We start from the raw sequence: 72,089 nt of genomic DNA, 5'->3' as shown, positions 1-72,089 counted from the left end.
TAATTATGATTAATTTGTTGAAATTCGAATAATTTAGAATTGATTTGTTTTTCATAATTAATTAATAATTTAATTAGGTATCCATGATTAAAACCCACCATAAAAATTGTTATTTTGTGTTAAATTTTAAATTTTTATGACCTAAATTTGAATCCATGTTAATCGGAAATTAATTGATTAATAAATTTTCGATTTTTAGCCCAAAAATTATGAAATTAATATGTTTTATTAATTTGTCATTAATTTTAAATTAAAAATTTTAAATTTTTATGAAAACGCCCATAAATGTTGCATGCACAAAGCAATGGAAGCTACGTGTAACCCTTAAGGGGTGTTGTATAGTGCGGGCACGCGATGACGAGCAAGGGAGCTCGTCGCCCATGCGGTACGAATGCAGCGAGCAACGAGCTATGCGGCACGCAAGGCCCTGCGCCTAGGCGTGCGTGCAGGGCGATGGGCGAGGGCATGGGCACACAGCAAGAGCACGATGCGTGTGGGCAGCAGCACGCTCCGCCATGACGCACCAAGCTCGCCCAAGGGCAGCAGCCACGACGCAACGCGAAGCTGCGCGCAGCGTAGCCCGCAAGGCTGCGTGTGTGCGTGGCATGGGACGTGCGTGCGAATGGCTGTGCGGGACGTGTGCTACGATCAATGGCGCGGGGCATGTACCTCGTAGCTCGATGGGGCTTGGGCGCAAGCCCAAGTGCCTCGTCTTACAAACTATTGATGCGTTTCGTTTTAATTTTAAAAATTTCAGTTCGAAAATAATTTTAATTAAATTTAAAATTAATTATTTAAATTGTTTTCTCGGATTTAATTTTGAATATTATAATTATTATAAATTTTATTTATACTAATTATTTTACTAAAATTAAACCTTGAATTAATTTAAATTTATTCAATTCAACTGAAAAATTAATTAAATAAGTGGATTCAATTATAATTTTATATGAGCTTTAAATTTTAATTAAACTTGTATGTTTCCGGTTAGACTAGAAATACAATTTTATGTTTAAAATTAGTAAAGCATATAAATTTATTGGTTTAAGTGGGAGTATTTTTAGTCATAAACTCTTGATTAGGTCTACAAATCCTTTAAGGTTAAACAACTTGATTAGAATTAATAAGGACTGAATAATTTGTAGATTATTGGTACCCTTGATTAATTGCTGCAAATATTTAAGTGATGCATAACGTGTTTTTACTAACCAGCTATGTGGGGCCATTCATGATAATGAATGGGTGAATGGTATATATTGTATATGTATTGTTTTGCAGGTTATGAAGTGACTAGTATGGCCCAAATAGGATAGAAAATATGGTATGCGTACCATTAATTTGAATGTAATTGGTCTAAAGCACCAAATTTGTTTTTCAATTCAAATATGGTCTGCGTACCATCAAATAGTTGTAATTAGTTTAATTATAACTTATCCTATTTGAAGAAAATGGCGCCTCCCACGGTGAAATTCAAGACGGAGTTTCCAATCCATTTTCAAGACGGACTTTGAAGTTGAAGCTTCAAGATGAAGTCGGGCCATACTAGATCACAATTATCTTATGCATGCTTTAAGTTATTTATTGCTTTTAAATATGTCTTAAATATGCATGACATTGTGGCTTGATTATGTTGCATGATTAAGGATTTTAGTTCACTTAAAATCTAACTAACATAGTAAGAGCCTTAAGTTCCAAACTTAAAAATTGAGTTAAAAGGTGCCATGCCAAAATAACACTTACTTGGATATCCTTTACATCGATCTTAGTAATAGGTTTCCGCCATAGCGAGGTGTTACTTATCGATACTAAAGGGGTAAGGTACACAAATAATTGTGAGTACATGTTAGTTTTGGTGAAACTCAACGATATAAGTAAGGAGTCCTTTTATGTCGTGGCAAAATCGATAGGTTTACCTAATAAGTTCTTAGACGTACCTATCAACCAAGAGTAGTTTCTAGACTATTAGCAAAAGGATTTTGCTTACCTAAAAGATTTTAGAATTGAGTCTAAATACATAATGTGCTTAATTCTTCAATGGTTTTTAGGGTCTTGGAATCATTTTATTCACACCTACCGGAACAATAAATTCGAATAAAATGCTAATAACTTGTTTGAATTGCATGATTACTTTAATTTTCAAGTTATTATTCATGATAAATGTTTAGACTTTGCATGCTTCAATGTATGTTTTAATTATTATTTATAATTAAATATCTTGCACTGCAGTAAATCCTTTTAGAAAGGTAACAATAAATTTCCTCGATTGGTAATGAATCCAAGAACGATTCACGGAAATGAGAGAAAATGAGCAATTTAAAATGTACGTTTCTTTTAGCGACTTTTATGGTTGTTTTCGAGTATCAAAGTCGAATGGCAAACCGATTAGGTGCTTGTGAATTCAACATACATTGTAGTTTTGAGATCATAAAGCATTGAGTTTAAACGCTCAGCTTTACCAATGGTTAGCAACCTAATATATTTGTCCATTTAATTCTCGAATGAGTCTAGTCACTAGACATTTGAATAGATCGATGCTTAGAGAACTTTAGAAGCTTCTGGTAAGATCATCTAGTTGAAATAGAATATTCAACATAAATTAAAATGGTAAAGAACCTTGTTGGAGTGACATTGGACATGTCTAACAAAGTATAAAAGTCAACACTAGAGAATTCAATTCTTAAGACTATAAGAAAGGGTACAAGAAATAGAAAAAAAGGGAACAAATGAAAGGAATTTAGATTCCATTTCTACCTATAAGTTTATGTTTAAAGAGAAGTGACCTAGCAATCAAACTTCCTTGGTATCATATACCGCTTGAGGTTTTTACTTCGGTAATAACTCAAACAATGGAAGCTAGGCTACACTATTGACCTACAAGTGGGAAATGAAGCATGGCAATGCTACATTAGTTGTAGGGTCATCTAGTTTGTTTTAAGTCCTTTCAAAGGCTGGAACTTAATGGCTATTTTGTTCCACAATCAACATACCTAAATTTCTGTTTTCAAACACAGAAAGACTCACATTCAGAAGAACAAAAACAATGTTTGTTTGTTTATTTGAATGAAATGGTCATTTACGGGTTGAGTCAATATGCTTGATTAAAACAAACAACTCTTTAACAATTAAAACTTTACTAGGTTCAAATCAAACCCTTGATTTGAGTTCCACTAATCTTTGGCATTGTTGCTTGGACTATATCAACAAGTTAACATTCATAAGCTCTATTTTGACGGACTTTTGAAAGTTGATTGATTTCTAGATCAATTCAAGACAAGATAGTCTTACTTGTTGAAAGTAACAAAAGATATGAACTATTGTTAGAACACCTAGATGATAGAGTTCAAAGCTAAAGAAAGGTTTTATGACTTTATTATTTCACACAGATTTGAGTGAATATAGGTTTATTTACTCAATGTGATATAAGTTTGAATCTGTTTGGCTAGTTCAAAGATTCAGAAGTATAAATCCCACTTGGCAAGAAATCATAAAGATCTAGGTTAGATCATGTTGATGATTACTTAAGTCAAGAATGATCATCAATGATTGTGTGTAGTAAAATTCACAATATAGCTCCATAAGATATGACATATCTAAGTTGGAATGATCGAAGTCGATTACTACTTGATTCGATCAATGATGGATCATAAAGACTTTTCCTATAATTTCTAAAACAAAATGCTCAACTACCACCAAACTAAACCAAATTCGTCAAAGCTATTGAAAAGTAATTTCAGAATATCTTTTCAATAAATTATATATCTAAAGAGTTGCTAAACTCAGTGGGAGCTTAGTGTTTGTTATTCGACAAACTAAGGTCCAAGTATAGATATATGTTTCATTGTGATTTATTCAAATGAGACACAAGGGTATTGTTTCTACCACGATTTTTTTGAGAACATAATGTTTGTTTGCTCGAAATAATGTCCTTTTGGAGATTCGTTTCCAAAATGACAAGTGGGAGAAAATAGACCTCAAAAGTCTTCGAGGCGAACAACAAACATAAACGGACATTCTGGAGGCTTTTCGAAGTTCTTTAGAAAATCCGAACACGTATTCTTTAAGGACTTTAGAAGTGGCTTTAAAGAATAGACATCTCTTAGAAGACTTTACAAGTGCTTCAAGGAGAACAGAATATTCAAAGGACTTTCAAGTGGCTATTGATATTCTATTGTTTGATGTTCTATACCCAAGTAGGCATAGAGTTCAAGTCACTGAAACTATGAGATTCTTCTATTAGATATGAAGAAACATGGAGTTCAGGTCAATGAAGCTATGCGATTCTTCTATTAGATAGCGAAGAAACCTACAACTTGCAGTCAAACTATTATCATGTAGATTAATGAGTTTAAGACTTGTAAGAGAGCTATGACGAAACCTAGATTCCATAAAATGGTTAAAGGCCATATATAGACTTAATGTTTAATTGGTTAAAGGCCATAAAAACATACTCAATCTTCTGATGACAAAATTGAAATTTTGTTGATTTGCAAGAATGATTTACATCTATTGGTTGCAAATTGGTTTTAAGGATAAAAACCATCAAACATGGAATTGTGTTCACACACAAAGCTAGATTAGTTGCTAAAGGTTACAAGCAAATTCATGGCATGGATTGTGTTGAAACCTCATGCATAATCGTAATGCTCAAATCTATAATTCAAGCAATTATTGCATATTGGTACATATGGCAATTGGATGACAAAACATCTTCCTCAGTCAAATGTTGGAAGAAACTATGTACATGGTATGTCATAGGATTTGTGGATCCAAATAAATACTTGAAAAGGAAAGCTAGCTTATGAAATCTAAGTACATATTTAAGGAAGCAATTGGGAATTGGAATTGTATTTTAGTGAAGCTAATAAGTATTTTAGTTTCATAAAATGTACATGATTCTTATAGATATATAAGAAGTTTAGTGGGAGTACATAAAAACTTAATTGGTCCTATGTGTATCGCACACATATCTCTCTATTGTGAAATAACATTCAAATGCTAATGACTTAGATTTGAAATTATTCATTAATGATGGACCATGGAGAAACTTAGTACATACTGGGTATTAAGTTCTATCTACAAAGATCTTATAATATTGTTTTAGATTAAGTAATGGCATTTACTAAATCAAACACGAAAGACTCCATTGGAGATATTCGGCCCATGTGAATAAATCTAAGTAAAGAATGTTTGAACTATGTATAAGCATTTACTAAGTTAAACATCAAATGATCTAAGTGAGATTCTTAACCTATATTATATGTCAAAGAATTTAGCTGGATTTAGTATCTACTGAAACTAGATAAGCTAAAGTTACATGAATAGAATTCAATTGGGAATTATTCTGCAAAAGAATTTATCATGCATGATATAATATAAGGATCGCCAAAAATGTATCGTATGACTTTAGGCATGACGAACATATACCAATCTCTATTGATCTAAGTAAAGATCGACTAGATTGAGATCAAGAAAAAGTTACGGTACTTGAAAAGGTACATAAAAGTAGTTCTTGATTCAAGGAAATAAAGATATGCTAAATATTGATGCTACACGCATAAATACTGGCAAAGGATCAAGCAAGATTCCTTTGGAGTTAACCATTGACAAAAACGAGCTAAAGAGCATCGTGTTTTGAAATGGCAACATGGATTGGAGACCATGGGTTGTTGCGTGGGAAATTAAAATAATAATTTCTATGTACTAAGATATAGTTGGAAAGTCTTCCACATATCAATGAACTGCTTGGATAGCTAAATCCAAACAAAGCATCACTGACAACCTATACAATTGAAGTAAAAGTACTTATTGCCTAAGAAGCAATGAAACAGAGTTGTTTACATAAAGAGTTCTTCACTGAACTTGGGTAGATCACATGTCTGTTGACTTAATGGTTCTTCATTGAAAAATGCGTAGAACCACTATTGAAGTAAGAAAGACTAGATCACACAATAAACAAACTCTCTTATCATCATATCTCAAAGAACATTCGATGAAAAGGATATTAAGATTGGCAAAGCATGATAACTAAACCTATGCAACAAGTGAGAGGCAACACTCACATTGTAGCACTGGAAATCAAGCATAGCTTTGAATTCCATGAACTGTTTTAAAAATGGGTTTAAGGCCCATGGTTGTAAAACATTGGGGTTGAACATTTATCATATATGAAATGTATTTTCATATTTCATTTAATCTTGGTTTAGTATTAAATGATGAGTCCCTTCAATTTGACGAAATATTCAAGATAGACTGTCAGGACCAGTCTTGTGACTAAGAAATGTCTATCAAGTGAACTTGAATGTCAAAAGTTGAAAATGGTCCCTGGTCGGAGTTTTCTATAAAGATGGACGCATAGAAAACATTAGACGACTAGAATGCAAGACGACTAGTAGTTCTGTTTCTTGAACTATGTGGACATGTCAATGTCATAATCATTTGCATAGATACTTACTTTGGGAAGACTAGTATCGGACAGACCTATGAAACTTTACTGTAAGAGATGAAAATCTGTCATAAGTAAATTTCATTAAAATTATTAGACACTAATCCTCAATACCTGAGTGATTTGAGATTACTTGTTTGAGAACTTCTTACTTTGACGTTGTCAACCGTCGCATCGTAAAAGGAGGCTATAAAGGCAACGCTCAGGTAATCACCTATCAAACAAAGTCTAATCTCAAGATCGCAAGATTGGGATTAGCCTCCCATAAATTGGGATGAGATGCTGAAAAGTTGTACAAGGCCACTCGGAGAGCTAGAAACTGTAAAATGCATGGCGTGCTCAGATGAACCATAGGCTATGATTATCTGTTTGTTTGATCAGTTGAACTCTGAAACCGAGAAACACCTCTGGACATAATAAGGATGACAACTCTTACCTTATGTTCAAGAGCAAGCATCGAGCGACAAAGGAATTAGGAAATGCACACTTGTCCCTAAGGACAAGTGGGAGACTGAAGGAAATAATACCCTTGGTCCAAGTATGCATTTAATATTAAGTCTAATAAATGCGGTTCAGTATTAATTAACAAGTTAATAATTCAGTGAGATCAAGTGAGCTGAATGCCTAGCTAGAGGCCGCTTCAATTCAAGTGGAATTAATGATATTAATCCACAACTTACTCTTGACTGAACCCGTAGGATCACACAAATAGTACGTAAACGGATCAAGTATTTAATGGCATTAAATACTCCATCTATGGATATTCGGAATCGACGGATCTTGGTTTCAGTGGGAGCTGAGATCGTCAAAGGCAAGTAAATGAATACTCCGGAAACGGAAATATGGATCGTATCGGAAATATAAATATTATCCAAGTCGTAGATGTTGCCGGAAACGGAAACATGGTACGTATCGGAAAATATTATTGGAAATGGAAATATTGTCGGAATCGGAAATATTGCCGGAAACGGAAATATTGTCAGAATCAGAAATATTATCGGAATCGGAAAATAATTCCGGAAACGGAAATATTAAATATTTGTTCGAAACGGAAATTAATTCCGGAATCGGAAATGTTAAATATTGTTCGTATCGGAAATGAATTCCGGAATCGGGAATTTAATCGGAAGCGCATCGTACAAATTAGCATCGGACGAGACTTGCTAGACGAAGGCCCAACACGAAGCCAGGCCCGCGCCCAGCTAGCCAAGCGCCCAACACACACGCCAAAGCCTCGCCAGGCCCAGCGCAAGGCCAGGCCCAACAAGGCATGGCGCGCGTGAGCTATGTGGGATGCGAGCAAATGGGTTGCGAGCTGTGCAGCTCGCGTGGGCCGCGAGGCTTGCGCGGGCTGTGCGGTGCTCGTGTTCGTGTGTGGTTGTGTGCGATACGAATCCTAAAGCTATTGGAATTCGTTCTATGATTAAATCCTAATCCTAGTAGATAGAATTTATTTAATACAGTCCTAAAGGGATTCTAATTAAACTAATTGGTATTCTAATAGGATTCTAAATCCTTTTCCATACTCTATAAATATGTGCCTAGGGTCACAAATTTATATACGAGATTTCAAGTATTCAAAGCTAGGATTTTTAAGCAGAAAAATCAGCCATAACTCTTGCCCATTTAGCCGAAAATAAGTAGTACCTTAAGGGCGATTCTAGTTGGCCAATCTTAAGGAGGACCCGGACGTGCTGTGTACTTTCTACGGAGGGACGACACTTGGAGTCCTAAAGACTTGTTCTTGTTCGGTTCGGGCGTAGCTAGGGAGGGCACGCTACAAAGTGTATGCATCCTAGACTAATTATATGATTATGTGCAATTAATATGATTCCTGGCATTAAGGTTTTTCCGCATGATTTATGTTGTTCATATGTATTATAACCTAACAAGAGGAACCTTCACCTTATATCATATGGCAATGCCAAAATTTTAGCAAGATTCGGTATCTCGTGAAACTAAATGAGCTAAAAGTTACATGGATAGATTTCAAATTGCAAATGGTTTTTTTCATTACAATCAATCATGTATGGTGTGATATATAGATCGCCAAGATGACTCGTCTATGTTGGATCATGACGATTTTATACCAATCTCTCATGATCTAAATCAAAGATCATTAGAATAATATCATGCAAGAACATCCAATACATTTGGACATGTAGCATGAGCACTTGATAAGAGAAAATGAAGATGAACTAAATGTTGATGTTACTTGAATAACCTAAGCAAAAGTTGGATCTTGTTGTTAGGCAAACCACAAACATACACGGGCAATTAAGAGTCGTGATTAAAAGGTGGTAACATAGGTTCAAAACCATATGTGATAATGGGAAACTGAATCAATGATTAGTTTCAAAGTTCTCAATCGAAAGATGAATCTCCCATATCTCTGTGAACTGGTTGGAGTATTCCAAAAGGGAAGAATCATTTGAAATTCTACATTAATGAAATGAATTTATTATTGCCGAAGAAGCAATAAAAGGGAATTGTTTATATTGAAGAGTTCTTCAGTGAACTCAGGTAGATCACATGTCTACTATCTGAATGGTTTTCTATTCTAAATATGAGAATAATTCTAAGAGCGATGAAAGACTAGATCATTTTATAAACATGTTCAACGATATTTTCATCTTATATCGAAAGGCTTTCGATAGAAAAGATGCTAAGAATAGAAAAGCATGATAGACTAAACCTCTGCAACAAATGAGATACAACACCCATATGCAGAAATGGAATCAAGTTTGAGTTCCATGGATATTTTAAGTATTGGGTGAAAGGCCCATATTTGTAAGACAGTAAATGATTTAATTTTGGGTTAGAGGCCCATAAATTGGAAAGCATTTGTTTAAAACACTTATCATTTATGAAATTATATTTCATATTTCATTTAATCATGGTTTAGTATTAAATGATGAAGTCTAACTGATTCAAAATCATTCAAATGGGATATCAAGATTGGAGTGTTTGATGAAGAAACACACATAAGTGAACTTGAATGTTGAATCACAAAAGGATCCCTAATCCAGGTCATTGAATGGTTGGAAGAACAATGACTAATGAAGATTAGATTGCAAGTTGATTTATAGTTCGGTTTCTTGAACTAGATGGGACTTGGATGTCAGAAATCATTTACATAGATACTTATTGGAATTCGTATCGGATTGACCATGAGAAGACTTTAAGAGATTAAAGTCATGTCATAAGTCGTTCTCATTAATGGTGATTGGAACCTATTCCTCAAAACCTCAGTAGTTATGATTGCTTGTTTGAGAATTAGTTCTCTTTAATGCTCGCTAAACTTCGCACCGTAAAAGGAGACTATAAAATCAGTACTTAGGCTAGCTATAAATCAAATTAAGTTGTTCATAAGTTACAAGAAGGGATTGTCCTCCTATATTTGATAGGATAAGTTGTTGTTGTTGTTGTACAAGGCCTCTCGAAGAGTCAAATAGTGTGAAAATGCATGGTCGTGCTCAGATCAGTTAAGGCTTAACCATCTGCAAACGTTTAATAGTTAACTTAATAATTCGAGAAACACTTCTAAACCTAATAAGGATGGCTTGGATCTTACCTGGTGTTCAGTAAGTAACACTACGAGACAAAGGAATTGGAATGCACAGTTTCCTAAAGGATAAGTGGGAGACTGAAGAAAATGTGTCCTTCACCCAAGCTGCATTAGTTCAATACTGAGGTTCAGAATAATTACGGAAAATTTATTCAGTGAGATCAAGTGATCGGAAAAACTAGCTGGAGTATTGCTTCCGATAAGTGAGTTCTAATCCTTATTAGGCTCACAACTTACTCTTTACTGAACCTACAAGGTCACACCAATGACATAAAATAGATCGTCGGATTAAAAGAATCGAAAATTCATTTAATCGATATTCGAGAATTTAGTTTGGAAAACGTAAATATACGATAAGACGTTGGATCAGAATCGTATATCGTATTTCACATATTCATAAGCTGGGCGAAACGACTAAATCGTATCGTACGACATTGGATCGTCAAGTACTATACGATAAATAATAGCCGTAAGGCATTAGATGCAAGACGAAAAAGGAACGAGCAAGTTGCTAGCCCACGAGCTCAAGTGCGCAAGCGCCAAGGCCATGGGCGCAACAACATAGCAACACCTGCAGCACAATAGCGCAGGCCCATAGCCTTGAGGATGTGTGTGTGCATGGGCTGTGCAAAAATGCAGCAGCAGTAATGTGCTGGCCTGGGCGCGGCCCACGGCTAATGGTTTTGCGCTTGCTTTCTTGTTTTCTCGAGTGGCCCTGCGTGCATGCTGGCCGGTCATAGGCCTTGTGCCTTGGGCGGTTAGTGATATAACCTAATATGTTATTTCATTAAGATACACCATTCCTTTTTCCACACTTCAGATTATTAAACCCTAGGCATACATAGAACCCTAATATTCTGTGTGCCTCCAAATTGATATTTCCCAAAAGCTAAACACCCTTGTGAAAGATATAAGCTATCTGAATCAAGGCGGATCTGAACATGTCGGTGGACTATTGTAGAGGAACTACATATGGAGTTCTTGTTCGTGAGGCAAGTGGGAGTATACGCATCAAATGTATGTATTCATTTAATCTATAATTTTTCATGGATCCTGGTTTCGGGATTGTTTCCGCTTTTTCAATTTTGATTGGCATTAAATCCCAACATGGTCATTTCATTAACCTTTGGCATTAGATCCTTAGTGACTGCCCCCTTGAATAAAGGGGTTGAAGACCTTACCTTAGCTCCATAATGATTAATGGCCACTGGACCATGAGTAACATGTCCATGATTCTCCCAACTAACCTTCTCTTGTGGATTGATGGTATATTCATCCAAAATTTGGGTGTGACACCCCCATTTTGCTCCCTCTCTAAGGGACAACACTTTAATTGTAAAACATCCTACAACCACATTTGGAACTCTAAGTAATTCCCTGACACTATCCCAAATGAAAAACAGAGTTTTACTTGGAAGGCTAGACGTCCCCCCAAAATCAAATTCTTTCTCTGGGTCATTATGTGGCATAGACTGTCCATTGCCTATCACCTAGCTAGTAGGGAAGACAATGGGCCGGATCTGGACCGGGTCCAATAAGATCCAGATCCAGACCCGGTTTTTGGGAGGTGGATCCAGATCCAACCCAGATCCACTGGGTCTAAAAAAGTTAGATCCAGACCCAGACCCACTGGATCTAACGGGTCTAGGGTCGGATCTGGATCTTAAACGGGTCTCTACTTATTTTTTTTAATCGCTCAAATTTTGTATGTTATATATACAACGCCCTGTATTTTTATGTATATATGATATATGAATATATGATACTACTCGAAAATATTATATCATACATTACAATAGTCTTAAAAAAATGTACTAGTCCAACATTCATATTACAATTTAAACATTAGAAAATAGTTTTAGTTCAAAAGCTACAAACTCAAGGGAAAATTAACAGAGTATCAAATTACAAATAGTTTGCTGTCAAATTTTCCGTCTTCCAATATACTCTTAATCTTCCATATCATCATCAATTTCATCATCAAGATCCTATAAATAAAGAACACAGGGGAAAAAAAATATTATTTATAGAAAAATCATATACAATTACTTTAAAGTACAAAAACAAATTTACCATGTCAATGATATCAATAACTTCTTCCCCTTCTTCAATGTCGGAATCATCGGTTATAGTGGAACAAGAATGAGTATTTTCCAGTGTACCTTAATTAAAGATTAGAAAATACATAGAAAAAAATTAAATAGTAATAATAATGATAAAGGTTCAACATATCATAAAAAGTACAAAATAAGAATATATATATATTACCTTTGAGATCCTCCATCATCCAATTTAGCAAGCACATTAATACTTCCACGGTTGTAGAAGTAAGCCTAGAACGGTGTGGACTAACAACTCTTCCACCCGTGCTAAAGGCACTTTCCGATGCCACGGTGGAAACGGGAATGACAAGTATATCTTTAGGAATCTTTCGCAAAGTTGGATACTTAGTATCCATTTTCCACCATTCAAGGATATTAAATTCAGCATTATCGGGCAATGGCTCATCCTCTAGGTAATGATCAACTTCACATTTCACACTCACCTTCCTCCTCTTTGTTTTCTTTTCTTGGGCATATTCATCATCATCTTCACCATCACAAGTATTTTGATAACCCATTCCACTATATCTAGAGCGAAATTCTTGATCACTCGATGTATCACTTCTCTTTTGATATTCAACTACAAGATTATCAAGAATCTTCCTAATTCTTGCTATTTCCAATTGAGCTCCATCATTATAATTTTTTTTGAAGTAAAACTCCACACAATCCATTTTATTCCTTGGATCCAAAATGGTGGCAACACCCAAAAGTCCATTAATATCATGCCAATACTTGTCAAACTTTTCAATCATACTACTACCCATCATTCTAATTACTTCAACATCACTTAATAGCCAACGCCTCAAAGCTAGTTTAATTGCACAAATTATACGGAAAAACAAATTCACAGTAACAAATTTCCTTCCCGAAAACACATTTGTTGCTTTGTAAAAAATTTCCAGCTTTTAGGAAACAAGATTAGCTAACATCCAATCATTCTCATCAGGAATAAAAAATTTCATCTTTCTATTCAAACGCTTCAACCTTGTAAAAACCTCCTTATATGGGTAAACAGTTCGAAGCATCAAATAGGTAGAGTTCCACCTTGTTTTACAATCAAGAACCATTCTCTTAGAGTTAGGTAAGTTCAAAAATCGACAAGCCTCTTCAAATTTCTCAATTCTTTTAGGAGTTGACATCCAAAATGAAACACACTCTCTAACTTTCTCAATATCAGATTTAATCACATCCAATCCATCTTGAACAACTAAGTTCAAAATATGAGCACTACAACGCATATGCAAAAATTCACCACCTAACAAAAGATACCTTTTTTCAAACTTTTCCAACAAAATCTTCATCATTGCATCATTAGTACTACAATTATCCACAACCACAGAAGAAAATTTATTTTCCAAAGAATATTGAGACAAACAATCCATCAAAACCTTGGCAATAATCCCATTGGTATGTGGACATGGCACATAACAAAACCTAGAATAGAAATAATATGAACACAAAATAAATTTCTCAACTACACAACAATGTTTGCAAAATAGCACTTAACTTAAATTTATATAAACAAAGAAATGTGATAAGTTATTTACCTCAAAGTTCGATTTCGAAGAATCCATTGTTGATCAATAAAGTGTGAAGTCACGACCATGTAACCCTTCTTTTGGTTAGAGGCGGTCCACATATCGGTAGTGATAGATATTCTACTCCCATTATGCTCCAACAATGACTTGAGTGATTTCTTATCTAGCTTCTCTGTACATTTTGAGAATGTCACCCTTCAAAGTGTTCCTCGATATCATCTTGAATGAAGTGTTAAAGCTATCAACAAACTCCCTAAAACCCATATGATCCACGATAGATAAAGGATACTCATGCATCACAACCATATTAACCAACTTCTTCCTTAATTGATATCTCTTGGTTGAATTTTCTGTCTTTAGGCGGTTTGAAGTCCAAGGTGTTTGACCCATTAACCTCAGTTTTGATTCTCAATTTTGTTTGGCCAGGAGCAAGTTTCAAATGTCTCCCAGAACACACGTTCCTTGCATGTTTGAGTAAATGTGAAGTTCCACTTTTACTACTGTAGACACCTACTTAATTTTGTCCCCATTCCCGAAAGGGAAAGGTTCGATGATGAAAACATAAATCTCCACTTGACAACGCATCTCCTATAAAATAATGAATCTCAAATCCCCTTTTTATTTCACCCGAAACCTGCTATTTATAGAAACCTGCTATTTATGAAAACCTGCTAAAAATAGTAACTGCCGTAATAGGTAGTTGTTAAAAGTGGCAAGTCATAAAAGATAGAAAACTGTCAGAATTAGGTGTTGCACTCCAACATAAATCCTAAATGAGATAGAAATTGCGAGAGAATCCTATTCCTAATATGATTCGAAAGTAAGAGTCACGTATTAATTAAAATCCTAACGAGCCTAGAGTTCGTAACGGGCCCAGACGCATCCCGTCACAAGGTTAATACGCACTAAAGGACTCAATTAAATATCAAATACTCCGGATTCTAGGAATCCGAATCTGACTAAGAAAAACAGCCCAGACCCTATTTTCAACGCCTCGCTCTGGGCGCCGAAATCTTCGGCGCCCAGGCCTGGGCGCTGAAAATACCTGGTACGTGTTTTTTCCTAATTCCTCGTGGATTAGAGTTCTGCAATTCTATCTTTCCACGAAACGTTTTCCTATAAATAGACCCTTAAGTTCGACGTGAAAAGAACACACAACACACAATTATATTCTGAGTATTGACTCTAAACCCCTAAGCCTAAGCCTCACGCTGCAAAACTGATCACGCGTTCTGTCGCAATCGATCCATAAATCGAACAGAACGTATCCCGTCCCATAATTTGAGATTCGTTAAATAAAAGGAGAAATAGCAAAGTCAAAGTCGTTAGTTTTCTGAGAACCGTGACGCACCTCTCAAGGGTGCGTCGTAATGTGTCCCTTTTCCATGGTTTAATTGCTTTCCTTTCCCTTTTATGAACTGTTAAACTAACTAAATCTGATTGTTCGATCACGCTTAATAAATATGATATTTTTGGGAAATTGGATTATCATGCTAGGTCCCTTAAAACAATCTAAATCACATAATCGCGCTCGATCTAGTACTATATGTTGCATATTATTAAAATCAACTCAGATTAGTTTAATAGTTAACGCATGTCCCTTCAATTATTTATGCTGAGCTAGTAAGGATATCCTGCCTCTGGAGTTATCGAAGAGCGAGTACTCCTCTCGTTAGTTACAGTCCCCCGAACCCTCAATCTCTACCCTACGGGTGTACGTTGAGCGATCCCCACCACCAGGGATCACAAGGGAACCTACGGCCGTCGTGGTCAAACATAATTGCACTCCCTTTATGTCACGATAACCGGGTTTTGTCAGTTTTTCTCATTGTCGTTAAAAACTGAATGACGACTCCTATATTACTAGTCAATTGGGTGTAAACTCACAGGAAATCCAATTACACTTGATTTGACAAAAAGAAGTGTCGTCACACCCACGAGGGATAAGGTCACGCATTAGCCTCGTGCTTTTTTGACCCCCTCACAGTGGCGACTCCACTGGGGATAGTGAAGGAAATACTCGTGCTTGTAGGTAATCAAAATAGCCGAAGGGTGAAACGATTCTACCCCGCGTTTATTTCCCAATCAAGTTGGGACGACCTGAAAATCAGCATATTAATGTGAACGGAGAGAACCGCATAACGAATCTCGGCTCCCTTGGTGTTTCATCTCGGGAGTTGGGACTAAGGATACCCATCGCCAACCGGGGGGTGCATACGCTTCGAATGTTGTCCACTTGGCACTTTCGCTAGTAGTACACCCGTCCCAAACCCAATCGCTTGCCCATTAGGTCCCTCTCGCCTGCATGCCCCCTTGGCTTGCACTTGCGGGTTGGCCTTCTGGGACGAAATTCGTCTGTTGAAGACACTACCTCGACCGGGGCATGTGTTGGATCTGCGATAGAAGCGGTACCAAGACAGGCGCAAATAACTACCCATAGAAGCCTATCATAAACTACATGACATATTATTATTGCCTCATGATGGAATGTTAGTTATGTGTAGCGAAATATACGATTGTGTATAACAAACTGTCCTAGAAAAACCAACGACCTTAAAAATTGTCCAAACATTCATAAACCAATTTGCCAAAGAGTTATACCAAAATACATGTTCCGCAAACCCGAACGATCGCCACAAAAAAAAAAAGCGACATTCGGGATGGCCTGTAACGAATCCCACAAACGCTGCACAACGCGTAAAGGACGTTATAAGGCAAGCACGCAAAATTAAAGTCGCAAAAACAAAAGTATACGCAAACAGAAAACGAGAACCAGCCAGGGACGCATTTTCAACGCCCCTGGCTGGGCGCCGAAATTTCTCACGCCCACTGCTGGGCGCTGAAGTTGCTACCTGGCCTTTTGGTCAGGCACAGCAGCCTCGGTGCCCGCGTTAAAAAAAAAAAACACGTAGCAAAAAAAAAACTTTTCGTAAAAATTGCTGCAAGGGCGTATGAAAAGGCACTCGATTCTAAAAGCGACAAAAAGATAAAATAAATAACTCTTTGTGTCGTTGTTAGGCCTCCTACGACGACAATGCTCGGCACCAAAACCGAGCATGCTAATTAAACGACCTTGAATGTCACATGGGAAGTATTCAAAAAATAATGTTCGAATAAAGTCTTCAAGAAAAATAAATGTTCAAGTAAAAAATAAATAAATCCGAGTCTAGACTAGGCTATGCCGAAGTACAATCTAAATCCTAAGTCTTAGTTGTTTTATCCATAGAATCGGTCCTAATGCTTGGTGTCGTTCTGCAAGTTAAAAGGTTAAACCATATTGAGTCTCCCTTCCTAACATTTAAATCAATAAGCACCCATATGTAATTGTCATCCCTTGCTAGGAATCCACGGCCTCAATACTCTCTCTCAATAAAAAGAATATATTATATTATTTGCAAAATGGAAACGGTCACATTCTGGAAATCATTCCCCATAGTCGCACAACCCCCAAAGTGAACCTAAGGTGTTAATACCATTGGCAAAGAAAAAATTAATGGCCCCAAGGCTTATAATCACATTGGCTCACGACTATCATAGTCCTCTCGAGTCACTCGCTCCTTGAAATACTACCAAGTACGGACTAAAAGATTTTCCATGAATGCAACATGACCAACCATGAAAATACCCAAATCGGCATACCATAAGGCTACCATTGGGGTAAAGCAATACACGCTAAGAGAGAAGCCGCACTAATGATTCTAGTCTTGCAAAAATAAAAATTCGATCTCCCCAACTAACTACCTTGCCAACATTAAGCAAAATGGCGCATGACAAATGAACACCCAAGGGTTAAAATCTAAAGTGTCAACCAACGAAAGTTATGGTCCAATTAGCCTAAGTCTGAGAGTCGCTTGGTCAAGTATTATAGGCTTACGCCACGTCATTATTTTGAGTCTAGGCCACCTCCTTGTATTCATACACGGGTTATAATCAGAAAAATTAATGAAAGTTCGAGTCTAAATCACAACTTCCAATTAAATCCCGAAAACTAGAATCTGAAAAGAAGCAAAAAAATTATTTTCGATGTAATTCTTTCGTTAAATTTCAATAAAGTAAAAACAACATTTTGAATCTACGCTATTTGCACATTTTAAGAAACGACTAAATACGCTTGCAAAGTAAGACAATTTAAAGGTCCACCCTAGGCCTGCTAAAATTAAAGGTCCATCCTAGGCCTACTAAAATTAAAGGTCCACTATAGGCCTACCAAACGAGGCTCACCCAGTCTCGCCTCGTGACTCAAAGACCACAACCATCTACCTCTTAGCCCAAATAAAAATTTTTGAAGGATTTATGTTGGGGAAAAATCCCAAGCAAAAAAGAAAGGGAAAGGGGAGAGCGAAAAGAGCAAGCCATGAGATACTTAAAAAGAAAGAGAAAAGGGAGAGCGAAAAGGGCGAGCCATGAAATACTTAGCCCGTACCTCCCAAAGTGCGAAATTTACCCAAGTAAAAAAAGGAAAAGAATTGAGTCAACCAATCCAAATCATGCAACAAAAACTACATAAAGTTCTGCGATGTCTACCCTTTCCAATCCTTATGTTCTTAGACGCCTTCGCTCTGGGGCCCCTGTTCAGCTCATTTAACCCATCCATGTTCTCATTGCCATAACCCAACAAACCATTACCACGACTCTTGTTCTTGAACTTGTTGTCAACCGCAAACCACGCACGACCATTGACACGTGCGTCATACCCGTTATTTCCAAAGCCCAAACTTGTTCTTACGCCACCATTAGCATAATGACCACATAACTTGTGTGGATACATCCTATACCCTTGAGTTGTCCCCATGCTATTCATTGGCTTCGGTTGATGTAATCCTCATGCTTGACCAATACCTACACAAATTATCCTATCTCATTCAACCCATCTTTCAAACCGTCTTGAGTCACGAGTAAAGAGGAAGACAAATGAAAAGTACAAAAAAATAATAAATAATAAAAAAGCAAACTTTGCAAAGCGCCTTTAAAAGTTCGTCTAAAAAGAAAAAGAAGCATTTAGCGCACCAAAAAAGATCCGCCCAGAAATAATATTCAGCGCCCACAGCTGGGCGTCGAAATCTTTAACGCCCCAGCCTGGGCGCCGAATCTCTCTGCTCGCAAAATTTTGTCCAGAAGTGCTCGTCATTTTATCCGCACATACACGGAAAAATAACGAACACTTAGAGGGGTACAACACGTATTCAGACATACGTACCACCAAAAAATACATGTACTCAAAAAAAAATATAAAACAAATTTTTGGCTTACGGCAAGGCAGCGGATTAAAATAATAATAAACTTCACTTATTCTACCGTTTCAAATAATATGTTTCCACCTCAGAACGTACTTGTTTAAAATCGGCATTCTGAGAAACCATTTTTAGGCTAAGAACTACGCAAGACCTGATTCCAAATGAAATCTATTTAAGGCGGATACGTAGGCAATCCATGATTCGGTCCAACCAATTTGCAAAAATATTAAAGCCTATAGAAAAACAAGAATAAAAAATAGAAGTCCCTTATTGAAATTTAATTACTCGCAATCCAAGTCGAAAGAAAAATTTAAGTCAAAGGAAGAATCCAAGTCGTCAAGATGCCAAAATTAATGAGCACACATCGAAAAATAATAAGGGCACATACTCTTGCCAAGAAGGAGCACTCACACTCTTAGGCACTTAGCCAAGACTCAAAAGACCGCTTTGCCTCAATTGAATGGGGGATAGCGCAAGCGTCCATGACCTCTAAAGTACTCGACCTGACCTAAAGCGAACTAACTCACTTAAAGACCTTCTTTCACCACTAGACATAGTCGTTCGCTTAAAGACCTTCTTTCACCATTAAGACACAGTCATAATCGCCAACAACTAATAAAGGCAGTAAGCTTGCAATAAAGAGGATTATTCTACGGCGTCGCCCCATCGTTCCTTCGAACTCAGGGAACCCGTTCATGGTAATTCAAATGCTTGCAAAACCCCTTTTGAAAAATCAGACATTGCCAATAGGACTTGACACTTAACCAAGGCTCACCCTACTCAGACATGTGACACGGGCATCTAAAATCGAAATCTGAAAGCATCATGAATGGGAAGACATAACAGCAACTGGGGGGCTAAAAATTGAAATGAAAGAGCTAGGGAAAGAACTAAGTATACCTTGACCTTTTGTGCAGACATACACCAAGTAAATCTAAGTCAATTTGAAAACGGTTTATATTCCCGCAATTCTGGAAAAGACGGCCCTAAAAGTCTAAAAGCATATGCCAAACGGGCACAAGTAATATCTTGACACCTGCACCCTGGCTTCCAGCAAATCCTTAGACAGCATTCCAAAATCGTAACAGTATTTTGATTCACTCATGTAATCCTGTACGAACCTTTCTATGAGTCAACTTACCTAGGACACCTCGGGTTATACACAGTAGGACTCGGATTTTAAATAATTTTCAAATGATTTTCAAAGACTTCTTCGAACATAATAAAGTGTCGTTGGTTTAAGCTAAGTATGCGTTTATCTCAATGTTGCAAGTGAGTCAAGAGATTTCTAAATATGATTATGGGTAAAGAAAGGCACCTAGCTTTTGGTCAAAGGCACACTTCAACATGTGACTACCTTGACCATGGCAATGTCGCACAATACGACATTTACAGGAAAAGTAGCAAATCACTACTCGAACGTACCTCGCACTAAACAAGTCTGGTTCAAACTATTCATGATCCATGTCACCATGAATGCGTAAAAACGTATGCCAAGTATTATAGCACCAAGCCAATCCCGTAGCTATAATTGGGGGCTTGAGAAAAACACTCTAAAAATGCTCGAAATGACGATTTTAACACAAATTCTCGACGCTAATGCTATACATACGTCATAGGGGCATAATCCTAAGGTTTGATCGTGTAAAACGAACCTTAGAATGGCTACAACCCCTCCCAAATTCTAAGCGCTACTTAGAATATATAAAGTCACCCCACTAACAAGGGTAACTGAAAATCGCGAGTCACCAAAACTCCGATCAATCTATTGCACATAACGCTCGCCCTACAAGCGCCCGTTACACAGTCTACCTCGTTCCAAAGCAAAAGCGAAAGAAAAATCAAGGATAAGAACTGTCAAAATATACCCAGAAATCATTTTCAACGCCCAGAGCTGGGCGCCGATATCTTTAACGCCCCAGCCTGGGCGCTGAATCTTTCTGCTAGCCAAGTTTTGCCCATATATAAAAATAAGAAAGAAACGCCTATGAATCCTCGCATCGAACGAAGTAATAAGCCGTGCAAACCCACGCAGAAGGTGCCACACTTATTCGAGCACCTGAACAAGGCACGATGAAGTGCTCCAATGCAAATGATATCCCAACACCAGAAGGAATGTTCTAAGACACGCCGTTAGGCCACACAAGCCTACGTCGCACCATAAGTTCAACCGTCCCACGGTACAAGTCTAAAAAAAAGAGTGAGGCATATTGCATTAATGCGGGCACGGCCAAGAGCAGGAGGCGAAGACTACTTATCGCCCAAATTCAAAATGCAAACCACATGACTTCTACATTAAGGATTAAAGGTAGCAAAATATTACCTACCACGGAAGGGATAGCTCGCACCTACACGAGCAGGAACCCCAAGGCATCTTTTTCGAAAGAACCTACAGAAATCATACGCCAAAAGGAAGCATCCCAACATGCATACTTGGGGGCTCCAAGCTACGTAATGACCATAGCAAAATAAAAAATCTCGAAGCAAATGGCACGATGCTTGATGGACCTGAACCCTATCAAGCTTCTAAGCAAACTATTCAAAATTAGTCATTGCTCAAATAAAATGATTCAAGCAAACTGATTAATGGACAGCACACAACGGCCATTCTATGAACGCTCGTTCGCACATACATATCATCATTCTAAGTATCGAACATTCACGAACGCGTTCAAAAGGAAAAATATACAACAACAAGAGCGGTCAAAGTCTTACGCCTCAAGGTATGTTCCTCGGGCCATTTAGACTCGCCCAACTATCGCAATAACTGTACGCCTTAAGAGCAACAGTTCCTTAAAATAATCGCCCCAAAACGACAAGCACCGTAGTCCACCAATCGGCTACGGCTTCTCAAGAAAATCATCACGTTCTAAAAATAAAGAAAAAAACAAAAGAGAAGAGAATACATAGAACTTCCAAGAGGCCAACTGTGTCATCAAAAGACCATCCCAAACAACAGTTTTAACGCCCCACCTGGGCGTGAATTATTTCAACGCCTAGGCCTGGGCGCCGAAAATGAACCCGGGCTCAAAAAAGGCCCTAACTTCTGTTGGGCCCTGCCGCATCCATTCGACTCGAAAATTACCGATTTCCTTACTGAAAGTCACACCACTACAAAGATCGCTCGCACTTACGAGCACAATCCCGAACACGATCAAGGACATTACAGAATGCGTATCCCCAAGGAACCTCTTTTACAAGAAATGACCGTCAAGCACGAATGCTTGGGGGCTCGAAAGAAAATATATATTTCAAAAGAAAGTGTGCAAAGTTAAAACGGTATTCCCAGACTACACTGTACGAAGTCCCGTGTTTGGATAACCTCAAAAGATAAAACCGGATTACCACCTCAAGACAAAGGTCGCCGTTGATACTTATACATAGTCCCCTAATCAAAGACCCAGGTAATGGCAAAATTGCGCCATAAAGACTAGCTCAAAACCATGAAAGAAGATGACCACAAGACAATGGTCCGTCTAAGCACGTTGTCAACCCACATTCAGGTTGCAACTAAATTCGAGCATCCCTCGTAAGAATTCGCTCCTGCAAGAATGAATGAAGAGAAATTCTCAAGAGAAATCACAAAGAACAAAAGGAACTTGCCCATCTTCAGTTGGCAAGATCGCGTCACAAACCACGCGAGTTCCCCAATCGAAAAAAACGAATTCAGGGATGTCCACCCTTAGCGGACAGGGCTCGCCCACCTTCAGCGGGCGGGGTCTGCGTCACTAGCCGCGCAGGTCCTCAGTTTTCCAAAAATGAAATTTTCATAGTTCAAAATAAAACAGGCTCGCCATCTTTAGCCGGCAGGGTCTACGTCACAAGCCGCGTAGGTCCTTATTTTCAAATTTCAAAAACAAGATTCGTCCACTTTTTCGGACGGGGCGTCCACCCTTAGCGGACAGGCTCGCCATCTTTAGCCGGCGGGGTCTACGTCACAAGCCGCGTAGGTCCTTAGTCGCTGCAGCGATAACTTTTTCGGTTTTCCCTTTTTCCAAAAATTAAAGGATCGGTTTTCCCTTTTTCCAAAAATTAAAGGATCGGTTTTCCCTTTTTCCAAAAATTAAAGGATCGGTTTTCCCTTTTCCAGAAATTAAAACATCGGTTTTCCCTTTTTCCAAAAATTAAAGGATCGGTTTTCCCTTTTTCCAAAAATTAAAGTATCGGTTTTCCCTTTTTCCAAAAATTAAAGGATTGGTTTTCCGTTTTTCCAAATATGTGATTGGTTTTCCGTTTTTTCCAAAAAAGAGCGATGTGCCGGATTTTCCTTCGTTTTACGTCCCATAAAAACAAGGGGGTTTTCTCGTTTAACTAGCCTTGAAAATGAGAATCTTTAAAAACATTTTTACCTCGTGGTTGGGCTTGGCTAGGCCCAATTACACTTTATAGCTTTGATTTCGAAAACATCTGTAGCTACTCCCAATGACAAAGTGAGGGAGTTTCTACGCCTCTTTAGATACTTCCAATGACAAAGTGAGGGAGTATTCTATACTATCCGTTGACAAATCCCAATGACACGTGAGGGATATGTCGACATTTCAAGTGATGACCCTTAAGTCAAATGTTATCACTCGGGGGCTCGTGAGACCCTCGCAAAACAGGTCACATACACCATGGCTTGTGTGACGCACTCCGTCCAGTACTTTGACCATCGTCTCATCCCGAGACTCAGTCAAAGTGGGGGTTAACTGCAGACACCTACTTAATTTTGTCCCCATTCCCGAAAGGGAAAGGTTCGATGATGAAAACATAAATCTCCACTTGACAACGCATCTCCTATAAAATAATGAATCTCAAATCCCCTTTTTATTTCACCCGAAACCTGCTATTTATAGAAACCTGCTATTTATGAAAACCTGCTAAAAATAGTAACTGCCGTAATAGGTAGTTGTTAAAAGTGGCAAGTCATAAAAGATAGAATCCTGTCAGAATTAGGTGTTGCACTCCAACATAAATCCTAAATGAGATAGAAATTGCGAGAGAATCCTATACCTAATATGATTCGAAAGTAAGAGTCACGTATTAATTAAAATCCTAACGAGCCTAGAGTTCGTAACGGGCCCAGACGCATCCCGTCACAAGGTTAATACGCACTAAAGGACTCAATTAAATCTCAAATACTCCAGATTCTAGGAATCCGAATCTGACTAAGAAAAACAGCCCAGACCCTATTTTCAACGCCTGGCTCTGGGCGCCGAAATCTTCGGCGCCCAAGCCTGGGCGCTGAAAATTCCTTGTACGTGTTTTTTCCTAATTCCTCGTGGATTAGAGTTCTGCAATTCTATCTTTCCACGAAACGCTTTCCCATAAATAGACCCTTAAGTTCGACGTGAAAAGAACACACAACACACAATTATATTCTGAGTATTGACTCTAAACCCCTAAGCCTAAGCCTCACGCTGCAAAACTGATCACGCGTTCTGTCGCAATCGATCCATAAATCGAACAGAACGTATCCCGTCCCATAATTTGAGATTCGTTAAATAAAAGGAGAAATAGCAAAGTCAAAGTCGTTAGTTTTTTGAGAACCGTGATGCACCTCTCAAGGGTGCGTCGTAATGTGTCCCTTTTCCATGGTTTAAATCCTTTCCTTGCCCTTTTATGAACTGTTAAACTAACTAAATCTGATTGTTCGATCACGCTTAATAAATATGATATTTTTGGGAAATTGGATTATCATGCTAGGTCCCTTAAAACAATCTAAATCAGATTATCGCGCTCGATCTAGTACTATATGTTGCATATTATTAAAATCAACTCAGATTAGTTTAATAGTTAACGCATGTCCCTTCAATTATTTATGCTGAGCTAGTAAGGATATCCTGCCTCTGGAGTTATCGAAGAGCGAGTACTCCTCTCGTTAGTTACAGTCCCCCGAACCCTCAATCTCTACCCTGCGGGTGTACGTTGAGCGATCCCCACCACCAGGGATCACAAGGGAACCTACGGCCGTCGTGGTCAAACATAATTGCACTCCCTTTATGTCACGATAACCGGTTTTTGTCAGTTTTTCTCATTGTCGTTAAAAACTGAATGGCGACTCCTATATTACTAGTCAATTGGGTGTAAACTCACAGGAAATCCAATTACACTTGATTTGACAAAAAGAAGCGTCGTCACACCCACGAGGGACAAGGTCACGCATTAGCCTCTTGCTTTTTTGACCCCCTCACAGTGGCGACTCCACTGGGGATAGTGAAGGAAATACTCGTGCTTGTAGGTAATCAAAATAGCCGAAGGGTGAAACGATTCTACCCCGCGTTTATTTCCCAATCAAGTTGGGACGACCTGAAAATCAGCATATTAATGTGAACGGACAGAACCGCATAACGAATCTCGGCTCCCTTGGTGTTTCATCTCGGGAGTTGGGACTAAGGATACCCATCGCCAACCGGGGGGTGCATACGCTTCGAATGTTGTCCACTTGGCACTTTCGCTAGTAGTACACCCGTCCCAAACCCAATCGCTTGCCCATTAGGTCCCTCTTGCCTGCATGCCCCCTTGGCTTGCACTTGCGGGTTGGCCTTCTGGGACGAAATTCGTCTGTTGAAGACACTACCTCGACCGGGGCATGTGTTGGATCTGCGATAGAAGCGGTACCAAGCCAGGCGCAAATAACTACCCATAGAAGCCTATCATAAACTACATGACATATTATTATTGCCTCATGATGGAATGTTAGTTATGTGTAGCGAAATATACGATTGTGTATAACAAACTGTCCTAGAAAAACCAACGACCTTAAAAATTGTCCAAACATTCATAAACCAATTTGCCAAAGAGTTATACCAAAATACGTGTTCCGCAAACCCGAACGATCGCCACAAAAAAAGCGACATTCGGGATGGCCTGTAACGAATCCCACAAACGCTGCACAACGTGTAAAGGACGTTATAAGGCAAGCACGCAAAATTAAAGTCGCAAAAACAAAAGTATACGCAAACAGAAAACGAGAACCAGCCAGGGACGCATTTTCAACGCCCCTGGCTGGGCGCCGAAATTTCTCACGCCCACTGCTGGGCGCTGAAGTTGCTACCTGGCCTTTTGGTCAGGCACAGCAGCCTCGGTGCCCGCGTTAAAAAAAAAACACGTAGCAAAAAAAAAACTTTTCGTAAAAATTGCTGCAAGGGCGTATGAAAAGGCACTCGATTCTAAAAGCGACAAAAAGATAAAAATAAATAACTCTTTGTGTCGTTGTTAGGCCTCCTACGACGACAATACTCGGCACCAAAACCGAGCATGCTAATTAAACGACCTTGAATGTCACATGGGCAAAGTATTCAAAAAATAATGTTCGAATGAAGTCTTCAAGAAAAATAAATGTTCAAGTAAAAAATAAATAAATTCGAGTCTAGACTAGGCTATGCCGAAGTACAATCTAAATCCTAAGTCTTAGTTGTCTTATCCATAGAATCGGTCCTAATGCTTGGTGTCGTTCTGCAAGTTAAAAGGTTAAACCATATTGATTCTCCCTTCCTAACATTTAAATCAATAAGCACCCATATGTAATTGTCATCCCTTGCTAGGAATCCACGGCCTCAATACTCTCTCTCAATAAAAAGAATATATTATATTATTTGCAAAATGGAAACGGTCACATTCTGGAAATCATTCCCCCATAGTCGCACAACCCCCAAAGTGAACCTAAGGTGTTAATACCATTGGCAAAGAAAAAATTAATGACCCCAAGGCTTATAATCACATTGGGTCACGACTATCATAGTCCTCTCGAGTCACTCGCTCCTTGAAATACTACCAAGTACGGACTAAAAGATTTTCCATGAATGCAACATGACCAACCATGAAAATACCCAAATCGGCATACCATAAGGCTACCATTGGGGTAAAGCAATACACGCTAAGAGAGAAGCCGCACTAATGATTCTAGTCTTGCAAAAATAAAAATTCGATCTCCCCAACTAACTACCTTGCCAACATTAAGCAAAATGGCGCATGACAAATGAACACCCAAGGGTTAAAATCTAAAGTGTCAACCAACGAAAGTTATGGTCCAATTAGCCTAAGTCTGAGAGTCGCTTGGTCAAGTATTATAGGCTTACGCCACGTCATTATTTTGAGTCTAGGCCGCCTCCTTGTATTCATACACGGGTTATAATCAGAAAAGTTAATGAAAGTTCGAGTCTAAATCACAACTTCCAATTAAATCCCGAAAACTAGAATCTGAAAAGAAGCAAAAAAATTATTTTCGATGTAATTCTTTCGTTAAATTTCAATAAAGTAAAAACAACATTTTGAATCTACGCTATTTGCACATTTTAAGAAACGACTAAATACGCTTGCAAAGTAAGACAATTTAAAGGTCCACCCTAGGCCTGCTAAAATTAAAGGTCCATCCTAGGCCTACTAAAATTAAAGGTCCACTATAGGCCTACCAAACGAGGCTCACCCAGTCTCGCCTCGTGACTCAAAGACCACAACCATCTACCTCTTAGCCCAAATAAATTTTTTTTAAGGATTTATGTTGGGGAAAAATCCCAATCAAAAAAGAAAGGGAAAGGGGAGAGCGAAAAGAGCAAGCCATGAGATACTTAAAAACAAAGAGAAAAGGGAGAGCGAAAAGGGCGAGCCATGAAATACTTAGCCCGTACCTCCCAAAGTGCGAAATTTACCCAAGTAAAAAAAGGAAAAGAATTGAGTCAACCAATCCAAATCATGCAACAAAAACTACATAAAGTTCTGCGATGTCTACCCTTTCCAATCCTTATGTTCTTAGACGCCTTCGCTCTGGGGCCCCTGTTCAGCTCACTAAACCCATCCATGTTCTCATTGCCATAACCCAAGAAACCATTACCACGACTCTTGTTCTTGAACTTGTTGTCAACCGCAAACCACGCACGACCATTGACACGTGCGTCATACCCGTTATTTCCAAAGCCCAAACTTGTTCTTACGCCACCATTAGCATAATGACCACATAACTTGTGTGGATACATCCTATACCCTTGAGCTGTCCCCATGCTATTCATTGGCTTCGGTTGATGTAATCCTCATGCTTGACCAATACCTACACAAATTATCCTATCTCATTCAACCCATCTTTCAAACCGTCTTGAGTCACGAGTAAAGAGGAAGACAAATGAAAAGTACAAAAAAATAATAAATAATAAAAAAGCAAACTTTGCAAAGCGCCTTTAAAAGTTCGTCTAAAAAGAAAAAGAAGCATTTAGCGCACCAAAAAAGATCCGCCCAGAAATAATATTCAGCGCCCACAGCTGGGCGTCGAAATCTTTAACGCCCCAGCCTGGGCGCCGAATCTCTCTGCTCGCAAAATTTTGTCCAGAAGTGCTCGTCATTTTATCCGCACATACACGGAAAAATAACGAACACTTAGAGGGGTACAACACGTATTCAGACATACGTACCACCAAAAAATACATGTACTCAAAAAAAAATATAAAACAAATTTTTGGCTTACGGCAAGGCAGCGGATTAAAATAATAATAAACTTCACTTATTCTACCGTTTCAAATAATATGTTTCCACCTCAGAACGTACTTGTTTAAAATCGGCATTCTGAGAAACCATTTTTAGGCTAAGAACTACGCAAGACCTGATTCCAAATGAAATCTATTTAAGGCGGATACGTAGGCAATCCATGATTCGGTCCAACCAATTTGCAAAAATATTAAAGCCTATAGAAAAACAAGAATAAAAAATAGAAGTCCCTTATTGAAATTTAATTACTCGCAATCCAAGTCGAAAGAAAAATTTAAGTCAAAGGAAGAATCCAAGTCGTCAAGATGCCAAAATTAATGAGCACACATCGAAAAATAATAAGGGCACATACTCTTGCCAAGAAGGAGCACTCACACTCCTAGGCACTTAGCCAAGACTCAAAAGACCGCTTTGCCTCAATTGAATGGGGGATAGCGCAAGCATCCATGACCTCTAAAGTACTCGACCTGACCTAAAGCGAACTAACTCACTTAAAGACCTTCTTTCACCACTAGACATAGTCGTTCGCTTAAAGACCTTCTTTCACCATTAAGACACAGTCATAATCGCCAACAACTAATAAAGGCAGTAAGCTTGCAATAAAGAGGATTATTCTACGGCGTCGCCCCATCGTTCCTTCGAACTCAGGGCACCCGTTCATGGTAATTCAAATGCTTGCAAAACCCCTTTTGAAAAATCAGACATTGCCAATAGGACTTGACACTTAACCAAGGCTCACCCTACTCAGACATGTGACGCGGGCATCTAAAATCGAAATCTGAAAGCATCATGAATGGGAAGACATAACAGCAACTGGGGGGCTAAAAATTGAAATGAAAGAGCTAGGGAAAGAACTAAGTATACCTTGACCTTTTGTGCAGACATACACCAAGTAAATCTAAGTCAATTTGAAAACGGTTTATATTCCCGCAATTCTGGAAAAGACGGCCCTAAAAGTCTAAAAGCATATGCCAAACGGGCACAAGTAATATCTTGACACCTGCACCCTGGCTTCCAGCAAATCCTTAGACAGCATTCCAAAATCGTAACAGTATTTTGATTCACTCATGTAATCCTGTACGAACCTTTCTATGAGTCAACTTACCTAGGACACCTCGGGTTGTACACAGTAGGACTCGGATTTTAAATAATTTTCAAATGATTTTCAAAGACTTCTTCGAACATAATAAAGTGTCGTTGGTTTAAGCTAAGTATGCGTTTATCTCAATGTTGCAAGTGAGTCAAGAGATTTCTAAATATGATTATGGGTAAAGAAAGGCACCTAGCTTTTGGTCAAAGGCACACTTCAACATGTGACTACCTTGACCATGGCAATGTCGCACAATACGACATTTACAGGAAAAGTAGCAAATCACTACTCGAACGTACCTCGCACTAAACAAGTCTGGTTCAAACTATTCATGATCCATGTCACCATGAATGCGTAAAAACGTATGCCAAGTATTATAGCACCAAGCCAATCCCGTAGCTATAATTGGGGGCTTGAGAAAAACACTCTAAAAATGCTCGAAATGACGATTTTAACACAAATTCTCGACGCTAATGCTATTCATACGTCATAGGGGCATAATCCTAAGGTTTGATCGTGTAAAACGAACCTTAGAATGGCTACAACCCCTCCCAAATTCTTAGCGCTACTTTGAATATATAAAGTCACCCCACTAACAAGGGTAACTGAAAATCGCGAGTCACCAAAACTCCGATCAAACTATTGCACATAACGCTCGCCCTACAAGCGCCCGTTACACAGTCTACCTCGTTCCAAAGCAAAAGCGAAAGAAAAATCAAGGATAAGAACTGTCAAAATATACCCAGAAATCATTTTTAACGCCCAGAGCTGGGCGCCGATATCTTTAACGCCCCAGCCTGGGCGCTGAATCTTTCTGCTAGCCAAGTTTTGCCCATATATAAAAATAAGAAAGAAACGCCTATGAATCCTCGCATCGAACGAAGTAATAAGCCGTGCAAACCCACGCAGAAGGTGCCACACTTATTCGAGCACCTGAACAAGGCACGATGAAGTGCTCCAATGCAAATGATATCCCAACACCAGAAGGAATGTTCTAAGACACGCCGTTAGGCCACACAAGCCTACGTCGCACCATAAGTTCAACCGTCCCACGGTACAAGTCTAAAAAAAAGAGTGAGGCATATTGCATTAATGCGGGCACGGCCAAGAGCAGGAGGCGAAGACTACTTATCGCCCAAATTCAAAATGCAAACCACATGACTTCTACATTAAGGATTAAAGGTAGCAAAATATTACCTACCACGGAAGGGATAGCTCGCACCTACACGAGCAGGAACCCCAAGGCATCTTTTTCGAAAGAACCTACAGAAATCGTACGCCAAAAGGAAGCATCCCAACATGCATACTTGGGGGCTCCAAGCTACGTAATGACCATAGCAAAATAAAAAATCTCGAAGCAAATGGCACGATGCTTGATGGACCTGAACCCTATCAAGCTTCTAAGAAAACTATTCAAAATTAGTCATTGCTCAAAAAAAATGATTCAAGCAAACTGATTAATGGACCGCACACAACGGCCATTCTATGAACGCTCGTTCGCACATACATATCATCATTTTAAGTATCGAGCATTCACGAACGCGTTCAAAAGGAAAAATATACAACAACAAGAGCGGTCAAAGTCTTACGCCTCAAGGTATGTTCCTCGGGCCATTTAGACTCGCCCAACTATCGCAATAACTGTACGCCTTAAGAGCAACAGTTCCATAAAATAATCGCCCCAAAACGACAAGCACCGTAGTCCACCAATCGGCTACGGCTTCTCAAGAAAATCATCACGTTCTAAAAATAAAGAAAAAAACAAAAGAGAAGAGAATACATAGAACTTCCAAGAGGCCAACTGTGTCATCAAAAGACCATCCCAAACAACAGTTTTAACGCCCCACCTGGGCGTGAATTATTTCAACGCCTAGGCCTGGGCGCCGAAAATGAACCCGGGCTCAAAAAAGGCCCTAACTTCTGTTGGGCCCTGCCGCATCCATTCGACTCGAAAATTACCGATTTCCTTACTGAAAGTCACACCACTACAAAGATCGCTCGCACTTACGAGCACAATCCCGAACACGATCAAGGACATTACAGAATGCGTATCCCCAAGGAACCTCTTTTACAAGAAATGACCGTCAAGCACGAATGCTTGGGGGCTCGAAAGAAAATATATATTTCAAAAGAAAGTGTGCAAAGTTAAAACGGTATTCCCAGACTACACTGTACGAAGTCTCGTGTTTGGATAACCTCAAAAGGTAAAACCGAATTACGACCTCAAGACAAAGGTCGCCGTTGATACTTATACATAGTCCCCCTAATCAAAGACCCAGGTAATGGCAAAATTGCGCCATAAAGACTAGCTCAAAACCATGAAAGAAGATGACCACAAGACAATGGTCCGTCTAAGCACGTTGTCAACCCACATTCAGGTTGCAACTAAATCCGAGCATCCCTCGTAAGAATTCGCTCCTGCAAGAATGAATGAAGAGAAATTCTCAAGAGAAATCACAAAGAACAAAAGAAACTTGCCCATCTTCAGTTGGCAAGATCGCGTCACAAACCACGCGAGTTCCCAAATCGAAAAAAACGAATTCAGGGATGTCCACCCTTAGCGGACAGGGCTCGCCCACCTTCAGCGGGCGGGGTCTGCGTCACTAGCCGCGCAGGTCCTCAGTTTTCCAAAAATGAAATTTTCATAGTTCAAAATAAAACAGGCTCGCCATCTTTAGCCGGCAGGGTCTACGTCACAAGCCGCGTAGGTCCTTATTTTCAAATTTCAAAAACAAGATTCGTCCACTTTTTCGGACGGGGCGTCCACCCTTAGCGGACAGGCTCGCCATCTTTAGCCGGCGGGGTCTACGTCACAAGCCGCGTAGGTCCTTAGTCGCTGCAGCGATAACTTTTTCGGTTTTCCCTTTTTTCCAAAAATTAAAGGATCGGTTTTCCCTTTTTCCAAAAATTAAAGGATCGGTTTTCCCTTTTTCCAAAAATTAAAGGATCGGTTTCCCCTTTTCCAGAAATTAAAAGATCGGTTTTCCCTTTTTCCAAAAATTAAAGGATCGGTTTTCCCTTTTTCCAAAAATTAAAGTATCGGTTTTCCCTTTTTCCAAAAATTAAAGGATTGGTTTTCCGTTTTTCCAAATATGTGATTGGTTTTCCGTTTTTTCCAAAAAAGAGCGATGTGCCGGATTTTCCTTCGTTTTACGTCCCATAAAAACAAGGGGGTTTTCTCGTTTAACTAGCCTTGAAAATGAGAATCTTTAAAAACATTTTCACCTCGTGGTTGGGCTTGGCTAGGCCCAATTACACTTTATAGCTTTGATTTCGAAAACATCTGTAGCTACTCCCAATGACAAAGTGAGGGAGTTTCTACGCCTCTTTAGATACTTCCAATGACAAAGTGAGGGAGTATTCTATACTATCCGTTGACAAATCCCAATGACACGTGAGGGATATGTCGACATTTCAAGTGATGACCCTTAAGTCAAATGTTATCACTCGGGGGCTCGTGAGACCCTCGCAAAACAGGTCACATACACCATGGCTTGTGTGACGCACTCCGTCCAGTACTTTGACCATCGTCTCATCCCGAGACTCAGTCAAAGTGGGGGTTAACTGCAGACACCTACTTAATTTTGTCCCCATTCCCGAAAGGGAAAGGTTCGATGATGAAAACATAAATCTCCACTTGACAACGCATCTCCTATAAAATAATGAATCTCAAATCCCCTTTTTATTTCACCCGAAACCTGCTATTTATAGAAACCTGCTATTTATGAAAACCTGCTAAAAATAGTAACTGCCGTAATAGGTAGTTGTTAAAAGTGGCAAGTCATAAAAGATAGAATCCTGTCAGAATTAGGTGTTGCACTCCAACATAAATCCTAAATGAGATAGAAATTGCGAGAGAATCCTATACCTAATATGATTCGAAAGTAAGAGTCACGTATTAATTAAAATCCTAACGAGCCTAGAGTTCGTAACGGGCCCAGACGCATCCCGTCACAAGGTTAATACGCACTAAAGGACTCAATTAAATCTCAAATACTCCAGATTCTAGGAATCCGAATCTGACTAAGAAAAACAGCCCAGACCCTATTTTCAACGCCTGGCTCTGGGCGCTGAAAATTCCTGGTACGTGTTTTTTCCTAATTCCTCGTGGATTAGAGTTCTGCAATTCTATCTTTCCACGAAACGCTTTCCCATAAATAGACCCTTAAGTTTGACGTGAAAAGAACACACAACACACAATTATATTCTGAGTATTGACTCTAAACCCCTAAGCGTAAGCCTCACGCTGCAAAACTGATCACGCGTTCTGTCGCAATCGATCCATAAATCGAACAGAACGTATCCCGTCCCATAATTTGTGATTCGTTAAATAAAAGGAGAAATAGCAAAGTCAAAGTGGTTAGTTTTCTGAGAACCGTGACGCACCTCTCAAGTGTGCGTCGTAATGTGTCCCTTTTCCATGGTTTAAATGCTTTCCTTGCCCTTTTATGAACTGTTAAACTAACTAAATCTGATTGTTCGATCACGCTTAATAAATATGATATTTTTGGGAAATTGGATTATCATGCTAGGTCCCTTAAAACAATCTAAATCAGATAATCGCACTAGATCTAGTACTATATGTTGCATATTATTAAAATCAACTCAGATTAGTTTAATAGTTAACGCATGTCCCTTCAATTATTTATGCTGAGTTAGTAAGGATATCCATCCTCAGGAGTTATCGAAGAGCGAGTACTCCTCTCGGTAGTTACAGTCCCCCGAACCCTCAATCTCTACCCTGCGGGTGTACGTTGAGCGATCCCCACCACCAGGGATCACAAGGGAACCTACGGCCGTCGTGGTCAAAAATTATTGCACTCCCTTTATGTCACGATAACCGGGTTTTGTCAGTTTTTCTCATTGTCGTTAAAAACTGAATGGCGACTCCTATATTACTAGTCAATTGGGTGTAAACTCACAGGAAATATAATTACACTTGATTTGACAAAAAGAAGCATCACACCCACGAGAGACAAGGTCACGCATTAGCCTCGTGCTTTTTTGACCCCCTCACAACTACTAGCTGTAAGTTCAGCTTTGCAATACCTACACCTTGCTTTTAATACACCTCTCACTAATACCTTCTCAAAGAATTCCCATGCCTCTGATGTTGGCTTCTTGCTTGTTTTCTGTACAGTACTTGGAATGCTAGGTGTTTGCGTAAGATCATCATCATCTACCAAGTCCACAAATTCTTCATCTTGATCTAAGTCAATACACTCACTAGGCTGATTTTGGGATTGTTCCTCATCCATTGCATACAAACAGTTATAAAAGATTCAGATTTAAATAGTTTATAAACAGTTATTGGCTTATTGTAGGAACTGACAACTAAGGAAATGCTTACTACTGAGATTAAATTTGTAGGCTTACTAGTTACTACTGCCTTAGTCAGGTCTATCATCAATGGAACTAATAACGAAGCATACAAATATTGGCCATTTATTTAGCTTTATTTGTAACTAAGTCACTATATACAAGTATATGTAAAGTAACTGTTAATTACATGTCAAATATATAGCTAACTAATCATATAATACGAATCAGATAAACAATCACATCGAAAATAGCCAACTAATCATATAACTAATCAATAATCAACTAATCACATGGAAAAAGCCAACTAATCATATATTGATATTCCAGTAGGAACACTGACAAGAGGGGGGGGGTGAATTGTTTCGTTGAACTTAGGGTGTTCCTTTGCGGAATTTAGAAATTAAAGGAACAACTAACAAATTAGTACGAAGAATGTGAAAACTGAGGAAACTTCTTGATCCTTATCAAGAAGCGAAAACCTCAAACTCTTTTATATATTGTAATCGCTCGAATACAACACACTCAATAACTCGAGTTCCACTTGAACACGAGTTCCTCACAGCAATCCCCGTTGATTACTGTGCTTGCTCCTTTCACACTCTCTCGCTGACTTGACTCTAAGTCACTTTAAGGATCACTCAACCCTTACACTCAAAACTCAAGGATCACTTGATCCTTAACCCCACAACTCAAGGATCACTCGATCCTTAACCCCACAATTACAACTCGAATTATGAAAACTCTAGTATTCAATAAAGCTTATGTACAAAAAAGGAACTTTAGGAACACGCTCTTTCGCAAACTGACTTTTTATAAGAACTCTTAAGTTCTTTAGAAATATTGCACGTTGTCAGTTGTGATTTGAGAAATGAAAAACCTTTTCCTTTTATAGAAGAACTTTCTTGGTCAGTTTCCCATGTTCCCCTCAACGGCCACTAACAGTTACTGGGAGCAGTAACGTGCACGTTGATTGAGAGAAACAGGGAGACTTCTTCAAACCACTTTTAACACGTTCAATTTTAGAGAAAATAGTGGGAGTAGTTTTAGGAACAAGTAAAAACCTTTTCTTGAAAAACAAGGAATTCTAAATCAGAATCCAATGTTGATTTTCTCAAAATCGTTTTATTTATTTTCCAAAAGATTTTCCTTTATAAAACTTTATTTTATTTACAAAAACTATTTTCTCAAATATATTAAAACACACGTGTTCCTTTTGTTCCATATTATGCATAAACGTTATTAAAATACTTACATAAAATCTAAACATAAACTCATATGTTGTAGCTTCTATGTTGGCACCTTTTGAAGCATCACCTGAATGCTTCATGCATTGTTCCTTCTCCGGAACTTTGATGATCTTCATACTATATGAGGAGCACCCTTAATAACTTGCTTTAGGATCAGTCGTTGAGGATCAGCCTGCTTTAGGAGCAACCGTCTTTGGGAACAGCCGTCTTGGGAACAGCCGTCTTAGGAACAGCCGTCGTGGGAACAACCGTCTTGGGAACAGCCGTCGTGGGAACAGCCGTCTTAGGAACAGCTGTTCCCGCTGTCTTGGGAACAGCTGTTCCCGCTGTCTTGGGAACAACTGTCTTGGGAACAACCTTCATATGCAGACTTGATCGATTCTTTAGGAATTCCATGCATTGCTCAGTGTTTGTTCCACATGCTTAGTTTGTCCTACTCAGGCACTCCCTAACTTAGCATTACAAAAACACACTTAAACAATGATCAGGAAGTTTGCGTTGTCATCATCAAAACTCAGAATCAACAATATTCCCCCTTTTTGGTGATGACAACATAAGCAAACTTTTACCAAAAAAATCAAACTTATTTTGCAATCCTAAACAAGTTTTCAAAACAAAACAAAACAAAACACAAAAAAATAAAAAAAGTTACGAGAAAAAAAATTTGAATTTTAAAAACAACGAAGTTTACAAAATTGAAAACTTACAGCAAGAAGTGAGCAAATGAGGGACATGGAGACAGGTAAGATCAATTAAGAAAAGTTTGTATTCTCTTCCCCCTGTTGGCATTAACAAAAAGAAAAAATACAAGGCAATAATATAATATTCATAGCGCCCCACGATCAACGTTTGGCAAACTAAGTTAGCCTCAAGGTCAAGTCTCAACATGCATAATTAATTGTAAGCATAATATATAATAAAAGAAATCAACCAATTTTTAGAGATGCAAGTTTTAGGTTCCACAGGTTCTGAAGATAAAAATAACGATGATGTCACCCAAATTGAGGGCTACATAAAAAAGAGAAAAAAAATTGTTCCAAACAAATAAAAAACCAATGTAACAATCAAATAGCTGATCAGGTTTAGTTTTCAAGCTTTTGTAGAATTGTGGATGAGCTCGTAGTCACTTGAGCGTTGAGTTGATGCAGATCGGATCCCATCTCCTTAATCACTGAAACTAAGGCACCCACCTGTGATTGCAACTCACTGATCCTGGCATCCGTACCTTCCTGTATAGCCATCATTCTAGCCATCCCCTCCTTAAGCTGACTGACCTGTTCCTTGAGTTCCACAATGGAAGGATCCTTCTGTGATCCCAAAGAACTAGAGGAGCTACCAAATGAACTAAAACCACCAAAACCAGAAAAACCAAGAGGAACAGCTGTGGGTGGAGGAACAAGTACTACTCTAGGATTAGGAACAACATCCTTGGGTTGGGATGCTTGTTCCTTCTCCTTATTTTCAATATTAATGGCCTCCTATCCTTGTTCCCCCTCTTGATCCTCATCATCACAGGAAATATCAACATTTGTAGAAGGACTAATTACTTTTGTTCCTTTGGTAGCAATCCACATATTCCTTCTCCCTCCTGTAGGTGATTTATGAACACCCTTTTTCTCTTTCGCATGTTTCTCTACCTTTGTCACTTTCTTAACTTTTACAGACTCTTCCTCCTTTTCACTTACATCCTCCTCATCATTGACCGATTCGGTCTAATTCAATCTTATTTATTACAACACCTTCAACCAAATAAACATTCTTGGACGAGAGGACATTCGACGCCTCCTTTTCCGACCACCTCCCACTTCCCACTTCCCCCAGCGTTCGACCGACTACTCCTTCCCCCTGCGAAGCGCCACTATTGTCGCCAGTGAGAATTGAATCTTTTCCGGTATTGGGTCAAGGGTGATTCCAAACGGTTGGGTTTTTGGAGGTGAATGGGTTTGGGTTTTTTTCAGGGGTTTTGAGTGGTGAGGTTTCCATGGGGATTGGTGAGGTAGAGTTTCAGTTTCTTTTGTTTGTCATATTTCTGTTGATAGTTGTTCTCACCATTGTTGGTGAAGGAGTATGGAGTGGTGGGGAATAGATTATGAGAGAGGTACAAGGAGGTGAGGTTAAACGTGTATTTGTGGGTGTGGTTTTTGAGTAGTTGAGATCCATTTGGATTGTTTCCATTAGTTTCTTAGTTGTTGGGAACAAGAAGAATTTGAGGATTAAGAAATGAATTTGTGAGGTTTATGTATGTGGATGATAAACAAAAAAAATCGGAAAGATAAAAAAATTTCGAGGAAAAAATAAAGATAAAAATAAAATTCTAAAAGATAAATAATGATAAAAAATTTGAGAGAATACATGAAAAATTATAATGGTAAACCTAATTGTGGAACAGCTTATTTTTGCATCTCGCATTATTGATTCATTTATTTAATCATGTATTATGCACTTTCATTATGTAAGTTGATCCCTAACGATGGTAAACTTCAGCTATGCTTTCGCACGTAAAATTATGAATATATATCAAGGCCAAGCATTTAATATTAAAGTTTATACCTTTAGAGGATCTTCCTGCTTCCTTATCTTAGCTTGATCATTCACAGTTCCAGTCTCATTTTCTCGTGCTTCTCTCTGCTTGTTTACTTTGTAAGATCCTTGCACATACTTTCATTTGTTGCACCAAATAGTATATTGTCAACGTAAATTTGTACAAAAAATAAATTTTTTCGTTTGAAATTATTTTTCAGAAGGAGTTCAGATAATATTTCGTACCACGATCTAGTAGCTTGCTTTAACTCATAATGAGCTTTGTCAAGCTTATAGACGTGGTTTGGAAATTCAGGATATTTAGAATCGGGAGGTTGTTCCACATAGACGTCATCTTCTAAATGTTCGTTTAGGGAAGCATTTTTTATGTCCATTTGGTACAACTTAATTTCCGTAAAGGCTGCAAAAACAATTAAGGTTCTTATAGTTTTTAATCTATCAACAGGAGCAAATGTTTCTTTGAAATTAGTGCTCACCTGTTGATTATGGCGTTTAACGACTAACCTTGCTATTGGTCCATGTTCATCAAGCTTGTTCCTGAGCATCCATTTGAGTCCCTCTTGTTCCTCTTGAACGGAGACTCCAGTCTTTTCTGCTTGTTCCTCTCGGATAGGAACCTCCTGATTTGCTTGTTCCTCTTGAACATGAAATCCCAGATTATTTTCTACTTGTTCCTCTTGCACTTGAAATTCCAGATTATTTTCTACTTGTTCCTCTTGCATAAGAACACCTTGATTTTCTGCTTGTTCCTCTTGCATAGGAACACCTTGTTTTTCTGCTTGTTCCTCTTGCATGGGAACACCTTGATTTTTTGCTTGTTCCTCTTGCATGGGAACACCCTGATTTTCTGCTTGTTCCTCTTGCATAGGAACTCCTTGATCTTTCTTATGTAGTTCCGCTGGAGAATCTTCCTCATCATTATCTGTAAGGCGAATCAAGCCAATATCGAAATTCTCCGTCTCCTGAACTTCATTAGCATTATTAGTTTCATCAAGAATAGTATGTACATTTTTAACTCTTCTAAAAGAGTCTTTAAGAGAGTTGTTCCTGACAGGCAATTCCAAGAACCTACCTTGTACCTCATATCTAACATTATTTAGGTAGGTCATGTGATCTTTATTGGGCTCCAATGCCTTATTACTTTGTTCCTTTACTACACTAAGCTTTTCAAAAAATACTAGAGTTTCAATTGGTGATTCAATTAACCTGTTATTAGACAAAGATTGAGAGGTTGTGGAACTTACCTCGTTTGATGGATCTTGCATTGTTCCATCAATTTTTGCCATGAGGCACAGGTTGGCAGTTTCTTTTTCTGGTTGGTCATCATCGTCCTCCGAGTCTGTAACATCTCCCCATGCTGCAATCATTGCCTTTTTGGGTTTGGAAAAGGTGGGTTTGTTGCATCTTTCTTTGAGCCGATCCTCTCCTTTTCCTTTTTCATATTCCCACCGAGGGCACTCCCGGATTTGATGGTCTGGATCACCGCATTTGAAGCATCCTTGGCCGGATTTGGAACCAATTGTTCTTCTTCCGGAGTTCCTTCCTTTTTGATTTCCCGGTCTGAGGTTTCTGTATAATCTTTTCATCCTTCTGACCAAAGTGGCAGCCTCTTCTTCATCCGGTTCTGAATCCTCCAGTTCCTCAGCCTTGAGAGCAAGACCTTGGTTCTTGGGATTCTCAGGAACAGTTGATCCTAGATGTAGTTCATGTGTCATTAAGGATCCTGCCAGCTGCTCAATGTTGAATTTGGTGAAATCCTTGGTTTCAAATAATGCAGTGACCTTGGTTCTCCATCGATCATCTTGAGGCATGCTCCTTAGAATTTTCCTAACCTGTTCATCAGAGGGAATAATTCTTCCAAGGGAAACAAGTTCATTAGTAATGTTAGTGAACCGAGTAAACATCTCCTGAATTGTTTCTTGTGGATGCATTTCAAAACGTTCATATTTAGACATCAGTAAATCAATTTTAGAACGTTTGACCTCATTTGTTCCTTCATGTGTTACTTGAAGGAGATCCCAGATTTGCTTTGCGCTCTTGTACCCCATAACTCTATTGTGTTCATGAGGTCCAAGGCCGCAATGCAAAATCTTAACAGCCATAGCGTTGATTTCATATTTTTCAAAATCTTCTTTCACAAATTCAGAAATAGGTTTAGGAACTACCTCATTTTCAGCATTGGTTTTTGTTACCTCGAAGTTACCGACTTCTATGATTCGCCAAACTTGATAGTTCTCTGCCTTGATAAAGATCTCCATTCTGTTCTTCCAATATGTATAGAATTTTCCATTGAACATTGGAGGTCTTTGAGTTGAATAACCTTCTTCGAGTTTCTCGTGAGTGTTCATACTTTCCAGGAACTTTTTCTCAACAGGGTTTCCTGTATTTTTGTGAGATCCCGCTCTGATACCAACTGATATTCCAGTAGGAACACTGACAAGAGGGGGGGGGGGGTGAATTGTTTCGTTGAACTTAGGGTGTTCCTTTGCGGAATTTAGAAATTAAAGGAACAACTAACAAATTAGTACGAAGAATGTGAAAACTGAGGAAACTTCTTGATCCTTATCAAGAAGCGAAAACCTCAAACTCTTTTATATATTGTAATCGCTCGAATACAACACACTCAATAACTCGAGTTCCACTTGAACACGAGTTCCTCACAGCAATCCCCGTTGATTACTGTGCTTGCTCCTTTCACACTCTCTCGCTGACTTGACTCTAAGTCACTTTAAGGATCACTCAACCCTTACACTCAAAACTCAAGGATCACTTGATCCTTAACCCCACAACTCAAGGATCACTCGATCCTTAACCCCACAATTACAACTCGAATTATGAAAACTCTAGTATTCAATAAAGCTTATGTACAAAAAAGGAACTTTAGGAACACGCTCTTTCGCAAACTGACTTTTTATAAAAACTCTTAAGTTCTTTAGAAATATTGCACGTTGTCAGTTGTGATTTGAGAAATGAAAAACCTTTTCCTTTTATAGAAGAACTTTCTTGGTCAGTTTCCCATGTTCCCCTCAACGGCCACTAACAGTTACTGGGAGCAGTAACGTGCACGTTGATTGAGAGAAACAGGGAGACTTCTTCAAACCACTTTTAACACGTTCAATTTTAGAGAAAATAGTGGGAGTAGTTTTAGGAACAAGTAAAAACCTTTTCTTGGAAAACAAGGAATTCTAAATCAGAATCCAATGTTGATTTTCTCAAAATCGTTTTATTTATTTTCCAAAAGATTTTCCTTTATAAAACTTTATTTTATTTACAAAAACTATTTTCTCAAATATATTAAAACACACGTGTTCCTTTTGTTCCATATTATGCATAAACGTTATTAAAATACTTACATAAAATCTAAACATAAACTCATATGTTGTAGCTTCTATGTTGGCACCTTTTGAAGCATCACCTGAATGCTTCATGCATTGTTCCTTCTCCGGAACTTTGATGATCTTCATACTATATGAGGAGCACCCTTAATAACTTGCTTTAGGATCAGTCGTTGAGGATCAGCCTGCTTTAGGAGCAACCGTCTTTGGGAACAGCCGTCTTGGGAACAGCCGTCTTAGGAACAGCCGTCGTGGGAACAACCGTCTTGGGAACAGCCGTCGTGGGAACAGCCGTCTTAGGAACAGCTGTTCCCGCTGTCTTGGGAACAGCTGTTCCCGCTGTCTTGGGAACAACTGTCTTGGGAACAACCTTCATATGCAGACTTGATCGATTCTTTAGGAATCCCATGCATTGCTCAGTGTTTGTTCCACATGCTTAGTTTGTCCTACTCAGGCACTCCCTAACTTAGCATTACAAAAACACACTTAAACAATGATCAGGAAGTTTGCGTTGTCATCATCAAAACTCAGAATCAACATATATGAATCAGATAGAAACACATATTCAAGCAACAATATCTAAAAAAATCAAACACTTAAGTCAAAACTATCGCAACAAACCATGAACGAAGAGCAACAAATATTTAAGTCAAACTATCACAATTTAAAGCATTACGATTTACCGGAGAAGAAACTCAAAGTAGTGACAAATTCAGCTCCCTGTTAGTTGAATTCTCCACAAAAAACGTTCATAATCGTCAGTTGAATTGCCCTAGAAATTGAAATATCAAATTAGTAATCCCTAATTTGCAGAAAAATTAAGGTTAAAATATGATACCTTACTAGTTACTAGAGAAGTAGAGAAAATAGATACCTTAATTACTTGGACGACGACGGGTTCTGGTTAGCTACAGACGACGAGTTCTGGAGGAGGAGGAGTAGGACTCTGTTACTCTGTAGGAAACACGGGTTTTTCACATTTCCAGTGGTAGCGGCAAATGGCGATTCTAAGCTTATGTCCTTTAGGTTTTTAGGTTAGGGTTTTCCACTGTTTTTTTTTTTTTTTGTATATAAATATATTTAGGTCTTGGGTCGGATCTGGGTCTGGAACTTTTGGACCCAGACCCAGACCCGACCCATATCTCATAAACCCAGATCCGACCCAGATCCAATGGGTCTATTTTTTTTAGATCCAGACCCTTAAAAATGGGTCGGGTCCAATCGGATCTGGGTCGGGTCCTGGACCCATTGCCATCCCTACTAGCTAGTAGACAACTAGACATATTATCCCCAATGGTATTTTCCCTTTCTGCCCTAATACCCTAGAAGACAGTGGACACATCTTTCTGCTTTGCCCAAGGGCAACTGCATTCTGGAGCACAATTAAGTTTATCCCCAAAATTGACCATGATCATTCTGATTTTAGCACCTATTTTTTAAAAACAATGGAATTAAATGATGTGATTCATGATTTAAACCTCCCCCATGAAACTATGTTCATTTTCTATTTTTGGAGAATTTTGATTAGAAGAAATACCTGGATTTTAAAAAAGAAAGTAAACCCATATTTTTTTTTTGTTCTCCCAAACCATTTTTGTTAGCCAATGAGTTCTACAAAAACTACTGGATTCCCACTTTGCATCAAAATCCAATGCATATGTTAAAACCTGTTCAACATGCTAAGTTCATTGTTAAAGTTGATAGCCACTTACATCTCTGCTTGATTTCTTTGCTATTATCAGTAAGGATTCCCAAAATACCTTCATTGCTTGTTTTGCTGGTACTATCACTTCAGTGGCACCCATTGATACCGAGACCCAATTCATCTTTCTTGCATTCTCTTGGATTACTGAAATGAAACGGAAAGAAGTATGAAAGAAATAATGCCCTTGGTCCAAGTATGCATTTAATGGTAAGTCTAATAAATGCGGTTCAGTATTATTATACAAGTTAATAATTCAGTGAGATCAAGTGAACTGTATGCCTAGCTAGAGGCCGCTTCAGTTCAAGTGAATTAATGATATTAATCCACAGCTTACTCTTGAGTGAACCCGTAGGGTCACACAAATAGTACGTAAACGGATCAAGTATTTAATGGCATTAAATGCTCTATCTAATGGATATTCGGAATCGACGGATCTTGGTTTCAGTGGGAGCTAAGATCGTCAAAGGCAAATAAATGAATACACCGGACACGATGATATTGCCAGAAACGGAGATATGGATCGTATCGAAAATATAAATATTATCCAAGTCGTATATGTTGCCGGAAACGGAAACATGGTACGTATTGGAAAGTATTATCGGAAATGGAAATATTGCCGGAATCGGAAATATTGTCGGAAACGGAAATATTATCAGAATCGGAAATATTACCGGAATCGGAAAATAATTTTGGAAACGGAAATATTAAATATTTGTTCGAGAAAGAAATTAATTCCGGAATCGGAAATGTTAAATATTGTTCGTATCGGAAATGAATTCCGGAATCTGGAAATTAATCGGAAGCGCGTCGTACGAATTAGCATCGGACGAGCTTCCTAGACGAAGGCCCAACACGAAGCCAGGCCCGTGTCCAGCAAACAATGGCGCGCCACACACGAACAGCCCAAGGCTACGCCAGGCCCACCGCAAGGCAGGTCCAGCGCGCGCCCAAGGCTGCAGGCAAGCCTCGTGGGCTTCGTGGCCGCGTGGGCTGCGTCGCTACTCGGGCTTCGCGCGCGCACGCATGGCGCCCCTCGTGGGTTGCTGTGCGTGCGTGTGTGTTTGTGTTCACATACGAAACCTAAAGCATATAGGATTCGTTTGATGATTAAATTCCTAATCCGAAAAGATAAATTAATTAAATTAGAGTTTTGCTAGGTTCTAATTTAATTAATTCGTATCCTAGTAGGATTCGATTGCTTATTCCATAGCCTATAAATATGAGATCAAGGCTCATAATTTATAACGAGAGTTTGAAGTATTCAAAGGTAAGAATTTGAGCAAAAAAAATTCAGTCATACACTTGCCCGCAAATAGCCGAATATTTTTAGTACCTTAAGGGCGATTCTAGTTGGTCAATCTTAAGGCGTATCCGGACGTGCTTTGGACTTTCTACGGAGGAACGACACTTGGAGTCCTAAAGACTTGTTCTTGTTCGGTTCGGGCGCAGCAAGGGAGGGCACGCTACAAAGAGTATGCATCCTAATTATGCTAATTGTTATGTGGCAATTAATTTGGAATCCTGGCATTTATGGTTTTTCCGCATGATTTATATTTGTTTATATGTATCATAACCTAACAGTGGTATCACGAGCCTCTAATTAATTCCATATAATTTCTTAACATGGTTAAATTTTACAAATTTGCAAAGAATTAGAAGGGGTGATTAATTTTCGTAATTGTTAATTAATTGCAAATTGCGTTTATTTAATTATATGTACGCAGTTTTTCGGCAGTTTCTTCGTTACTCAACGAAATCGATTTTTGTGTCAATTCCGCATGTAAAAGGCATTCTAAAATTTTGACAAAAATACTGTTTTTCGTCCGAACCCAGAATTCCCAAATTCGAAGCCTGACTATGACTTTTCGGAGGTTTTAGTTTTTCGAACTCAAAAGTTTGTAATTTTAAGATGTTAAATTGAATATTTGCGATTCTTGTTGTTAAATCTTGAATTTTTGATTGACCTACTGTATATATTTAACAAATTTGAATGCCTAAGCTTGTTAATCATACAACGTAATTTGTAATTGTAATTAATTTGTTGAAATTTGAATAATTTAGAATTTGATTTGATTTTCATAATTAATTGACGATTTAATTAGGTATCCATGATTAAAAAGCACCATAAAAATTGTGACCTAGATTTGAATCCATGATAATCGGAAATTAATTAATTAATAAATTTACGATTTTTCGCCCTAAAATTATGAAATTAATATGATTTATTAATTTGTCATTAATTTTGAAATAAAAGTTTTAAATTTTATGAAATTCGCTCATAAAACTTGCACGCACAAAGCAATGGACGCTACGTGTTACCATTAAGGGGTGTTGTATAGTACGGGCATGCGACGACGAGCAAGGGAGCTCGTCGCCCATGCGGTACAATGCAGCGAGCAAGGGCCATGGCACACGAGCACAAGGCAGCACGCTGCCCTTGTGTCGAGTGCTATGTGCAGCGAGGGCGATGGGAATTGGCGCAAGCTAGGCGAGCAGTCGCGTGTGGGCAGCGAGCATGTTGCGCCACAGCGCGCACTGCCGCGCCCAGCAAAGCAACCAGACGCATCGAGTGAGCGGGCTGCGCGCAACGTGGCCTGGGCTTGCTGCGTTGCGTGTGGCCTGCTCGCTTGATGCCATACGATCAGTCAAGGGGCGCTGCTGCCTCGTGCACTCGAAGGGGCTTGGGCGCAAGCCCAAGTGCCTCGTCTTGTTACGATTGATGCAATTTGATTTTAATTTTATGTTTTCAGTTCGGAAACGATTTTAATTAATTTTAAAATTCGTAATTTAAATTGTTTTCTTGGAATTTAATTTTGAATAATCTAATTATTATAAACTTTATTTATACTAATTATTTTACTAAAATTAAAACCTTGAATTAATTTAAATTCATTTAATTGAACTGAAAAATAAATTAAATGGATTCAATTATAATTTTATATGAGCTTTAAATTTTAATTAAATTTGTATGTTTCCGGTTAGACTAGGAAATACATTTTTATGTTTAAAATTAGTAAAACATGTGAATTTATTGGTTTAAGTGGGAGCATTTTAGTCATAAACTCTTGATTAGGTCTACATTCCTTTAAGGTTAAACAACTTGAATAGAATTAATAAGGACTGAATAATTGGTAGATTATTGGTGCCCTTGATTAATTGCTGCAAATATTTATGTGATGCATAACATATTCTACTAACCAGCTATGTGGGCCATTCATGATAATGAATGGGTGAATGGTATATATTGTATATGTACTGTTTTGTAGGTTATTGAAAAATGACTAGTATGGCCCAAATAGGATAGAAAATATGGTCTGTGTACCATTAATTTGAATGTAATATTGGTCTAAAGTACCAAATTTTATTGCTTTTAATTATGTTCTGCGTACCATCAAATAGTTGTAATTAGTTTAAATTATAGCTTATCCTATTTGAAGAAAATGGCGCCTCCCATGGTGAAATTCAAGACGGAGTTTCCAATCCATTTTCAAGACGGACTTTGAAGTTGAAGCTTCAAGATGAAGTCGGGCCATACTAGATCACATTTATATCTTATGCATGTTTTTAAGTTATTTATTGCTTTAAACATGTCTTAATTATGCATGAGATTATGGCTTAATTATGTTGCATGAGTAAGGATTTTAGTTCACTTAAAATCTAACAAACATAGTAAGAGCCTTAAGTTCCAAACTTAAAAATTGAGTTAAAAGGTGCCATGCCAAAATAACACTTACTTGGATAACCTTTACATCAATCTTAGTAATAGTTTTCCGCCATAGCGAGGTGTTACTTATTAATTCTAAAGGGGTAAGGTACACAAATAATTGTGAGTACATGTTAGTTTTGGTGAAACTCAACGATATAAGTAAGGAGTCCTTTTATGTCGTGGCAAATGCGATAGGTTTACCTAATAAGTTCTTAGACGTACCTATCAACCAAGAGTAGTTTCTAGGCTATTAGCAAAAGCTTTGCTTACCTAAAATATTTTAGAATTGAGTCAAAATACATAATGTGCTTAATTCTTCAATGATTTAAGGATCTTGGAATCATTTTATTCACACCTGCCGGAACACATAACTTGAGTAAAATGCTTAATAAATGATAAATTATGCATGTTTGCTAGAATTTAAAGTTTATTAAGAGAAACTGTGAATGATTATTTATTTGTTTATTCTTTTTCAATTGTAGTTTTAACTATGGAAAACAACAATCAAAACATCATCATGGGTTCTGAGCTTATGGTCAAGCTAAACCTAATAAATTTTATTGAATGGGAAGCTAAGCTAGTTGAAGTAGTCAGACTCAATGGACTTGAGTATGTACTGTTACATCCCATGCCAAGCTACTATGCCAGAGACAAGACCCCTGAAAGATTTGCCGCCTGGGATGCGGTTCTCAAAAAGGTTATGAGTCTCATGCTGAACAATATCCCTGATGAATGGGCTAGAAGGTTTGTAGCTTACGAACCTTTTACGCTCATCAAGAATCTGAGGGATATCTGTCGTGGAAACACAGAGGACAGGGACCTAAACGTCCATGAGTTGCTTGAATCAATGTCTGGTCTAAAGGTTGGTTCTCCCAACAGGTGTTTTAGGATGGAGGTCCAAGAAACACATGTCCAGCTCCTTCGCACTAAACAAAGGGTAGGCGTCCCACAAAGGTTCCATGTGGAGCTTATGCTTTCATATTTTGATCGCCTAAGTCCACTAGTGTAGACACCTACTTTTGTCCCCGTTCCCGCAAGGGAAAGGTTCGATGATGAAAACGTAAATCTCCACTTGACAACGCATCTCTTATAAAATAAACGAATCTCGATTCCCCATTTCATTTCACCCGAAACCTGCTATTTATGGAAACCTGCTAAAAATAGTAACTGTCGTAAAAGGTAGCTTCTAAAAGTGGCAAATCATAAAAGATAGAAACCTGTCAGAATTAGGTGTTGCATTCCAACATAAACCCAAAATGAGATAGAAAACTACGAGAATCCTATTCCTAATATGATTCAGAAATAAGGGTTACGTATTAATTAAAATCCTAACGAGCCTAGAGTTCGTAACGGGCCCAGACGCATTCCGTCATAAAATTGATACGCGCTAAAAGACTCGAATTAATCTCAAACTCTACGGATTTCAGGAATCCGAATCTGACTAAAGAAAACAGCCTAGACCCTATTTTCAACGCCTGGCTCTGGGCGCCGAAATCTTCGGCGCCCAGGCCTGGGCGCTGAAAATACCTGGGTACGTGTTTTTTTCTAATTCTTTGTGGATTAGAACTCTGCAATTCTATCTTTCCACGAACTCTTCCCTATAAATAGGCCCCTAATTTCGACGTGGAAGGACACAACAACACACAATTCTATTCTGAGTATTGACTCCAACCCTTAGCCTAAGCCTCTCGCTGCGAAACTGTTCACGCGTTCTGTCGCAATCGATCCATAAATCGAACAGAACGTATCCTGTCCCATAATTGAGATTCGTTAAATAAAAAAGAGAAATAGCAAAGTCAAAGTGGTTAGTTTTCTGAGAACCGTGACGCACCTCTCAAGGGTGCGTCGTAATGTGTCCCTTTTCGATGATTTAACTGCTTTCCTCGCCCTTTTTATGAACTGTTAAACTAACCTAATCTGATTGTTCTATCACGCCTAACAAATATGATATTTTTGGGAAATCGGATTATCATGCTAGGTCCCTTAATGCTACTTAAATCAGATAATCACGATCGAATTAGTATTATATGTTGCATATTGCTAAAATCAACTCAGATTAGTTTAATAGTTAACGCATGTCCCTTCAATTATTTATGCTGAGCTAGTAAGGATATCCTGCCTCTGGCGTTATCGTCGAGCGAAGTAATCCTCTCGGTAGTTACAGTCCCCCGAACCCTCAATCTCTACCTTGCGGGTGTATATTGAGAGATCCCCACACCAGGGATCACAAGGGAACCTACGGCCGTCGTGGTCAAACATAATTGCACTCCCTTTATGTCACGATAACCGGGTTTTGTCAGTTTTTCTCATTGTCGTTAAAAACTGAATGGCGACTCCTATATTACTAGTCAATTGGGTGTAAACTCACAGGAAATCCAATTACACTTGATTGAATAAAAAGAATCGTCACACCCACGAGGGACAAGGTCACGCATTAGCCTCGCGCTTTTTCGACCCCCTCACAGTGGCGACTCCACTGGGGAAAGTGAAGGAAATACTCGTGCTTGTAGGTAATCAAAATAGCCGAAGGGTGAAACGATCCTACCCCGCGTTTATTTCCCCATCAAGTTGGGACGACCTGAAAATCAGCATATTAATGTGAACGGGCAGAACATCATAACGAATCTCGGCTGCCTCGGGAGTTGGGACCAAGGATACCTTTTTTTCGCCAATAGGGGGGTGCATACGCCGCGCATGTTTCCCACTCGGTACTTGTGCAGGTAGTACACCTATCCCGAACCCAATCGCTCGCCCATTAGGTCCCTCTCGCCTGCATGCCCCCTTGGCTTGCACTTGCGGGTTGACCTCTTGAGCGAAATTCGTCTGTTGAAGACACTACCTCGACCGGGGCATGTGTTGGATCTACGATATAAGCGGTACCAAGCCAGGCGCAAATAAACTACCCATAGAAGCCTATCATAAACTACGTGGCATATTTAATTTTCAAATCCATGTTTGTAATGTAGTTATGTGTAGCGAAATATGTGATTGTGTGTGACAAACTATCCTAGAAAACCAACGACCTTAAAAACTGCCCAAACATGCATAGACTAATTTGCCGAAGAGTTATACCGAAACACGCGTTCCGCAAACCCGAATGATCGCCACAAAATAAGCGACGCTCGGGATGGCCTGTAACGAATCCCACAAACGCTGCTACGCGTAAAGGACGTTATTAGGCAAGCACGCAAATCGAAGTCGCATAAACAGAAGACAAAAACGAGAACTAGCCAGGGACGCATTTTCAACGCCCCTGGCTGGGCGCCAGAATTTCTCACGCCCCTAGCTGGGCGCTGAAGTTGCTGCTTGGCCTTCTGGTCAGGCGCAGCAGCCTCGGTGCCCGAGCGAAAGGAAAATACGTAGCACAAAAAAAATGTTCATCAAAAGAATTGCTACGAGGGCGTAAGAAAAGCACTCGATTTCAAAAAGCGACTCGTGAAAAATTAATAACTCTTTGTGTCGTTGTTAGACCTCCTACGACGGCAATGCTCGGCACCAAAACCGAACATGCTAACAACTATGAATGTCACACGGGCAAGTGTTTCGAAAATCCAAAGAATGACCAAAATAAAAAAAAACCAAAAAAGTGTACCGACAAAAAAAAGAGTAAAAAACCAATTTAGAGAGTCAAAGTCTAGACTAAGTAATGCTTGAAACTTCGGGAACCTAAACTTTAGCTTATCTTATGCCTAGGACTGGTCCTGCCACTTGGTGCCGATCAGGGAATCAACGGCTAGTGCGGCTCGAAGATACATCGCCAACACCAGGTTTAGTAACTCCAAGCTCCGTTCGTCGTCCCTCATTTCAAGGATCTCCGCTTCCCCAACCTCGATTCGCACCTCTAAACATGTCCATCGAATATTTGCGAGACCAGATGGTCCAAATGACCCAACTTATGGGCCAACTGAAAATGGAAAACGAAGCCTTAGCGGCTGCGCAAGCCAAAAATGACCTCGAAAACGAGAAGAGGATTGAAAAAATGGTCCTACAGCAAACCATGGGGAGCAAATACTTCTCCCTCGAGCCTGAACCTTTTCCTGGCAAATTACCAGAAAAGTTCAGTTCATCTGACTTACCAAAGTTCAAGGCCACGGACAACCCCCGTGATCATCTACTGAGCTTTGTGAATACCATGAACTTGAAAGGCGTGGACAAGTCCATGTACTTACCTGCCTTTCCTTTGTCCTTGGAACCTGTGCCGTTCAAATGGTACTATTGAAGGAAATAATGCCCTTGGTCCAAGTATGCATTCTATGTTAAGTCTAATAAATGCGGTTCAGTATTAATTAACAAGTTAATAATTCAGTGAGATCAAGTGAGCTGAATGCCTAGCTAGAGGCCGCTTCAGTTCAAGTGGAATTAATGATATTAATCCACAGCTTACTCTTGACTGAACCCGTAGGGTCACACAAATAGTACGTAAACGGATCAAGTATTTAATGGCATTAAATACTCCATCTATGAATATTCGGAACCGACGGATCTTGGTTTCAGTGGGAGCTAAGATCGTCACAGGCAAGAAATGAATACTCCGGAAACGATGATATTGCCGGAAACGGAAATATGGATCGTATCGGAAATATGAATATTATCCAAGTCGTAGATGTTGCCGGAAACGGAAACATGGTACATATCGGAAAATATTATTGGAAATGGAAATATTACCAGAATCGGAAATATTGCCGGAAACGGAAATATTGTCAGAATCGGAAATATTACCGGAATCGGAAAATAATTCCGGAAACGGAAATATTAAATATTTGTTCGAAACGGAAATTAATTCCGGAATCGGAAATATTAAATATTGTTCGTATCGGAAATAAATTCCGGAACTGGAAATTTAATCGGAAGCGTATCGTACGAATTAGCATCGGACGAGGCCTGCCGGACGAAGGCCCAGCACGAAGCCGGGCCATCGCCCAGCAAGCACGCACGCCACAAGCCCAGCCAAGGCAGCGCCCAGGCCTACCGCAAGGCAGGCCCAGCGCGCGCCAAGGCCACGGATGCGTGGGCCGCGCTGCGTGGGCTGCTGCTCGCACGCGCATGGGCAGCCCTTGTGGCTGCCGTGTGTGTGTGAGTTTGTGCTCATGCGTGATTCCTAAATCTACAAGAGTCAGTGTATGATTAAATTTCTATTCCTAATTGGATAAATTAATTAAATAGAATTCATGTAGGATTCTAATTTCAATTAATTCGTATCCTACTAGGATTACGATTCCTTTTCCATAACTCTATAAATAAAGGCCTAGGGGTCATTATTTATACAATAAGTTTTAAGTATTCAAAACTAAGATTTTTAAGCAGAAAAATCAGCCAATATTCTTGCCTACCTAACCGAAAATATTAGAACCTTAAGGGCGATTCTAGTTGGTCAATCTTAAGGCGGATCCGGACGTGCTGTGGACTATCTACGGAGGGACGACACTTGGAGTCCTAAAGACTTGTTCTTGTTCGGTTCGGGCGCAGCTAGGGAAGGCACGCAACAAAGAGTATGCATCTAAACTATGCTAAATGATTATGTGTAAATAATATGTTTCCTGGCTTTATGGTTTTTCCGCATGATTTATGAACTGTCATATGAATCATAACCTAACAGTGGTATCACGAGCCCCTTATTATTTTCATAATCTAAATTGCATGAACATGGTTAAATATTACAAATTTGCAAGAATTAAAAGGGGTGATTAATTTTCGTAATTGTTAATTAATTGCAAATTGCGTTTATTTAATTATACGTACGCAGTTTTTCGGCAGTTTCTTCGTTACTCATCCGAATTGAGTGATTTTTGTGTCAATTCCGCATGTAAAAGGCATTCTAAAATTTTGACAAAAATAGTATTTTTCTGCCGAACCCAGAATTCTCAAATTCGAAGCCTAACTATGACTTTTCGAAGGTTTTAGTTTTTCGAATGCAAAATTTCGTAAATTTAAGATGTTAAATTAAATATTTGCGATTCTTGTTGATAAATCTTGAATTTTTGATTGACCTACTGCATATGTTTAACAAGTTTGAATGCCTAGTCTTGTTAATTATGCAATCTAATTTGTAATTATGATTAATTTGTTGAAAATTAGAATAATTTAGAATTAATTTGATTTTCATAATTAATTGTAATTTAATTAGAAACCTATGATTAAAAACCACCATAAAAAATTGTAAATTTACGATAAATTTTAAATTTTTATGACCTAGACTTGAATCCATAACAATCGGAAATCAATTGGATAATAAATTTTCGATTTTTCTCCCTAAAATTATGAAATTAATAATATTTATTAATTTGTCATTAATTTTAAATATAAATTTTAAATTTTTATGCGATTCGTTCATATAACTTGCACGCACGAAGCAATGGACGCTTCGTGTTACCCTTAAGGGGTGTTGTATAATGCGGGCATGCGACGACGAGCAAGGGAGCTCGTCGCCCGTGCGGCACGAATGCAATGAGCAAGGGCGTAGTGCACGAGCACAAGGCAGCAGCCCTGCCTTGTGTCGTGTGCCACGAGCAATGAACGAATGGGCATGGGCGAAGGGCGAGCCAAGGCAGTCGCGTGTGGGCAGCAAGCGAGCTGCGCCACAACGCGCGCTGCCTCGCACAAGAGCGCGCAGCGAGCGCAAGCTCGCGTGCCACGAGCGCTGCGCCCAGCATCACTCGCGCGCACAGCGCGCGATGTCGCCCGCCCAGCGAGCGATGTCGCGCGCCCAGCGAGCGATGTCGCGCGCCCAGCGAGCGATGGCTCGCGCGCCAGCGAGCGATGGCTCGCGCCAGCGAGCGATGGCTCGCGCGCCCAGCGAGCGATGTCGCGCGCCCAGCGAGCGATGTCGCGCGCGCGCGCACTGCGAGCGATAGCTCGCGTGCGATGAGCGCTGGCGCTCGCAGCGAGCACAATGTGTGCGGAGGCTTGCGATAGGGAAGCAGCAGCTATGCGACGAGCGCATGGGCTGCGCGCACATGGCCAGCAATGGCTGTGTGCGTACGGTCCATGGGCGTGCAACGCGTAGGGTGTTTGCGTTACGATTAGATCGTTTTGAATGTTTAATTTGAAAAATTTCAGTTCACGTAATTTTAATTAATTTTAAAATTAATAATTTGAATTATTTTCTTGGATTTTAATTTTGAATATTATAATTATAATAAATGTTATTTATTCTAATTATTTTACTAAAATTAAAATCATGAATTAATTTAAATACGACTGAAATTAAATTAAATTTTTGGATTCAATTATAAAATTGATATGAGCTTTAAATTTTAATTAAATTTGTATGTTTCCGGTTAGACTAGAAATACATTTTTATGTTTAAAATTGGTAAAGCATATGAATTTATTGGTTTAAGTGGGAGCGCTTTTTAGTCATAAACTCTTGATTAGGTCTACAAATCCTTAAGGTTAAAACAACTTGATTAGAATTAATAAGGACTGAATAATTGGTAGATTATTGGTGCCCTTGATTAATTGCTGCAAATGTTTACGTGATGCATAATGTGTTTTACTAACCAGCTATGTGGGCCATTCATGATAATGAATGGGTGAATGGTATATATTGTATATGTACTGTTTTGCAGGTTATGAAGTGACTAGTATGGCCCAAATAGGATAGAAAATATGGTCTGCGTACCATTAATTTGAATGTAATTGGTCTAAAGTACCAAAGTTATTTTTCAATTCAAATATGGTCTGCGAACCATCAAATAGTTGTAATTAGTTATAGCTTATCCTATTTGAAGAAAATGGTGCCTCCCACGGAGATTTTCAAGACGGACTTTGAAGTCAAAGCTTCAAGATGAAGTCGGGCCATACTAGATCACAAACATCTTATGCATGTTTTAAGTTATTTATTGTTTTAAATATGTCTTAAAATGCATGAGATCAAAAGCTTGATTATGTTGCATGATTAAGGATTTTAGTTCACTTAAAATCTAACCAACATAGTAAGAGCCTTAAGTTCCAAACTTAAAAATTGAGTTAAAAGGTGCCATGCCAAAATATACACTTGCTTGGATATCCTTTACATCAATCTAGTAATAGTTTTCGCTCAGCGAGGTGTTACTTATTGGTCCTAAAGGGGCAAGGTACACAAATAATTGTGAGTACATGTTAGTTTTGGTGAAACTCAACGATATAAGTAAGGAGTCCTTTTATGTCGTGGCAAATTCGATAGGTTTTCCTAATAAGTTCTTAGACGTACCTATCAACCAAGAATAGTTTCTAGACTATTAGCAAAAGGCTTTTGCTTACCTAAGATGTTCTAGGATTAAGTCGACAAACTGTGCTTAGTTCTTCAATGATTTTAGGATCTTGGAATCATTTTATTCACACCTGCCGGAACACATAACTTGAATAAAATGCTTAATAAACATTGAATTATGCATGTATGCTAGAATTTAAGTTTATTAAGAGAAACTGTGAATGGTTATTTATTTGTTTGTTCTTTTCAATTGTAGTTTTAATATGGCAAACAACAATCAAAACATCATCATGGGTTCTGAGCTTATGGTCAAGCTGAACCTGACAAATTTTCTTGAATGGGAAGCTAAGCTAGTTGAAATAGTCAAACTCAATGGACTTGAGTATGTACTATCACATCCCATGCCAAGCTACTATGCCAGAGACATGACCCCTGAGAGATTTTACGCCTGGGATGCGGATCTCAAAAAGGTTATGAGTCTCATGCTGAACAATATCCCTGATGATTGGGCTAAAAGGTTTGTAGCCTATGAACCTTTTACGCTCATCAAGAATCTGAGGGATATCTGTCGTGGAAGTACGGAGGACAGGGACCTGAACGTCCATGAGTTGATTGAATCAATGTCTGGTCTAAAGGTTAGTTCTCCCAACAGGTGTTATAGGATGGAGGTCCAAGAAACACATGTTCAGCTCCTTCGCACTAAACAGAGGGTAGGCGTCCCACTGAGGTTCCATGTGGATCTTATGTGTTCATATTTTGATCGCCTAAGTCTACTAGGAACACCAATAAGCGAAAGGATGGCAGTCTCTGTCTTGCTCAATTCACTACACAGTGGGTTTGGTCGCTTCAAGCAACAATACCTAAGTGAACCAAGAGAAGAAACAGTTGCAGAATTTATTCACCTTGTCAGAAAGGCTGAAATAGTACTGGACTGTGAAGCCAAAGATTTACTCAAGGCTAGAAAGAGACCATTCAAGAAAGGTGGAAAGTCCAAGGGCAATGCTAGATCAAAGCAGGACAAGTCCACATCAAGCTGTCTTTATTGTGATGGAATAGGCCATTACAAAAGAGAATGTCCAAAGCTAAAGGAAGATCAGAAGAACGGAACAGTCGTTCCATCTTCAGGTATTTTCGTTATAGACTGTATACTTGCTATTTCAACTTCTTGGGTATTAGATACAGGTTGTGGCTCACACTTATGTTCCAATCCACAGGGACTAAGAAGAAGTAGAAAGTTAAGCAAGGGTGAAGTCGACCTACGAGTGGGAAATGGAGCACGGATTGCTGCATTAGCTGTAGGAACTTACTATTTGTCGTTGCCCTCCGGGCTAGTTTTGGAACTGGAAGAATGTTTCCATGTTCCAAGTCTTACTAAAAACATCATTTCAGTTTCTTGCTTAGATGCTAAGGGATTTTCCTTTATAATAAAAGACAATAGTTGTTCGTTTTATTTTAAAGAGATGTTTTATGGATCTGCTAGATTAGTCAATGGACTTTATTTATTAGATCACGACAAACAAGTATATAACATAAATACCAAAAAGGCCAAAAAGGATGATTCAGATCTCACCTATCTGTGGCATTGTCGATTAGGTCATATAAACTTGAAACGCTTAGAAAGACTTCAAAGGGAAGGAATTCTAGAACCATTTGACTTAGAGGATTATGGTAAATGCGAATCATGTTTACTTGGCAAAATGACAAAGCAACCTTTCTCTAAAGTTGGAGAAAGAGCAAATGAACTATTGGGTTTAATCCATACAGATGTATGTGGACCAATGAGTACAAATGCTAGAGGTGGTTTCAGCTACTTTATCACTTTCACTGATGACTTCAGTAGGTATGGTTATGTCTACCTAATGAAGCATAAGTCTGAATCCTTTGACAAATTCAAGGAATTTCAGAGTGAAGTAGAGAATCAATTAGGCAAGAAGATCAAGGCACTGCGGTCTGATAGAGGCGGTGAATATCTGAGCTATGAATTTGATGACCATCTGAAAGAATGTGGAATTCTATCAGAATTGACTCCTCCTGGAACACCACAATGGAACGGTGTGTCAGAACGGAGGAACAGAACCTTGCTAGACATGGTCAGGTCAATGATGGGTCAGGCCGAACTTCCATTAGAATTTTGGGGACATGCACTAAATACAGCTGCACTCACTATAAATAGAGCTCCGTCTAAAGCTGTCGAAAAGACTCCATACGAATTATGGTTTGGAAAGCCTCCAAATGTGTCTTTTCTTAAGATTTGGGGATGTGAAGTATACGTCAAACGATTAATTTCAGACAAACTTCATCCAAAATCTGACAAATGTATCCTTGTGGGCTATCCAAAGGAAACAAAGGGGTATTACTTCTACAATACATCTGAGAACAAAGTGTTTGTTGCTCGAGATGGTGTCTTTTTGGAGAAAAATCACATTTCCAAAATGACAAGTGGGAGAAAAGTAGACCTCGAAGAAATTCGAGTCGAACAACAAACTCTAGAGAATGCTCAAGATGACATTCAGGATGAAACTCAGAGATCTTTAGAAGAATCTGGTGAGAATCATGGTCAATCTAGAAATGTTACCCCGCGTAGATCGCAAAGATATAGATCTCAACCGGAAAGGTACTTGGGTATTTTGACGAACGAGAGCTATGACGTTCTATTACTTGAAAGTGATGAACCTGCGACTTACAAGCAAGCTATGACGAGCCCTAGCTCCAAGCAATGGCAAGAAGCCATGCAATCTGAATTAGACTCCATGTCTGAAAACCAAGTATGGGATTTGGTCGATTTGCCAGATGGCTACCAAGCCATTGGAAGCAAATGGGTTTTCAAACTGAAAAAGGACAAGGATGGGAAACTTGAAGTTTTCAAAGCTAGATTGGTTGCAAAAGGTTACAGGCAAGTCCACGGTGTGGATTACGATGAAACCTTTTCACCAGTTGCAATGCTAAAGTCTATTCGAATAATGTTAGCAATCGCTGCATATTACGATTACGAAATATGGCAGATGGATGTCAAAACTGCTTTCTTAAACGGCGTTTTAACAGAAACTGTGTTTATGACACAGCCTGAAGGTTTTGAGGATCCAAAGAATGCTAAAAAGGTATGCAAGCAAAAGAAGTCAATCTACGGATTGAAGCAGGCATCCAGGAGCTGGAATATACGTTTTGATGAAGCAGTCAGTGACTTTGGTTTCATCAAGAACGCGGACGAATCTTGTGTATACAAGAAGGTCAGTGGGAGCAAAATTGCTTTCCTAGTATTATATGTCGACGACATATTGCTTATCGGAAATGACATTCCTATGTTGAACTCTGTCAAGATTTGGCTTGGGAAATGTTTTTCGATGAAGGATCTAGGAGAAGCACAGTACATATTGGGCATCAAGATTTACAGAGATAGATCTAAAAAGATGACTGGACTTAGTCAAAGCACTTATATCAATAAGGTGCTTGATAGGTTCAAGATGGCGGACTCCAAGCGAGGCTACCTACCCATGTCTCATGGAATGACTCTAAGCAAGACTCAGTGCCCAAAAACACTTGATGAGCGTAGACGAATAAATGGGATTCCATATGCATCATTGATTGGTTCAATAATGTATGCTATGATATGTACACGCCCGGATGTTGCGTACGCACTCAGTGCTACGAGCAGATACCAGTCAGACCCAGGAGAGGCGCATTGGACTGCTGCCAAGAATATTCTGAAGTACCTGAAAAGGCACAAAGATGACTTCCTGGTCTATGGTGGAGATGATGAATTAATTGTTAAAGGCTATACGGACGCAAGTTTCCAAACCGACAAAGATGATTTCAGATCACAGTCTGGGTTTGTCTTCTGCCTCAACGGAGGAGCAGTAAGCTGGAAAAGTGCTAAGCAAAGCACCATTGCGGATTCTACAACTAAAGCGGAGTACATTGCTGCACATGAAGCAGCAAAGGAAGCTATATGGCTAAGGAAGTTCATAGGAGAACTTGGTGTAGTCCCCTCCATTAAAAGGACCAATAGCCCTGTATTGTGATAATAACGGAGCTATTGCACAGGCAAAAGAGCCTAGACACCACCAGAGAGTCAAGCATGTACTTCGTAGATTTCACCTTCTACGAGAGTTCGTTGAAAGAAAAGAAGTCGAGATAAGCAAAATTGGAACTGATGACAACATATCAGATCCATTAACTAAACCTCTGCCGCAAGCGAAGCACAACTCGCACACTGCAGCTATGGGAATCAAGCATATTGGAGAATGGCTTTGATGTCTCTGTTTAATGTTTTAAAGTTTTAGAGTTTAAATCTTTGTAAAACATTATTGGTTAATCATTCACAATAAATGAAAGGAATTCATTTTTCCATTTAATTTGTGGTTTATTAAATGATGAGTCCCTTCAACTTGACGATATATTCAAGATAGACTGTCAGGACCAGTCCTGTGACTAAGAAATGTCTATCAAGTGAACTTGAATGTCAAAGGTTGAAAATGGTCCCTAATCGGAGTTTTCTATAAAATTGGACGCATAGAAAACGTTAGACGATTAGAATGCAAGATGACTAGTAGTTCTGTTTCTTGAACTATGTGGACATGGCAATGTCATAATCATTTGCATAGATACTTACTTTGGGAAGACTAGTATCGGACAAGACCTATGAAACTTTACTGTAAGAGATGAAAGTCTGTCATAAGTAAATTTCATTAAATTATTAGACACTAAATCCTCAATACCTGAGTGATTTGAGATTACTTGTTTGAGAACTGGTTGCTTTGACGTTGACCAACCGTCGCACCGTAAAAGGAGGCTATAAAGGCAACGCTCAGGTAATCACCTATCAAACGAAGTCTAATCTCAAGATCGCAAGATTGGGATTGTCCTCCCATAAATCGGGATGAGATGCTTAAAAGTTGTACAAGGCCACTCGGAGAGCTAGAAACTGTGAAATGCATGGCCGTGCTCGGATGAATCATAGGCTATGATTATCTGTTTATTTGATCAGTTGAACTCTGAAACCGAGGAACACCTCTGGACATAATAAGGATGACAACTCTTACCTTATGTTCAAGAGCAAGCATCGAGTGACAAAGGAATTAGGAAATGCACACTTGTCCCTAAGGACAAGTGGGAGACTGAAGGAAATAATGCCCTTGGTCCAAGTATGCATTCTATGTTAAGTCTAATAAATGCGGTTCAGTATTAATTAACAAGGTAATAATTCAGTGAGATCAAGTGAGCTGAATGCCTAGCTAGAGGCCGCTTCAGTTCAAGTGGAATTAATGATATTAATCCACAGCTTACTCTTGACTGAACCCGTAGGGTCACACAAATAGTACGTAAACGGATCAAGTATTTAATGGCATTAAATACTCCATCTATGAATATTCGGAACCGACGGATCTTGGTTTCAGTGGGAGCTAAGATCGTCACAGGCAAGAAATGAATACTCCGGAAACGATGATATTGCCGGAAACAGAAATATGGATCGTATCGGAAATATGAATATTATCCAAGTCGTAGATGTTGCCGGAAACGGAAACATGGTACATATCGGAAAATATTATTGGAAATGGAAATATTACCAGAATCGGAAATATTGCCGGAAACGGAAATATTGTCAGAATCGGAAATATTACCGGAATCGGAAAATAATTCCGGAAACGGAAATATTAAATATTTGTTCGAAACGGAAATTAATTCCGGAATCGGAAATATTAAATATTGTTCGTATCGGAAATAAATTCCGGAACTGGAAATTTAATCGGAAGCGTATCGTACGAATTAGCATCGGACGAGGCTTGCCGGACGAAGGCCCAGCACGAAGCCGGGCCATCGCCCAGCAAGCACGCACGCCACAAGCCCAGCCAAGGCAGCGCCCAGGCCTACCGCAAGGCAGGCCCAGCGCGCGCCAAGGCCACGGATGCGTGGGCCGCGCTGCGTGGGCTGCTGCTCGCACGCGCATGGGCAGCCCTTGTGGCTGCCGTGTGTGTGTGAGTTTGTGCTCATGCGTGATTCCTAAATCTACAAGAGTCAGTGTATGATTAAATTTCTATTCCTAATTGGATAAATTAATTAAATAGAATTCATGTAGGATTCTAATTTCAATTAATTCGTATCCTACTAGGATTACGATTCCTTTTCCATAACTCTATAAATAAAGGCCTAGGGGTCATTATTTATACAATAAGTTTTAAGTATTCAAAACTAAGATTTTTAAGCAGAAAAATCAGCCAATATTCTTGCCTACCTAACCGAAAATATTAGAACCTTAAGGGCGATTCTAGTTGGTCAATCTTAAGGCGGATCCGGACGTGCTGTGGACTATCTACGGAGGGACGACACTTGGAGTCCTAAAGACTTGTTCTTGTTCGGTTCGGGCGCAGCTAGGGAAGGCACGCAACAAAGAGTATGCATCTAAACTATGCTAAATGATTATGTGTAAATAATATGTTTCCTGGCTTTATGGTTTTTCCGCATGATTTATGAACTGTCATATGAATCATAACCTAACAACTATCACCAGGACCCTAAGCTCTTCCCCACTTGGGAAGACTTTGTCAATGTCTTCATCAAGCAATACTCGTCCAACATGGATTTCCAAGTCACCATGCGCGAGCTGGAAGTTCTCTTCCAAAAGAAAAATGATCGAGGGTTTCACAACCTACTTTGCTAGATGGAGGGACCAGGCGGCCCAGCTAATCAATAGGCCTCCCGAAACAGAATTGGTCCAAAAATTCATTGACAACCTGGACCCGGCGTACAGACAACACCTTAGGTACCTGGGACTCGACACTTTCAAAAGAGTTTATGATGTGGGAATAAAGATCGAGGACGACCTCGCCAAAACCATACAGAGCAAACCCACATATAAGACCAACACCTATAATCGGGGTAACACATCCCAAGCCCAAGAAGTCCATGCTGTAGAAGAGGCTCCCGCCCGAAGAAACCCTGTAAGATGGGTCCGAGACCGAAAGTTTGCCCCACTCGGGTCAACTTTGGTACAAGCCTTTGAAAGACTAACCAATCAAGGAAAGTTGAGACCTATAGGCCCCACCCGTGACCCTCCTGTCAAAAACAAATATTGGGTCGAAGGTACTTACTGCAAATTCCATCAAGGAAATGGGCATGACACTGAAAACTGCTGGACTCTAAAACATACGATTCAGGACATGATAGAGGATGAAGTAATACCTCTCCCTAACGTTGGCAAACCCAACAACAACAAGAGCCCACTCGGCTCTTGTCACATCTCTCTCGACCAACCAGAGAATTTCGACCCCACGGTGTATATTACACCTCAAGGTGCACCACTCGCTGTGGTCCCTATGGATCGAATCGAGAGGGAAGTGTGCGGTGTGTGGAACGATGATGCTGAAGATATTTACCTGTCTCAAGTCTCGGGCCAGGACCTCTTCACTGAAACTTGGCCCGGGTATGCTCTCATCGACACCACCCCTCAGGAGCCCGAGGTCGACAACCTCACCCGATCCGGAAGGATATACCAACCGGATATTCACCCGCCTCCTATGGACGACATCCCGGTTAGGCAAACTCCTGAGAATGGACGGCACACCACCGTCGCGAAAGTCATTGAAAATCCTCTCCTGAAACAACTAAAAAGAACCAAGGCTGAGATTACCATCTGGGATCTTATGTGTACTTCAAAGGAACATCGCGAAAAGCTTATTCGCTCACTTGACCTCATCTCAGTACCTACAGATATCACACCTGACTTATTGGTTAGCCACGTCACGAGAGATGCCGGGGAAAAGGCCATAGTTTTCACTGATAAAGACTTACCCAAAGAGGGGGGTGCTCACAATAAAGCCCTTTACCTAGTGGTTGGATGCAAAGGACAAAACATCCCCCTAGCACTCGTAGATAATGGTTCGGCGGTTAATGTCTGCCCATTGCGAACCGCCCAGTGCTTGGGGCTAGGAAGCGATGACTTCCAAACCTCCAGGCAAGGGGTACGAGCTTGAAATTTTCCATGACTGCCACACCTTGGATGAGGCACCCCACCTCGCCAAGACTAAAACAGCTGAAATATTGGACAACCAGGCTCTATGGACATTGTTTAACGAATCGAGGCCTATGGAGAACGAGACTGTGATGACTACCCTAGCTTTACAAGATGAAGGTTTCGATCCAACCCGGTTAATCTCTTCTGCATCAACACTAGAAGAGGTCGAGAACGGATGGGTGAAGACATATCAGTGGGTCAATGCAAAAGGAATGGAATTCAAGATGAGTAACGGTGAAGGACCAAAGTTTTATGAGACTAAACCCCAGGCTTGAGCCACATAGAGCACCATTAGTAAAAAGCGCCTAGTAGTTCTTTAGATTGATAGAAAAGAAAAATAAAGACTTTAGATGGTCCTAAGGCCCTTTAGAATATGGGTCAGTTTTATTTCAGTGTGTTTTCCTTACTTTCCGAATCAATAAAGGCGTAATATTTCTCCTAAAATTTTTATTCTAACACTAAATAAACACCAAATGTACTTGCAAAATACATAAATAAAGAAGCGGCCCACTCTAGGCCCAACAAACAAAGCCCACTCGGTTTTGAAATAGTGCCGTAGGAACCAATTCCCGAAACCCACAAAATAAACCACACTATCCCATTCATATCCCCAAAACCTAAAAAGCCAACCAGTGTCATCATAAGAGCCAATCCATGCAACCCAAAATCAAAGGAAATCAAAAATTTAAAAACAATGCAAATGTTACCAAAAAAAAACAGATTCATAAAACATAGATTCCATCATACCCTTCACTAACAACCCACCTCCGAAGCCTACACAAAGGTCTTCATAAATTCCGCACCCTAACTCCATTTTCAAAACTGTTTTGGGTCACCAATAGAAAAAATTAATCTGGACAAAAATGCGTTTCACGCTAACAGTAAAAAAGCCTCCAAAATATCCTCAAAATTAACTTTGAATATGAAGCAAAATATCAAGGCACAAAAAAAAAGAAATAGAAATAAACGCAAGAACATGTGAAGCAAAGCGTCAAAAATTGACCGCCCAAGTCATTTTCAGCGCCCAGGGCTGGGCGCTGAAATTTCTGACGCCCCAGCCTGGGCGTTGAAACTCTCTGCCTGCAAAAAGTTTTCTTTTAAAGTGCTCGTCATTTTATCCGCACACAACGGAAAAATAACGAACACTTGGGGGGTACAGTACGTATCCAAATAGGTTTACCAAGAATATAGCTATACAAATTAGTCGAATTTTACGCAATCTATGGCAAAAAAACGGCAGATGAAAATAATGATAAATACTTCACTCATTTGACCAATTAAGTGATATGTTTCCACTTCAGGACATATCTACCGAAATCCGGCATACTAGAACTTATTCTAAACCTAGAACTACGCGCGACCTGATTCTGACAAGATACGTAGGCAATCCTTACCAAGGATTCGGTCCAAATAATAATAAAAAAAATATATTCTTTGTGTAAAAAAGTGTTAGACATATAAAAGAGGAGAAACAAAATTAAATGAAAACTAAAAATACGCCTTTATTAAAATATAATAAGAAGGAAAACAAAGTGCTAGGAATATAAAAACAAACACGACTGAAATAAATAGAGGGCACCTACACCCTAGCAAGAACTACATTACTCTAGTTCTTCTGGATCATCAAATAAAGTCTTGTAGAGAGCAATGTTCGCAGGATCCACCCCCATAGTCTTCTGCGCTGCCCCAATATCAATCTCCATAAGAACCGGCTCCTGGACACTAACCTCCAAAGATGCCAAGACTTCAGAAACATTCTCAGTTATAGCCCGCTCAGCCTCAAGGGCACAAACGATGGTGGGAGAAGGATTATTATCGTCAACAAGACTAGCCACTGTTTCTACAGGTGGCTGAGCCTTCCTAACCCATACGTTGTTCCGGCGACGATCTCCGCGAGAGCTTGCATTTCTTTTAACAACAGCAGGCCCCTTCATGTTAGACATCTTTTTAGGCCTGAAACTGGAACGGGGAAACTTCCTTTCGCTTTCGATCAGGACGAGCTTTCACAGTCTTAATACTATAGGTACGAGGTCTGGCAGAATCAGGACCCTCATACTTAACACGAATACGAGGTATCTGAAGGAAATAATGCCCTTGGTCCAAGTATGCATTCAATGTTAAGTCTAATAAATGCGGTTCAGTATTAATTAACAAGTTAATAATTCAGTGAGATCAAGTGAGCTGAATGCCTAGCTAGAGGCCGCTTCAGTTCAAGTGGAATTAATGATATTAATCCATAGCTTACTCTTGACTGAACCCGTAGGGTCACACAAATAGTACGTAAACGGATCAAGTATTTAATGGCATTAAATACTCCATCTATGGATATTCGGAATCGACGGATCTTGGTTTCAGTGGGAGCTGAGATCGTCACAGGCAAGAAATGAATACTCCGGAAACGATGATATTGCCGGAAACGGAAATATGGATCGTATCGGAAATATAAATATTATCCAAGTCGTAGATGTTGCCGGAAACGGAAACATGGTACGTATCGGAAAATATTATCGGAAATGGAAATATTGCCGGAATCGGAAATATTGCCGGAAACGGAAATATTGTCAGAATCGGAAATATTATCGGAATCGGAAAATATTTTCGGAAACGGAAATATTAAATATTTGTTCGAAACGGAAATTAATTCCGGAATCGGAAATATTAAATATTGTTCGTATCGGAAATGAATTCCGGAATCGAGAATTTAATCGGAAGCGTATCGTACGAATTAGCATCGGACGAGGCCTGCCAGACGAAGGCCCAGCACGAAGCCGGGCCATCGCCCAGCAAGCCAAGCGCAACAACCACACGCCAAGCATACGACCAGGCCCAGCGCAAAAGCCAGGCCCAGCCGAAGCTTGGGCGCGCGCGCGGACAAGGCTGCGACAGTGGGCCTTGCGCTGTGCGCTCGGCGTGGGCCGCAAGGCCTGCGTGCGGGCGTGCGGTGCTTGTGCGCCACTCGTGTGTGTTACTCGGAATCCTAAGGCTACCGGGATTCGTAATATGATTAAATCTAATCCTAATAGATAAACTTTGTTTAATTAGAATCCTAGTAGGGTTATAATTAAATAGATTTGTATTCTAATAGGATTATAATTCCTTTCCATAAACTCTATAAATAAGTGCCTAGGGTCACATATTTACAACGAGTTTTCAAGTATTCAAAGTGAGTTTTTGAGAGAAAAATTCAGTCACACATTTGCCTAAAAGTGCCGAAAATAATAGTACCTTAAGGGCGATTCTAGTTGGTCAATCTTAAGGCGGATCCGGACGTGCTGTGGACTATCTACGGAGGGACGGCACTTGGAGTCCTAAAGACTTGTTCTTGTTCGGTTCGGGCGCAGCTAGGGAAGGCACGCAACAAAGAGTATGCATCTAAACTATGCTAAATGATTATGTGTAAATAATATGTATTCCTGGCTTAATGGTTGTTTCCGCATGATTTATGAATTGTCATATGTATCATAACCTAACAGTGGTATCACGAGCCTCTTATTATTTTCATAATCTAAATTGCATGAACATGGTTAAATATTACAAATTTGCAAGAATTAAAAGGGGTGATTAATTTTCGTAATTGTTAATTAATTGCAAATTGCGTTTATTTAATTATACGTACGCAGTTTTTCGGCAATTTCTTCGTTACTCATCCAAATCGAGTGATTTTTGTGTCAATTCCGCATGTAAAAGGCATTCTAAAATTTTGACAAAAATATTAACTTTCGGCCGAACCCAGAATTCTCAAATTCGAAGCCTAACTATGACTTTTCGGAGGTTTTAGTTTTTCGAATGCAAAATTTCGTAAATTTAAGATGTTAAATTAAATATTTGCGATTCTTGTTGATAAATCTTGAATTTTTGATTAACCTACTGTATATGTTTAACAAGTTTGAATGCCTAGCCTTGTTAATTATGCAATCTAATTTGTAATTATGATTAATTTGTTGAAAATTAGAATAATTTAGAATTAATTTGATTTTCATAATTAATTATAATTTAATTAGATACCTATGATTAAAAACCACCATAAAAAATTGTAAATTTATGTTAAATTTTAAATTTTTATGACCTAGACTTGAATCCATGTTAATCGGAAATCAATTAAATAATAAATTTTCGATTTTTCGCCCTAAAATTATGAAATTAATATTATTTATTAATTTGTCATTAATTTTGAATATAAATTTTAAATTTTTATGTGATTCGCTCATATAACTTGCACGCACAAAGCAATGGACGCTACGTGTTACCCTTAAGGGGTGTTGTGTAGTGCGGGCATGTGACGACGAGCAAGGGAGCTCGTCGCCCATGCGGTACGAATGCAATGAGCAAGGCCATGGTGCACGAGCACAAGGCAGCAGCCCTGCCTTGTGTCGTGGGCTGTGTGCAATGGGCGAATGGGCGAGGGCGAGAGCAAGGCACGAGCAGTCGCGTGTGGGCAGCAAGCGAGCTGCGCCACAGCGCGCACTGCCTCGCGCGCAGCGAGCGTAAGCTCGCGTGCCACGAGTGCTGCGCCAAGCATCGATCGCTCGCGCGCAGCGAGCGCTGTTGTGCGTACGACGAGCGCTGCGCCCAGCGATGGCGTGCGAGTGCTTGTTGTGCGTGCGACGAGCGCTGCGCCCAGCGATGGGCTGCGGCAGCATGCTCATGCGTCGAGCGCTGGCGCGCGCAGCGAGAACCATGCGTGATGCCTTGCGATGGTGAGCAGCAGCGATGCGAGGCAGCGCATGGGCTGCGCGCACATGGCCAGCGATGGCTGTGTGCGTGTGGCCCATGGGCGTGCGTTGCGTGGGATTGTTGCGTTGCGATTAGATCGTTTTGAAATTTTAATTTGAAATTTTCAGTTTACGTAATTTTAATTAATTTTAAAATTAATAATTTAAATTATTTTCTTGGATTTTAATTTTGAATATTGTAATTATAATAAATTTTATTTATTCTAATTATTTTACTAAAATTAAAATCATGAATTAATTTAAATACGACTGAAATTAAATTAAACTTTGTGGATTCAATTATAAATTTATATGAGCTTTAAATTTTAATTAAATTTGTATGTTTCCGGTTAGACTAGAAATACATTTTTATGTTTAAAATTAGTAAAGCATATGAATTTATTGGTTTAAGTGGGAGCTCTTTTAGTCATAAACTCTTGATTAGGTCTACAAATCCTTAAGGTTAAAACAACTTGATTAGAATTAATAAGGACTGAATAATTGTTAGATTATTGGTGCCCTTGATTAATTGCTGCAAATGTTTACGTGATGCATAATGTGTTTTACTAACCAGCTATGTTGGCCATTCATGATAATGAATGGGTGAATGGTATATATTGTATATGTACTGTTTTGCAGGTTATGAAGTGACTAGTATGGCCCAAATAGGATAGAAAATATGGTCTGCGTACCATTAATTTGAATGTAATTGTTCAAAGTACCAAAGTTGTTTTTCAATTCAAATATGGTCTGCGTACCATCAAATAGTTGTAATTAGTTTTAATTATAGCTTATCCTATTTGAAGAAAATGGTGCCTCCCACGGAGATTTTCAAGACGGACTTTGAAGTTAAAGCTTCAAGATGAAGTCGGGCCATACTAGATCACATTTATCTTATGCATGTTTTAAGTTATTTATTGCTTTTAAATATGTCTTAATTATGCATGAGATTGTGGCTTGATTATGTTGCATGATTAAGGATTTTAGTTCACTTAAAATCTAACCAACATAGTAAGAGCCTTAAGTTCCAAACTTAAAAATTGAGTTAAAAGGTGCCATGCTAAAATATACACTTGCTTGGATATCCTTTACATCAATCTAGTAATAGTTTTCGCTCAGCGAGGTGTTACTTATTGGTCCTAAAGGGGCAAGGTACACAAATAATTGTGAGTACATGTTAGTTTTGGTGAAACTCAACGATATAAGTAAGGAGTCCTTTTATGTCGTGGCAAAATCGATAGGTTTACCTAATAAGTTCTTAGACGTACCTATCAACCAAGAGTAGTTTCTAGACTATTAGCAAAAGGCTTTTGCTTACCTAAAATGTTTTAGAATTGAGTCGACAAACTGTGCTTAATTCTTCAATGGTTTTAGGGTCTTGGAATCATTTTATTCACACCTGCCGGAACAATAAAATCGAATAAAATGCTAATAACTTGTTTGAATTGCATGGTTGCTTTAATTTCAAGTTATTATTCATGATAAATGTTTAGACTTTGCATGCTTCAATGTATGTTTTAATTATTGTTTATAATTAAATATCTTGCACTGCAATAAATCCTTTTAGAAAGGTAACAGTAAATTTCCTCGATTGGTAGTGAATCCAAGAACGATTCACGGAAATGAGAGAAAGTGAGCAATTGAAAATGTACGTTTCTTATAGTGACTTTTATGGTTGTTTTCGAACATCAAAATCGAATGGCAAACCAATTGGTGCTTGTGAATTCAAAATACAATGTAGTTTTGAGATCATAAAGCATTGAGCTTAAACGCTCAGCTTACCAATGGTTAACAACCTAATATCTTTGTCCATTTAATTCTCGAATGAGTCTAGTCCCTAGACATTCGAATAGATCGATGCTTAGAGAACTTTAGAAGCTTCTGGTAAGGTCATCTAGTTGAAACAGAATATTCAACATAAATTAAATGGAAAGAACCTTGTTGGTGACATTGGACATGTCTAACAAAGTATAAAAGTCAACACTAAAGAATTCAATTCTTAAGACTATAAGAACGGGTACAAGAAATAGGAAAACAAAGGAACAAATGAAAGGAATTTATAATTCCGTTTCTACCTATAAGTTTATGTTTAAAGAGAAGTGACCTAGGAATCAAACTTCCTTGGTATCATATACCGCTTGAGGTTCTTACTTCGGTAATAAATGAAATAATGGAAGCTAGGCTACACTAATGGCCTACAAGTGGGAAATGAAGCATGGCAATGCTACATTAGTTGTAGGGTCATCTAGTTTGTTTTAAGTCCTTTCAAAGGCTGGAACTTAATGGCTATTTTGTTCCATAATCAACATACCTAAATTTCTGTTTTCAAACACAGAAAGACTCACATTCAAGAAAAACAAAAACAATGTTTGTTTGTTTATTTGAATGAAATGGTCATTTACGGGTTGAGTCAATATGCTTGATTAAAACAAACAAATAAGAACTTTACTAGGTTCAAATCAACCCCTTGATTTGAGTTCTACTAATCTTTGGCATTGTTGCTTAGACCATATCAACAAGTTAACATTCATAAGCTCTATTTTAATGGACTTTTGAAAGTTGATTGATTTCTAGATCATTCAAGACAAGCTAGTCTTACTTGTTGAAAGTAACAAAGAATATGAACTATTGTTAGAACGCCTAGACGATAGAGTTCAAAGCTAAAGAAAGATTTTATGACTTTATTATTTCACATGGATTTGAGTGAATATAGGTTTATTTACTCAATGTGATATAAGTTTGAATCTGTTTGGCTAGTTCAAAGATTCAGAAGTATAAATCCCACTTGGCAAGAAATCATAAAGATCAAGGTTAGGTCATGTTGATGATTACTTGAGACCAAATATGATCATCAATGGTTGTGTGTTGTAATTTCACAATCTAGGTCCATAAGATATGACATATCTTAGTTGGAATAATCGAAGTCAATTAGTACTTGATTCGATCAATGATGGATCATAAAGACTTTTCCTATAATTTCTAAAATAAAATGCTCAACTACCACCAAACTAAACCAAATTCGTCAAAGCTATTGAAAAGTAATTTTAGAATATCTTTTCATAATATATCTAAAGAGTTCCTAAACTCAGTGGGAGCTTAGTGTTTGTTATTCAACAAACTAAGGCCCAAGTATAGATATATGTTTCATTGTGATTTATTCAAATGAGACACAAGGGTATTGTTTCTACCACGAATTTTTGAGAACATAATGTTTGTTTGCTCGAAATAATGTCCTTTTGGAGATTCGTTTCCAAAATGACAAGTGGGAGAAAATAGACCTCGAAAGTCTCCGAGGCGAACAACAAACATAAACGGACATTCAGGAGGCTTTTCGAAGTGCTTCAGAAAATCCGAACTTATTCTTTAAGGACTTTAGAAGTGGCTTTAAAGAATAGACATCTCTTAGAAGACTTTACAAGTGCTTCAAGGAGAACAGAATATTCAAAGGACTTTCAAGTGGCTATTGATATTCTATTGTTTGATGTTCTATACCCAAGTAGGCATAGAGTTCAAATCACTGAAACTATGAGATTCTTCTATAGTGAAGAAACATGGAGTTTAGGTCACTGAAACTATGCAAATCTTCTATTAGATAGTGAAGAAACCTACAACTTACAGTCAAACTATTATCATATAGATTAATGAGTTTGTGACTTGTAAGAAAGCTATGACGAAATATAGATTCCCTAAAATGGTTAGAGGCCATATATAGACTATATGTTTAATTGGTTAAAGGCCATAAAACATACTCAATGTTTTGATGACAAAATTGAAATTTTGTTGATTTGCAAGAATAGTTTCACACCTATTGGTTGCAAGTTTGTTTTAAGGATAAAAACCATCAAACATGGAATTGTGTTCACACACAAAGCTAGATTAGTTGCTAAAGG

At 38.9% G+C, this 72,089-nt stretch overlaps 1 protein-coding gene across 1 annotated transcript; it reads right to left on the bottom strand.

Moving 5' to 3' along the window:
- Window positions 1-37,084: 37,084 nt before the first annotated feature.
- Window positions 37,085-40,258, bottom strand: LOC130462733 (uncharacterized). Its single transcript, XM_056831575.1, has 5 exons — window positions 39,416-40,258; window positions 39,020-39,256; window positions 38,553-38,660; window positions 37,550-37,714; window positions 37,085-37,480 (listed from the first exon to the last, which is right to left on the bottom strand). Exons 1-5 carry the CDS (start codon window positions 40,256-40,258, stop codon window positions 37,085-37,087), a joined length of 1,749 nt encoding a protein of 582 aa, XP_056687553.1.
- Between the last annotated feature and the right edge of the window lie 31,831 nt (window positions 40,259-72,089).

The sequence above is a fragment of the Spinacia oleracea genome, chromosome 1 (genome assembly GCF_020520425.1).
Source record: "Spinacia oleracea cultivar Varoflay chromosome 1, BTI_SOV_V1, whole genome shotgun sequence".
Lineage (NCBI taxonomy): Eukaryota > Viridiplantae > Streptophyta > Magnoliopsida > Caryophyllales > Amaranthaceae > Spinacia > Spinacia oleracea.
The sequence above is the reverse complement of the archived record's forward strand: the minus strand, read 5'-3'. Positions and strand labels throughout refer to the sequence as shown.

What these genes read in the sequence shown, in the direction of transcription:
- LOC130462733 (XM_056831575.1), bottom strand. Translation starts at nt 40,258, where the DNA reads ATGACACATGAACTACATCTAGGATCAACTGTTCCTGAGAATCCCAAG. An exon ending in TTAAACGCCATAATCAACAG is followed by an intron (nt 38,661 to 39,019) that starts GTGAGCACTAAT and finishes AACAAATGAAAG; the next exon opens with TATGTGCAAGGATCTTACAA. An exon ending in TTGCTACCAAAGGAACAAAA is followed by an intron (nt 37,481 to 37,549) that starts GTAATTAGTCCT and finishes GAACAAGGATAG; the next exon opens with GAGGCCATTAATATTGAAAA.